We start from the raw sequence: 72,089 nt of genomic DNA on the forward strand, positions 1-72,089 counted from the left end.
CTGCTCTCAGGTCGTGGTGTTGCGGGTATGGGGCAGGAGGATATGTGCCCAACCCTGATTCTCCTGGTACAGTGCCAGGCCTTTTCCAGGGACAGAGGGTTGTAGCAGGCATGACGCAGAGGTGGAGAGGGGAAGGTCAGGCAGGACCTGGGAGGCAAGGAAGCATAATGGTGGGCACTGAGAAGTCCTCTGTGGAAAGTGGTAGGAGGCAAGATGAACATGAACTGAAGCTTTACGTTCAGGCTAAGTCCCGTTGGACCTCACTTACATGACAGAAATTTAAAGATAGAACTGAGAATTTCGAGAAGTGACCACAGTTATGTTAAACCCTTAGCAGGACGGCTTTTAAGCGTAGGGTGTTTTGCAGCTGTACTGGTATCACTTGTATGAAGGTGGTTCTGGTCAGATAAATGGAAAACTCAGAAGCAGCAGAAAGAGAGGCGTGATGGGGAGTTACCAAGGAGCATTCACTGGAGGGAAATGTTCCAGGGAAGATAGAAGAGCAGACGGCAGAGTCTTTGCAAGAGAGAAACGTAGATAAGGAAAGGACTGAAAACTCCCCTGACAGCCAGGTGACAGCTGAGATCCGTGTTGGTGGAAGGAAGGCTGTGGAACCCAGAAGACGGGGTGCAGAGTGAATGAGAAGGGTCAAAATGGAGGCAATGAGTGACAACTTATTCAAGAAACTTGGCTGTAAAGGGAAGGTGAGAGTAGAACTCTGAGCAATAGGGTCTGAACAGGGTGGGTAAATGACAGCCTGTGGGCATGGTTTTGTAAGAAAGCATACTGAAACACAGCCATATCCACTCATTGACGTATTGTTTATGTGTGTTTTCACACTACAACGGCAGAGTCAAGTAGTAGCGAAGGAGACTATGTGGTCGGCAAAGCTTAAGCTATTCACCATCTGGCCCTTAACAGAAGACTTTTGACCCCTTTTCTGGATTGGTGGTTCTTAGTGTGGCTACTGGACCACCAGCTTCAGCATCACCTGGAACCTTAGACATATAAATTTTTTAGCCACATTCTGGAATGTGCATCAGAAACGTTGGGGTAGAGACCAGTGTTGTAGTTTGGATCTGGAATATCACCCAAAGCCTCAGGTGTTGAAGGCTTGGTCCCCAAGTCAGCAATGTTCAGAGGAGTGACCTTTGGGAAGTGGCCTTTAGATGATGAGGGCTCTATCTATGGATCATAGCTGGATGAGGTGATGAAAACTGTAGGAGGTGGGACTTAGTTGAAGAGAGTGAGTCCTTAGGGACTGTATCTTGTCCTTAGGGACTGTATCCTCTAGGACTGTATTTGTCCCCAGTTTCTTCCTTTTCTTCTGTTTCTGCTTCTCTGTCTTCACAAGATGAGCAGTTTTGTTTCACCATGCCCTTCTACCATGATGTTCTGCCTTGTCTCAGGACTAAAGCAGTGGAGACAGCTGAACATGAACTAAAACTGTGAACCAAAATAAATCTTTCCTCCTTTAAGTTGTTTTTCTCAGGTATTTTGTCACAGTAATGAAAAGCTGACCAACACAGCCAGTAATCTGTGTTTTCTTAAGCTCATTTGGTAAATATGCTATGGAGTGTAACTGTAATCTCAGCAACTGGGGAGGTTGAGGCAAGAGGATCACATATTCAAAGTCAGCCTGGATAACTTAGAACTTGTTTTTAAATTAAAAAATACAAAGGATGGGGGATGAAGCTCATTGGTAAAGGATTCCTGGGTTCAATTCATAGTACTGAAAAATAAAAGGTAAATCTGATGCACCTTAAAGTTTGGGAACCACTGGAATAGAGTGCAGATGGAAAGACTTAATGTGCCTGGAAAACAGAACACCTTCCTCTGTGCTAGAGGAAAGGAAGAAAGGATGGGAGGGAAGCATGAAGTCGAGTCCAGCTCATTGGATTCCATTTACTCCCTCCCCTATCTCACTTAGGTGAGGAATACCCTGCCTTTTCAACAGGGAAACAACCAGAACTGATTTCCAAATGATGTGTGTAGCACTGCCTAGGTCTGTGTTTTAACTTAGTGGAGGAGATTTCAGCTCTGGATATGGAGGAAAGCTCTATTCCACAGTTGTAAGGTGGAGCACTCCTAGGAGAACTGCATGTTTACAGGTGTGGAGGGATATAGAGGCCATTCATGCATATGTAGGTACTTTGGTCTTAGAATAGCCTCTTAGGCCTGCTCCAACGTAAAATTCCAAGAATCTGCCCAAGATCAACACTGCTTTCTAATTTTGGTCTAGTTGTTCTGTCTAGAGTCAAAAATCTCTTCTTGGGACACATTCTGGTCTACAGGGCTCTTTCCTTGTTTCTAGGTGTCAAATCGCAGATAATTGGGGTTTAATTAAACCACACGGTCAGAGAGTCCATTTGCCTGCTAAGATCATCAAAGAGCAGAGACAATTTGACTTTCATAATGGGCCTTGTGCCCTATTCTTTTTTACTTTTTTATATTTATATTATTTTTTTAAAAATACAATCATTAGTGTCATCTGCTCTATTCTAAGAATTTTCGCTCATACTTAATGAATGATTCCTGTATTCTGAACAGTTATAAGATTAAAAAGCCAAAGTAGGCTCTAAGTCAGTGTATATTTTCTATTCTTGTAGCTTCGCCTTTTACACCGTGATTAGTAATTCAGTTCCGCTGTGTCCTTGGCAAACCAGTTCACCCAGTCCCAATCTCTCATTTGCTTCCTGTGTGCTATACTGTTGGAGTGAACTTTTCTTTATGAAAGAGCCCATATATTTTCAGGTACGAAGTGCCTGAGCTCCAGAATTATTTTCCCTTTGCTCTGTTAATCATGAAAAAGTAATGGAGGAATAGACTGGGTGACAAGTGTATCTGACATGCCCAGTGTGACATTTTGTGATCTGTGGGTTCTGAGGGTCTCATGTGAGTGTGCTCACAGTTGGGGTGGGGAAAGGCTGGTAGTAAAAGGGGTGGTAGGCAACGATAGAGGATGGGAGGGTCCCAGCTGCTGATTGTTGCTGGTCCCTTCTAAAAGAGCACACTGCCTCTAACCCCTAGCTGTTCCAAAGGTCTTTAAGAACTCCTGTGGTAATGTTCACGACTATTGACATTATATTTCTGGGGCTTTGAGAAATGTCACTAAGAATATTTTCTGGGGAGCCAAGTAATAAATTAGATATGACTACTTTGAATGAATATTCTTTTTTAATCAATTTTTTATTGATTTTTAAAATAATAAATGACAGCAAAATGCATTACAATTCTTGTTATACATATAGAGCACAATTTTTCACATCTCTGGTTCTATATAAAGTATGTTCACATCATGAATGAACATTCTTGATGTCTAGTGGTGTACGTGTGTGTGTTGGGGGGCATGTGTGTATGTATATGTGTGCATGTGTTTTATAATAGCTGCATTTTCTTTGGTTAATTGTGTTTATGGTTTTGTTCTTTTCTTGACAATTAGTTTCTCAAATGACAAAGATACAGTTTATCTTTTACATTTGCTTCAAGTATTTTTCCTAGCTACTTATTTGCATTTGTATTTTGTCTATTTTGTTACAGAATCTAGATGTATGAAATGGTCAAATTTATTAGTGTTTATAAAATGCAAAGGATGCCTACCTGCAGGCCAAAGAAATTCCCTGTGTCTGGGAATGTTTTGTTTGGGAGTGCTATAAAGAATGTATAGCATCATGGCATGGCTGGATGTATTATCTCTGGCTGGTGAGAGGGGAGCAAAGAGATGAGAGAATATTACTATTTGCTGCCATTACTTGGATGTTAATGGCTTAGGTGCTCAGCTTTTGGAGGGCTATGTCAGATCTTTTAAAAATAAGTTAGCATGGATGTATGTCCAAGCTTGACTCCTTGTGCATAGCCATTGGTAGGAAGGCTCATCACACAGTCTATGCTCCTATACGAGGAGGAACCCAGACAGTATGGAGGTCCTTTCTTGCCTGAGTGCTCAGTGATGGGCTATTGCAATGATGCTGAGTCTATGCTGCAGCAATCCTAAACTCTTTGGCCACCTACCTACATATGCTGGTAGTTTCTGAGTTGTTGCTTAAATGGGGAACTGATATGATCTAGCTTTGTGTCTTTACTTCTTCTTTCATAGTTGACAACCTACTCTAGAAATTTTCATTAGCTTTAAAACTCTGCCTGCTGAACTTGCTATGATGGACTGTAGAGTATTGAGCAGATTTAAAAGATTAAATTCTGTTCCTACCAATGTAGCTTCTATGGTGGCTAAAATCCCACTGGATAGGAGACTGCATTCACAGATAGTGGCTGTTTGTGGAATCTGCATGTAGATGTCCTTACCCCTGGATTTCCAGGAAAAAAAAAGTCACATGGAGCTGTTGATACTCGAGTTCTGCACTTCCCATGTTACCTTGGCTATTGGGTCCACCCTGGCTTGAGGATCCTGGTTTCAGGGTATCATATCATCTTCAGAACTAATAGTCGGTCTTGAAGGCCACTGCACAGCTTGCCTTCCAAGTAAGTGGACTTCGAGGACATTTTTAGAGCGAGAATCCAGACTCGAAGTTGCCTCCTTTTGTCTGAGAGTGTAAAACTACCTTTGTACTTAGAATTGAATTCCAAGCTACAGGGGTTCATGCCTTCTTAAAATCAGGGACCAACAACTCTAAAAATATACTGACAAAATTTTTTGATTACAATTTATTCATCTTACACTAACATCTTACACTAACTAATGATATTTATAATAAGAAGTGGGATAAACTTACAATTCACTGTGGCTAACATTTCTTGAATGTGGCAATCATTCAAGACTAGGATTCACTTCCACTCATCCTTAATATTCTGTACTGGCTGGGGTGTAAATGAGGCCTGCTGTGGGTTGGGGGAGGGTGAGTAACCCATGCCTATTCAGGTATCTTCAGGAGTGATGGATGGGAGGCCACCTTTGAATGATACCCAGACTGGCTTGTGACCTGTCCAGGCTTCTGGTTTGTATGAATGTACATTTAACACCTAATAAATGCCAGTCTGCATCCCGCTTCCTGCACAGAGTCCTGTACCAAGGGCATCTCTTTAAAGGTGTGTGCTTTATAATCATATCTTGCCTAAGACTTCTGTTATCAAAGCGAAACAAACCTCTTTTCCTTAAATTCTTCTTATGTAAAAAATTCCAAGGGAATAGCCTAGTAGAAAAATAGGCAACAGATGTAATCATCATAAAAAAGTAAATAATTAAAAATGTTTGTAGCTACTTTTTAATGATGATTTTAACTCATGGGCAAACAACTCCAAGTTGAACAGGTAGATTGATCAGATGATTACACGCAGTGTTGATGACACAATATGAAGCACCCTCAGATGGCACTGGTGAAGAAGTGCTGTGTACTTCTGGAGACATTATAGAAAATGTCACTGAAAGCCTTAAATGTGCATACTAGCAATTCCACTCCTACCAATTCAGCCAGGAGAAATAATCAGGCTATTCTGTATACAAGGACTTTGACTTCTGCACTACTTATAATAGCAGAATAACAGAAGAGTATCAATGTCCAGTGGGTTAAATTATGATACAACCACATAGAGTTCTGTTCTTCCTTCTCCTTCTCCTTCTTCACCAGGGATAGAACCCAGAAGTGCTTAACCATGGAGCCATCCACAATATAGTTTTTTAAAAAAATTTATTTTGAGATAGGGTCTTGCTAAGTTGCTTAGAGAGGCTTATTTAGTTGCTGAGGCTGGGCTTTGAATTTACAATCTTCCTATTGAAATAAAAAGATATTCACAATGTTTTGGGGAGTAAATTGATTATAAAATCAGAAGAATAACATTATGTTGTTTTTGAAGGATCTACATAAAAATGTTAGTGGCAGTTATTTTGACTGGTGGATCATGGGTGTCGATTTTTCTTTTCTGCCTCTCTATTTCTAATTTCCCTGAGTAAACAAGTATTACTTGGCCATTGTAGAAATATTAAACATTAAGAATATTTGCCTATTTTGTAGGCAAATGGGCCTCTTGATTTAATTTGTGTTTTGGATTACTAGTGAGTTTAAACAAATTTTAATATTTATTCGTTTCTTAATAAAACGTAGAGTTCTGCATTTTCAGATGAAATCTACAGTTGGAAAGGACTCAGCAACTTCTGAGTTAAATATATTTAGAACCTTTACTTGTAGATAAGACCCAGTAAGTCCACACAGGTTATATGATTTGGTCAAATTTTAGATAAAACAATGGCTTATGTCTGATCCCTGGGCTATCGAATTTTCTGTTACGGTTTATTGACTCCCTAAGACCCCAGGGTCTTGGTACCTCATAGATGTTTCTCTGCAATATCAAGTCTTCCACTGCATCTAGTTAGAGGTCAATTTGTGATGCAGGATTGCTAATGATTAATTTTAAAGGTGTTTTAAAAATCAATGCTGAGTTACATGATTTTGTTTGTGAGGAAGTTGAGAGCAGTAGTCACTGTACAGTTAAATTTGTGCAAGGTAAGGAAGAATTCGGGATTTGGGTTGGAAGATTGGGTTTGACTCCAGCTGCACTATTCCCAAGCTTTGGGTCCCGGGGCAAGTTACCTGAACCCTTCTGAAATTTGTATTTTAATGATCACAAAGTTGTAAAGAGGATTTGTGTCAAGACCTGGAAAGTGCTAAACTAAAGTTTCTACATCTGTTTATCCTCACTTGCTTGTTTAGGTCTCATTAAAAAAAAAAAAAGATTTGAGAAGGCAGATCTATATCACCTGCTTGTGGCTGTCATGGTTTCTACTCTGGGGGAAGGTCCATTGTCAAGGTAGAGGTCCATTCAAGGTGGAATGCAGAGAGAAAGCATAAACATTTACATACAACCTGTTTCAGAGAAGGGAGAGGGGGACACTTCTGGAGGAGAAAGTTAACTCCCCCAGTCCAGGGGTGGGAGGGAATCTGAGTTGTGAAAAGGTAGAATAATTATCTGGATCAGACTTGTAATCCACTAAGGGCAAAGCACTTTTTAGTTGGGGTAGAATGTGTCTATTAGTGAAGAGTCTTTGGGGAATACTTGAAGAAGGCTGATTGATCCATTGTTGGCCTGTGAACTTCTCAAAGTCAGAAGCTGGGTCTTGGCCATTTGCTGCTGGGCCACCAGCACCTAATGAAGATGAGTTGTATGAGTGGCTTCTAACACTTGGCTCCCATTTGTCAGGTACCGTGTATCTCGTATTATACTTTTCTAGGACGTTTCAACCTGGAATCTAATTTCCTTCCATTCTAGGACATCATCTGCTTATTTCTTTGATAAGTCTTCTCTTTTGTTTCCTCTGTTCTTTCACTTTAGAATTCCTGTTAGTTAAATGTTAGAGGTTTTGTGTTGATACTCTCACTTTTTGTTTTGTTTTCTGGGTGACTTCCTCAACTTTATCTTTCAACTATTCTGTTTACGTTTTCCCTTAGTCCTATTTTTAAATACTAATATTTTTCACATTCTCTGAATACGGTAGTTCCTCTTATCCAAAGTTTTGCTTTTCACAGTTTCGGTTCCCCCTGGTCAATTGTGGTCTGAAAATATTAAATGGAAAATTCCAGAAATGATTCATAGGTTTTAAACTGTGTGCCATCCTGAGTAACCTAACGAAATCTCATGCCATCTTGTTCTTTCCTGCTCAGGACATGAATGATCCCTTCATCCAACGTATCCACACTGTATATGCTACCCACCTGTTAGTATCGGACTAGATTATCGATTTGTCTGCAGAGGTATCACAGAGCTTGTGTCCAAGTAACATGTCTGTAGTAGCCTAATGCTATGTCATAATGTCTACATCATCCACCTCACTTCATCTCATCATGAAGGCATTGGCATTATAAAATCAGAAGAAAATGAGAGAGAGGGAGAGATCACATTCACATAACATTTATTTCACTGTATTATTATAATTGTACTATTTTATTTTTAATTTTTTTGTAAGTTGTAGATGGACAGAATGCCTTTATTTTATTTACTTATTTTTATGTGGTGTGAGGATCAAACCCAGTGCCTCACACATGCTAGGCAAGCGCTTTGCCACTGAGCTCCAGCCCCAGCCCCTGTACTATTTTATTATCACTTTTTATTAATCTCTTCCTGTGGATAATTGTTAAATTAATCTTTATCAGAGGCATATCTGTATAAGGAAACACATAGAATACACATGTTCAGTATTATCTGCAGTTTCAGGCTTCCACTGGGAGTCTGGGAATGCATGTATCCTTTGTGGATAAAGGGGACCACTGTATCTGGACACTCCCCCACCCCTGCCCCATGGAATTCTCTTCTTGTTTAATAAATCTAATAGGCTTAAAAAAAATCTCTCTGAAGATATCAGTTAGTTTTTTTCCCCTGGGGGGAAGATTCCTTTTTAAAATTTCTTATATTATTTCTAATGCTTTGTGTTTCCTATCTTATTTTTACATGACTATATGGGTCTCTGTTGTAAATATTGGCATTCTTCTAAAATGCCTGATGATCCTTGGCTGTCTGTTCATATTTTAAAGAGAGCTGATTGAAAACACTATGTATTCTTGGGCAGAGTTTGGCAACTGTCCACCCGGAAAGAACTGTCTCTTTAGTTGGGGATTCTTAAAATGCCAATATGTTTTTTAAAAGGCCTACTTTCATAGGGTAGAATCCTTTAATCTCTTAACCTGGTGTGTGTATGTGGGGTAGTAGATTTAAATCTTCCTCCCAGAATAGTTTGGGTAACTGTTTAGGGAAAAGGGGGCTGGAGATTTTCCATTATCAGAATGTTGCTGTTTATTAACTCTCTCTGTTTTAATAAGGCACTCATTCTTAATCTCAGGAATCAGGATTTCTAAGTACCTTCAAAACTAATATTAGACCAATGTATGGGATGCAGTGAATAAAATTAAATGAGATAGTATTCCTGAAAGCACATTTTAAACTAAAAATAAATTAATGGAGGCACTCTTCTTACTTAAAAAGATAACCAACCTGAGCAATTAATTGGTTTGTATCCTACTCTGGGTATTTAATAACCCTATTGTGTTTTAGACTGGCCCTACATGTTTAGAGAAAGGTATTTAGCTTTCAGTGACATGTTGTAAAAGGACATTGGCAAACTGCAGGAGGGTGGTGAGGACAGTGAAGCATTTAGAATGGAGGTCATCAGACGGTGGCCTGTGGGTCAAATCCAGCCAGCTGCCTACTTTTGAAAACCAAGTTTTATGGAACACAGCCAAACCCACTCATTCACATATTTTCTATGGCCGCTTTCATGCCAGAAATGAGAGTTGAGGAGTTGTGACAGAGACTGAATGGTTTGAGAAACTAAAGTATTTATCCCTGGCCCTTTACAGACAGTTTGCCAACCTTCAATCTATAAGAGGAGATTCAGTTTGGGTCCAACAGAAGGAAAGATTAACTCTGTAGTAGTTAATAAGAATAATGTCTAATATTTATTGAGTGTTTACGTGTGCCCTGCAATTGTACACATATATTAACATATTTAAGAGTAAGTAAAGACCATCCTGATTAGATTATGTGCTCTGCAATATCAAGTTGATAACTCTAGGATGTAGAATGGAACCTAGCAAGTATGAGCTGAGTGAATGTTGAACTAAAGGACAGCTTGACAGTTCATGGAAGAGATGAAGTCCACTTATTGGAGATCAGTAATGTAGTTTCAGGGAAGCAGATTTCAGATCATCAAAGAATGCTTCCTACAAGGAGTATCAGCCTTCTCTGAGGTAGTGAAAATTGCTATGGTTTGGGTAAGTGTCCCCGAAAAGACCCATGTACTGCAGTCTTGGTCCCCAGCTGTATTAGTCAGCTTTTTGTTGATGTGACCAAAAATCCCAATATGAACAAAAGAGGAAAGATTGACTTTGGCTTCTGGTTTCACGGGTTTCAGCCCATGGTCAGCCATCTCCATTGCTTTGGGCCTGAACTCAGGCAAAGCATCATGGTAGAAAGGCGTGGCAGAGGAAAGTGTCCCAGCTATTGGCAGCCAGGATGCAGAAAGAAGAAGGGACCAGGGACAGGATATAGTCTCCAAGGGCATACCCTAAGGTGACCTGCTTCCTCCAACTATGCCTTGTCTGCTTATAGTTTTTACCTCCCCACAGTAGTCCATTCAGATTACTAATACATCAAATGCATTAATTCACTGATGAGGTTAGAGCCCTTGTGATCCAATCGTGTCCCAAAAGTTGGACCTCTGGACATTGCTACACTGGAGATGAAGTCTTCAACACATGAGCTTTGGGCGTATGTTCCAGATCCAAACCATACCCCCAGCCCTTGGTGCTGTTGGGCGGTGGTAGAACCTGGAGGTGGGGCCTCGTGGGTGAGGTCTTCTGTCCATAATGGAGGAGGGCATGCTCTTGATTGGGACCCCAGTTCCCTTATCCTCCTCTTTTCCCCATCCGGCCATGATTTGAGGGCTCCCTTTTCTACGTGCTCCCACCATGGTGTGCTGCCTCACCACAAGCTCCAAAGCAACGGTCCAACTGATTGTGGAGTGAAACCAATGTGACCCAAATGAATCTTTTTCCTCTTTATAAGTTGATTATCTCATGCATTTGTTACAGCAACAGAAAGATGATTAACACAGATATCTGTTCCTGAGAGGAGCTCACAGGAGCCTGGTGCCCCCCTCACTGTTCGTTGCTCGTGTGTGGAGGTTTCTGGCTTTGAGTGGCAGCATGAGTTAAATGTTTTGGTGTCTAGGATTCTATCACTCAAACTAGATGAGAGAAGACTAGAACACAGAACTTAGAGTCAAGACAGTTCTCTTTCCATGGCGTCAGGCTGCTTCCCTTAGAGTTTCCATGAGAGGAGGCACAGGGAGACTGGTATAGTGCAAAAAAAAAAAAAAAAAAAAAAAAAAATCACGATGAGCACCCAAAGAATTGGGGTTATAATTTCACTTCTGCAACTGATTTACCACATGAGCCCAGCAAGCCTTTTAATCTCTCAGGGCCTAACTGTCCTCAAATAAAGGGGCAGGACTAGATCATCTCTAAATTCTCTTTCTGTTCTAAAATAATTTTATCCAAGGATTAGCAGGGCCCCTCCTACTGAAAGGACAGGACAGACTGCTTCCAACAAGATGTTTCCCTGTTAGGTATTGCCAGAGAACTGAGGTTTTGCTTTTAAAAACACGTTGCCCACCTCCTGATGCCATTCCAGTCTCAGCTGCTCAATTTTCATCCCTCTCTGTATCCCTGTCCTATCTTCCTTTCTGATACTTCTTACTTGGGAAATTAGGTTAGTTCTGGCTGTAGTTTGAGTCTTACTTTAGCATGTCCAGGGCAAGCTCTTTCTTGTTAAATTTCTGCTCATTTGGCCGGTGAAGGACTGGGAGCTGTTCAGCTCTTGGGAGGTTGGGGTATTAACATTGACCTCAGAAAGGTGATTGGACCTCCCTTACTTAAAGCACTAATCATGGAGAGCTCATATTTCTCATGGGGGAACATTTTATTCTTGGTGGAAGCAGTTTCAGCTCCCGGAACGAGATGTTTGCCCACTTCTCTATTTAGGTTCTTTTAACTAAAGTGATTGACCTAAATTCTTTTAAAAAATGATGGCAAGACTCAACCTCAAATAGACTGTCAGGTAGCAGCTTTTTATTATTATTATTATGCTCCATTCATACAGACATCAAACTAATAACCGTGATCTCATTCTGGTAGGTTTTAGTTTGAACTTTGCAAGCACTGAAAATTTCAATTGACTTCAGCGTTTAGTATTCAACTACCTTAATTGTTTGTTGCCCATATTTCACGTTATATCTGACCGCATATTTCATATTAATTCTCAGTGGCCCTAAAAGCTGCAGTGTCATGTTAAGAACTCCTTTTAGTCCAAGGCATGCCAATACGTGTTGCCAACTTCCAACTCGTTCTCATCTAGAAGATTAGCAAGGCCGCCACATGGTGTTCTTTTTCACAAAACGTTATTGCCTGCATTATAGCTAGGACTTGATGTGGTGACATTAATCCCAAATCTGCAGAATGGTACTCTTAATTCTGCCTGGGTGGAGAGCAACTTGAGCTCTCTGCATAAGCCTTTTATTTTAGGAATACCATTCTTTGTCATCATTTCTATTAGGAATCTTAGTCAGTTGTTAGGAATTTTATCTCTGTACTGAAAAAAATAATATTTCTCTCTTTTTATATCAAGATACCCAGACTTCATATATTCAGTGAATAATCTCCAGCATAAGTTGCTGAATATTCTCCCCAGATATATTTTAATTATTCATTAAGAAGCAATAGGAGTTCCAGCTAAAAGTGGAGCCTGGCTAGCAGTCCCCCCCCCCCATGAAATTTTTCTCAACTTTCCTACTAAAATGCATATGGAGACACAATTTTTAAAAAAGAATTTAAACACACACACACACATGCACACAACCAGTATAATTTCAAAATTGATGATCTATGTGACTATAAAAAGCAAAGCTGAGACCAGATCTGCCTCTTTTCATGGTACCCTAGCAGCTCTATTATGATATTGACATGACATAGAACCCCTCAAAAATGAGGAGGGAGGTGTCTCTTTTCTGTCCATTGTCAGACTCAGGCTTGAAGTTGGCATTGATGAGAATCTGGGCAGGTGGGCTTTTACCCATGTGAAGCATTTCTTTCAGGTAAAGTTTTGGCTGGGTTTGGCAACAAAACCATCACAAGAAGACGAGTCAGCAACAGCAAGCCCTGGTTACAGTGCATATGGATGTTGTGGATTTTTTTTATGGATGTTGTGGATTCATGGTATCAGGAAATCAGTGTTTGGGGAGCAAAGGGAACTTCACTAGAAGAGTTGCGTGCGAGATGACGTCATGCAGAAAACAGCCTTGGACCAGATGCTGTGTGCTTTGAATAGGTAGAGGAGAGTCAAGGGAATTTCAGCCATCCTGAGGAATTTCAGGGAACTGTTTGGCTTCCTCCATAGAATACAAAAGGTCTGGATATTAAAGAGCAGAGAGTAAATATATGGTTGGTATTCCTGAAGAAAATACTTAAATGGAATAAAAGCACCAATTAAAGAAGTAACAGGAAAAAAAAATTCATGAGCAGAAGTAAGACCCAGATTGAAAAAAATCATTTTGTTCCAGACAGATCAATGAACAAAGGCACACACAATGATGTATCCTGGCAACAGTTTTAATTCATAACCATAAGAAAAGACTTTCATAAACATCTAAGTAGAAGAAACAGAGTATTCTAAAAATATAATAAAAATCTGGCTGTTCTCTGGCTTTTACTCTGAAAGTTTAAATTTGGAAGAAAATGAAGTATTGTATGCAGAATTTTGAAAATCAAAATAATGTATTGCTTTTATACCCAGCCTAGTAATCTTAACTTGCGAAATAACGTAAAAGACATCTCAGATATGCAAGGATTTAGAAATATGCAAAACCTTTGTAAACCTTTACCTGAAAGAAATGAGAACGGAAATCTTATGCCAGGAAAGGATTATCCTTAAGTCTGAAAACAAGTCAACCAGGGATATATCCAAATCTGTGTTGAGCAAATGTTTTTTAGTCATAAGATCCTTAATCTAGAGAAAATTTTTCTTGGAAACCAAATACAAAAGCTACAATGAGAGAGAAGCTGGTGGGGAGGGGGACAGAGAGAAAAGGAAAAGAAACCAACTGGTCCAATTTACCCACCCACCCACCCCACCAAAAAAAAAAAAAAAAAAAAAAAAAGCCACAAAAAAAGGTAGAGTAAGAAAACATAAAAACAGAAAACAAGATGAAAGAGTAAAGATCTGATATGTCAGTTGTAGCTATAAATTACTCAAACTACATTTTAGAAGATATGAATTCTCAGCTTATTTTTCAAGATCCCTATGAATTTCAACTAAGTACTGTTTGTAGGCAATATATCTAAAACAATGGAATATAAGGAGTTTAAAATGAAAAAACAATTAATCCTATGGTTTATTTTCCAAATGAAAATATATTTAAGCAGACCCTTGAGATGTGTAGTTCAAAATGTGTTCAAAAATATAGAGAAAATTTTGTCCTTGATAGGTTATATTGAAAAAATATTAAAAAGAACTTTTTATTTTTTTCAATTCATTTATATCTTTCTAGTCTTCATATCTTTCATCTCTATGAGGATATTTCAGACTTCTTTTTTATTTTTAACTATTAGACCTTTACAGAAATTCATCATTAGCTCTTAAAGAACAATTGTTATACTTATCAACAGCAGAAATTTCACAAATTACATTTTGACTACAACACACTAGAAGGGAAAATTAGCAATCGAATTTGAAAAACAAAAAAATTCAATGATTTGAGATTTTTTGTCTTTATGGGTAGGGTGGGGGATTACTTGTGATTGAACCCAGGGGTGCTTTGTCAGGGAGCTACATTCCCAGCTCTTAATTTAAAAAAAAAAAATTTTTTTTTTTTTAATTTCAAGACAGGGTCACACTAATTTGCTTAAGGCTTAAGTTGCTGAGGCTGGCCTCAAACTTGTGGTCCTCCTGCCTTAGCCTCCTGAGTTGCTGGGATTCTAGGTGTGCACCCATGATGGCTGGCTATTTGAGACTTTTTAAAAATCACTTTCTGAGATAATTCCTATGGCAAACAAGAAACTCAAAGTGTACCTTTAGACAGCAGACTGCTTGGGATAATATTTCTAAATTTTCTAAACTCAGGCCTTTACAATTATGAAAATTTAGTCAAGGATTAATTGAAGAAAAATTTGTATTGAACTATACTATACAATAAAATTTACAAATATTAAGTGTAAATTGAAGTATTTTGATAATGTATATATTTGTGGTTTGTATTTACCTTGATTAAAAATGTTCAGAAGTAGTTGGTAAATTGTATCAGTCTTGAATAAGAAGTTCAGCTGCTCCATACCTTTACCAACATTTGCTATTTACTTAAAATGTTTTCATTCCAGTGAGCATAGCATAGTATCCCATTGTGTTTTTAATTTACATTTTCTCATGACCAGTGATGTTGAGTACTTTTCCATGTATTTATTAGCTGTTCATATATCTTTTTTAATATTTATTTTTTAGTTTTTTAGGTGGACACAGTATCTTTATTTTATATTTATATGGTACTGAGAATCGAACCCAGTGCCTCATGCATGCTAGGCGAGCACTCTACCACTGAGCCACAACCTCAGCCTGTTCATAAATCTTTAAGTTCCAGTTTTCTTTATTTGTTTCTGAATTATAGGAGAATGTACATATGGATTATACTTATTTGCAGATATGCAAATTATAAATATTTTGTCCCAGTATACAGCTCACATTTCATTTAATGGGGTCTTTTGATAGACAGAAATTTTTGTTTTTAATAAAGGCTAACTTATGCCACAGTTGTAAATATATTCTTCTATGTTTTGTTCTAGAAACTTTTTTTTTCACATTTAGATGTATTACTTATATTATACTAATTTTTATGTTTGGTGTGAGGTAAGGGTTGAAATTCAGTTTTGCTTACTTATAGTTATCTAGTTTTTTTTTCCCCTATCATACCTTAAAAATATTTTCATTTTCCCAGTGATTTGTCCTGGCATCTTTGTTGAAAGTCAGTTGAGCCAGTAGATCTATTTGTGAATGATCTTCTTTGTTTCATTGACCTTTTTACATGTCTTTATACCAATGCATATACAGTATTGATTATTGCTGCTTAATGGTAAGTCTTGATATCAGGTCTTATAATTTCTCCAACTGTGTCCTAACTTTTAAAAGTTCTTTTGGCTAGTCTGTGCTTATTGTAATTCCATATAAATTTTAGAAAAAATTTGCAAAGAACAAGTCTGATGATCTTTCTGCACATCTTTTGTAATCACCAATTTTCTGCAGCATCATGGTGATCTATCATTTTTCATTCCTGTTCTTCTGATCATAACCATTGTTATGATCTTTAGAATTTGCAGTTAAATTTGAAAGCATATTGAGAGGTATTTACTTGCTTTCTTACTGGGTTGAACTAATTCTTTTTTTCCTCTTGTTGGAGTACATATAGCTGAATCATAATTAGTATCTCCAGAAACTTGGCACATTTGGTCATACTCCCTAGCTCCCTAGCTTTGTAAACTTTATCAACTTTGTGAGAAATTTATCAACTTCTGCTATCTTTGATTGTATTGCCTTGTATAAGACAATCACTTATACACACACACACACACACACACACACGTACATACACAAATGTTCACTTCAATGCAGTAATATAATATGATATTTTGAATCACTTTTTAAATGAAAATGCAGAAATAGTTTTTAAGCTAAAATTTAACCCTATGTTGTACTACCAATGCAAATAGCTCATTTGAGGTGATAAATGGAACATCTTTTCCTTCTATGCATGGCTCAGATCTCAAGTATGTAGGAATTACAACTGCATTTCAACAACTTCCCTACTTGGCCATGCTAAGTTTCTTTGACATCTATTGAAAGATTATTCAAATTTCAGAATAATTAAAATTTGAAAATAGCATTAATGAATTGTAAAATGGAAAAATTATAGAATTGCTCAATAAATTAAAGAGCTGTCTTTTTAGAAACAATCAAGGTATGAACTTTTTGCCAGTATATTCAAGGAAAAGAAAAAAATTAGATATGCAGATTGTTAAAATAATTATTGAAGCATACCATGACAAGGTTTTAAAAAATCTGCATAAGATGAATGATTGTCTAGGAAAAGATGTATTAACAAAATTACCTCAAATAGAACATCCAGTAATCACTAAAAAAAATTATAAAAATTGTCAAATAACCAACTCCCAGAAAGGCTCTAGGCTAACAGATTTACAGGCAATCTTTTAACAACTTCCCATGAATGGTTAATTCCTATCTTTGAACTGTCCAATAATAGGCGGAGGTAAACGTCTCAATTAATTTCACAAGGGTTAACATCGTAATTATAGTTTTCATGGGAGCAGGACAGAGGATCTTAGAAATGCTATAATGGATAAAAACTTTTTAGTTAAAAATTTATAGAAAATTAAGAATAAAGTTGCAGGAGGCAGATAGTTATTTTTTCTTTGTTCGTTTGTTTTTAACCAGTTAGGAATCAGATTCCCTGAAAGGTAGAATGAAGCTGAAGACATGGTGAATCAAGCTCAGAACTTGTAACTTTAAAAAAATATTTCCATTTCTGCCATGTATGTCAAGGTCACGTTTAACTTGGTCTCTGTATGCATGTTCCTGTGAGTGTTTATCTTATGGTTAAGAATTACTGCATTAAAAACGTGACTAAAAGACCCTTCAGAATTGCTCCTTTGGAAAGGGGTGAGACTTAGAAGTTGGAACTGTAGTGTTGGGAGGAAGCTTGTAGCTCATGGTCCCCATCCTCTGCTGAGTGCTGGACTCATTCTCTTGGGAGCCAACCTCCCTTAACCATCTGGATGACGAGGAATCAATTATTCTCTGAATCAGCCTAGGATGAAGCAAGACAGCAGCCATTTTATTTATTCCATCAGTGAAGATAGAGGTTTTGTTGGTCTCAAAGTAGATTTGATTTTTGGGTTCCCTTTAAGAACAAGAATACAAAATTATGAATATAAATGAAGTTGAAATTTTAGTTGAATAACTGGAGGAGGCCCTGTGTCAGAAGGGTCCTGAAGCCCAGCTTGGTCACCTTCTCATGAAGTTTGCCTCTGTCCTCAGTCATGTCAGCAGTTCCAAACTAGGTCATTTTGAAGTTTCTTACTTCTTTCTTGCCATATCAGCTTTGACTTGGAGTTTTAAATTTCTTTGAAACTGGGCTGAGAAATAGGCACAAAGTCCCAGGTACAAGCTACCCTATGTCTGACAAGCATAGGGTAGCTTCTTTCTTTAGAGACTACACTTCTATTACTGTAATGGTACCACTGTGTTAAAGAAAAACAAAGTGCACAGATGATTGAAGTTGATTTAAACCACCTGAAACACATTTTACTAAGAGAGGTAAATTCTGTTCTTCACTTCTTTAATCTCTTTAATGAATTATCTTGAAATCGTTTCTATCCTATCACAATCAACAATAGCAAATAACAATTACTATTCTTGAATATTTACTTATTGAATGTGCTGGGCTCATTCTATGCATTTTACATATCTTATTTAATGCTCACAAAATCCCATGGGGTAGGTAGGATTATTGTATTAATTTTACAAATAAGGAAACTGAAGTGCAGAGATGCTAAAAACTTGCCCAAAACCCTTACCTCAGACTGTATAGAAAAGTGAAAAAAATTTGCTGGTCAAAGACTAAAATGTAAAAGCTAAGCTGAGCATAGTGGCACATGTGTGTAATTCCAGCAACTTGGAAGGCTGAGGCTGAAGGATTGCAAGTTCAAAGCCAGCCTCAGCTCTGGTAAACTTAGCCAGAACCTTCTCATAAGAAAAAATAAAAAGGACTGGAGATGTGTCTTAATGGTTAAGCACTCCTGGATTCAATCCCCAGTACCAAAATGAACGAATGAACAAATGAATGAATAAAACTAAAGTTACAAAATTCTAAGAAGACAACATTGGAATAAATTTTTATGACCAGGAATTTGGCAATAATTTCTTAGATACAATACCAAAACTACAACAACAACACCACAGATCTATAGGACCTCATCCAAATTTGTAACTTATGTTCATCAAAGGACACTATAAGGAAAGTGAAAAGACAACCCACAGAGTGCAGAGAAATTTTTGCAACTCATATATATGATAAGAATCTGGTTTCCAGAATACATAAATAAATATTAGCCACAAGACAACATAATTAAAAATGGTCAAAGGGCTTGAACCAACATTTTTCCAGAGAAGATGTACAGATGGCCATTAAGCACATGAAAAGATGCTCACCAGTATTAATCATTAGGGAATGAAAATTTTAAAAACTTACATGAATTGCCCTAGGATAGCTATAAATAACAACTAAACAAAAACTACAACCCCAAACCAATTCCCCCCCACCAGAAAAGAGCAAGTGTTGGCATGTGTAGAGAAATTGGAATCCTTTTACATCGGTGGCAGGAACAGAAAATGGTGTAGCCATTGTGAAAAATGGTTTGGTGGTTTCTCAAAAAGCTAAACATGGTAAAACAATTCTACTCCAGGACATAAACACCAAAGAGTTGAAAGCAGACTTTCCACCAAAAAGTTTCACAAAATTCTTCTTAGTAGCCCTTGGTGGAAAGGTAGAAAAAATTCAAATGTCTATCAATTTGATGAATAGATTAATAAAATGGACAATATCCATACAATGGACTACTATTCAGTCACAAAAAGGAATGAAGTACTGATAAGACTACAACATAGATGAGCCTTGAAAAATATCACGTAAATAAAAGAAGATGAAGACAAAAGGTCACGTATTATCTAATTCCACTTACATGAAAGCTACAGAATAGACAACTTCCTAGAGACAGAAACTTGGAAGGCTGAGGCTGTTTGTGCTTGTGGGCTTTCCTTCCAGGGTGACGACAATTTTCAGGAACTAGGTAATGTTAATAGTTGCACAACATTGTAAATGTACTGAACCTCACTGAATTTGCACATTTTAAAATGGCAGAAGTGATCATTTTCATTTATGTGCATTTTACCACAAATGAAAAAGAAAATTTGCCCAAAGTTCACTCTGCTAGTAGATGGCAGAGCCGGGCTTCTGACTCAGGCAGTCTGGCTCCAAAGTCGGCCTCTCACTTTGTATTTTCTTGTGAACATGAAATACTTAATATTACCTCCAAGTTTTCGACAAGATGGTGTGTTCTCTGCTGCGCTTGTCTCAACTCCAGCTTACTATGCAAGTATTGACCAAAACAAATCTTGCAACTATTTTCATCAATTGGAAGTCTCAAATTGCAACTTCTAAAAATTATTCTTCACTCCTTCAGCAATCCTTCTAGGATGGCAGGAGGTTTTTGAGAGTGCATGTGACGGGAGCCTGGCTAGCCCAGAGGGAAAGGGAAACTTCCTAGAAGACTCACAAAGCTTCAAGAGGGGCAGGGGCAGTGGTGAGCCTTGGCGTCAGGGACTTGACTATCCGCGGGACTCTTTTCCTCCTTGTCTCCTTTTTCTTTATTGACTGCTTTTGCTTTTCATCCTGGGTTGGATTTATTCTCCGATCTTTTCCATTGGGTTTGGAACGTACCTACTAGCAGCTTCCAGGCCCAGGTTCCGATCTTGCCTTTGAGAGGGACTCCGTCTCTTCCTCTAGCTTCTGCTTGAAAAATCCTGGTGAGGACTTGATTGACCTCCTTTGCTGCATGTGCATCCCGTGGTCCAGTAGCTGTGTGTGTGCATAGGGATGTGAGCACCGACCCTGGTGGTCCCCGTGGGAACCGGGCTATTGTAGCAGGTGTAGTTCACCAAAAGAGGGAGTGTGCCCTTCCTAAGAAGACAGGTGAACAAATAAAAACCCACCACACTTATTAAACCATAAACCCATGACTCACACAGAATGCCCAGAAGAACTTATGCATCTGCACTTGGATTTTAAACCCCGCAAGGGTGAGAAATCATGTGTACCTCATCTGCCTACTGTCTACCCACTGCTCTGAGGAATCCCTTTTCTTCACCCCACTTTGTCATCTTCCCTTCACCCCACTTACTGAAAGGGAGGAGCTCCCACTACTCCCTCACCTCTTTCATTTCTTCATCCATTTCAATCAGGCTTCCACACTCATTGCTCTTTGGAAACCGCTCTTGGGGAGGCTTTGGGTGTCAAGTCCTATGGCCTCTAGGCCTCCACCCAAGTGGTGTTGTTTTCGGAAGCTCTTCTTTGTTGATATGCTGACAATTTTTCATACCCTCCGACTACTGCTCCTCATCCCATGTTTCTGGCTGCACTTTTGTCTCTTAGACCAGGTGTCCCCCAAATTTCTTGGCTCAGACTTTTCTCTTCTGACTTGCTCCTCCTGTGTTGTACCACCCTCATCTCTTTAGGCACGTGACACCCATGTTTGTACTTAAAATCCTGTAAGCTCCCTCCTGGATGTCTTCATGTGGACTCTCTGCAAATACTACAACTTGAATGTATTTTACTTTTTGTTCCTATCCTCCCCTATTTCTACATTCAGGCAATATTCAAATTACCATTTTTTTCTCCCATTGAAATCTTATTGCACTTTCAAGGTCAAGCTGAGAGTTACTTCCTTTAGGAAACCTCTCTACGATCTAATGACTTGAGTCATTACTTGAGATCTTGTGCAGTTTTAACTACTCGGTGGTCATGGTAATGAAGTTCTGTTATATGAAGTTGCGTCTGTGTCCCCAAATATTGGAGAGTTACTTGAAGGCAAAAACCAGGCTTGTTACCCTCCTCCCTTCACCTGCTCACCTCTGAGCACAGGATCATGCATATAGGGGAGCAGTTAGCAATAGCTCTAATTCTGGCCTCTGAATTGAGCTAAAATGGGGAGGGGTGCAGGGTTTGATGTATCAAATAGGTAGTTTTAAAACACATAAAAGGAAGTGCTCTTTGACACAGCAGGGAGTAGACTTATTACTCATCTAGGTACAAGAACATAGATGAAAATACACAGAATTTCACCAAACTTAGATGAGTTTAGAGATGCTTCATGTGTTACCCCAGGGATAATGGAGACAGGTCTCCCCTTTCAAGTGCAAGCCACAGTTGACAATCGCTATGATTTTTCAGGACGATCCGGGCTGACGAGGGACATCTAGTCACCCACAGATCTGGCAACCCTTCAATTATTCTGTGCAATTCAGATCACCAAGCTGGCTAATACATGCTTTCCACTTCACTGCAATCTCTGGAGACACAAACGCCTGTCCACACCCCAGAATGAATCCAAGCTGAGGTTCAGCACAATTAGTTATTTGTTTCCTCTAACATCTGAACCTTGTGAGACTCAGCCACCTCCTGGGAACCAGCCGTCTGCCAACGAGGCATGAATAAAACAGAGAAGGCTCCAGCTGGCAGCACCTGCTGTGCTGCCCCTGATTTCTCCACACACATTTCTAGACTTCTGAAATCCAGGGGCCTCTCTCAAGAGGATACGTGCCACATGGGCTGTGCCTCTGAGACCTTGATTCTGTTTTTGAATTTTTCATTTTTTGAGCCTCAGCCTGACTCAGGTATTAGACAATGGATCTGGAAGCCCGACCCTCAGGTCCTTGCCTGGCTCTGATCCCCTGGTGACCCTCACATTACCCTAGATATTATTAAGCTTCTGATCATAAAAATACCTTTGTTAAAAGATCATCTTTTAAGGCTATCTATATTCTGCCAAGACTTTTCTCCTGTCCTGTAGTATGGCAGATTGGTTCATTTTCACCATAGACTTTTTACCAGGGTCCTGTTGAAGTCTGAGTGCTTGTCTTTCCTGTACGATGCCTCTCTGTGAATACATGGATGGTCCTCATTCCCACTGCTCCTGTCTTAGTTCTGCCTCTTCTGGTACCTTGCTTGTTCTCTTAGTGCCTGTCAAGCTCAGTGCTTAGGGACCTGGATGCTGGAGTCAGATAACTTGTACTTAAACCCTATGTCTGCCACCTTCTAGCCGGGTGACTTGGGGTGAGTCATATAATGTCCCTGTGCTTCAGTTTTCTGTCTTCAACAACAATTCTACCCATCTCTTTGGGTTACTAGGGTGCTTATGTAGGTTAATATGTAACACATAAGGTGCAAAGAACCTGCTTATATAGGTACTATAAAAGTGTTATTATCCTTCATAATATCCAAGGTGCTTTGCACATTAGTTGACTTTTTGAATGAAAACTGAATTTTATAGCCATTCTTTATGTTGGAAAACAAAACAAAACAAACAAACAACAACAACAAAAACAGAACAAGTGAGCCTCTTGTGGGTAGGATGCATTTGAGCGGAGTTCAGTAAAGATGAGGTCTTCTCAGTGCACACAATCCCCACATATGAGCCTGGAGAGGTCGATGAAGGATTAAGTGCGGAGGACCTTTAACATGCTGCAAAGGAGCGGGAGGACACAAGGCCGGCAGAGGAGAATCCCTGAGAGTTTTGAGCTGAGAATGACAAAGAACACTGAGAGTCTGATCTGCAGAAGATGTCTGGCTCATTCAAAAGCAAATAGGGCTTGTTTGCTTGGCTCACCCTAGAGAGTTTGAGTTTTATTCATTCATTGAAAAGTTTCAATGGACATTTATTACTAGGTGCCAAGTACTTGCTAGGTTTGGGGAGTATAATGGTGAGAAATACTGACAGTTTCTGTCTTCATGGAGTTTATGGTCTAGTGGGGAAGAGATATCACCAAAATGAGGAGCCCCACAATAAATCTTCGTTAATGGTGCCGAGGTATTTGGAGACCACCTCTTCCTCATTCATCCCACCCATCCCACCCCACCATAGAGGAGTGAAGCATGATGTGGGTGTGACTGATCTAATGCTTGACTCCAGGCAGTGGGATCTGATGAGTATAACTCAGTTGCTTCTTTTTCTGTTGTTCCTTTCAATTACTTGGGGGAGTTTAGCATTACTTGAGGCTAATTTATAGCCTTGGCCAAGAATTTTTGGTCTAATCAAACTGGGTATTCTTATCTCTTCTGCTAGGATGTTTTGCTCAGGAATTGTCCTGGAGATGGAGTGCATAGACAGACTTAAGGCAGTCATAAAACAGCATTGCCTCTGGCCATTGAAACTCATTTAGGCTGGTCATCAGAGTGGACCTTAGTGTTTTGCTTAATATTTCCATGAAGTGGAGCTTTCTTTTCCTTGGATATAAGCAATAAAATTGTTGCTTGCAAACATTCTGCAAAGCCAATGTATGGAGTCAAGCTAATAGAACAGTAGAGAACAGGGGGTGCAGCCCTGAGCAAAGCATGCTCGATGTTTCCTTACCTCTGTATTTTCTAATTGCATAAACCAAACGTTTCCTTCAATGTTCAAGCCAGTTTTTGTTTTTGTTTTTAAGTCAGGATCTCAACTAGGTTACCCAGGCTGGCCTCAAACTCCTAGGCTGACGCAATCCTGCTTCCTTAGTCTCCCAAGAAGATGAGACCATAGGTATGTGCCACTGAGCCAGTTTAAGCCAGTTCTAGTTGGTTTACTGCTATTTGCACCTGCAGAGTAACATAAAAGCATCCTAATGGATTCAAGAGCATCATAACTGACTCAAGAGATAGTCAAGTTCAAGGTGCTTACTGCAGAGAAATGCTGAGGGAAAGCGGGAGGAGTGCTGGGTAGCACTCTTGATTGTGATTAGAGGGGTGATGTGATGCATTGGAAAGAAGAAGGACTTCAGAGTTGGCCAAGGCTGGTTTTCAATTCTAGTTCTGCTACTTACTGGCTCCCTAACCTCTTATTTCTTCATCTTTAGAATGGGGGATATTAATAGAACTTGCAGGATTATGAAAAGGTTTAATTGAGATTAATTATGATGCTAGCTCAGCCCAGTGCCTCTTGGTATAATGCAGATACTAGAAATGTAAGAACAATTGCTTTTTTAATAGCAGCTGCTACCAGATAAGTGGTGACAAAAGGTACTTGGTTCTAGGGTTAAAGACTCAAAGACACAATAGGGTTCCATAGAATAGAGCTCCCAAGGTTCTTGCCAGGTTTGGATTTGTTTGGGTACAGACAGAATCATCTTGGGCTAGGAAGAAAAGGACAAAAATGGGGGAAAAGGTTGTATGCTTCAGGGGCTATTTCTGTTTGGAAGAGTTATCTGGATGGATTTCCCTTTTAGTTCTATGTAAGGAAGCAGTACTGCTCATTTATAATGGACACACCGTCCTTGTATGCTGTTAGATAAAATTGACAAAAGTTGGCTATCCCACTCCTTCTTTCATCAGTTGTCAAAATGGCCCCGTGACAGGTGAACAACGATACAATCTTTACCCCTATTGCATTCAGTTCTATCTTCCTAGGAATGCATTTTCTTTAACTTGAACAAATTTGGGAAAATTTCTGTTGTCTGATGGAGACTTGACAACCATATCATTCTCAGCAGCAATGCATTTATAAAATTTTTCTTACAACTGGTTAATTCTTCAGGTCATATAATCTATCATATACTTTTTACTGACTAATGCCAATTTGAGAGAATATCTTTGCTTTAATATATTCCTTCATGCTGAGGCGGAATAATGTGCATCTCAATAGCCCAAACTTCCTACCTGGGATTGGGTATTAGAGTTCCATTTTTGAGAGATATATCAAAGGAAGTGTACTTGGAACCTACCCCAGCTTCCAGGATAAGTGTCTTCTACACATGTTCTTGCTATGGCTTTGGCAAGAATGAAAGAATATTTAAAGAAATATAAGCAGCTAAGTATATACACTCTTTTCTTAATTAAACTTTGTCAACGTCCAATCTAACTTTTAATTGTTCTTTTTTTTTTCTTTTCTTCACTCTGCTCTAAGGATATTGTCTTATTTTCCCAGACTTACTTCTGAGGGCTTAACTCATTATGAGAATTTCTCCCTCAGCCTGTGGTAGGAATTGCTTTGCCAGTTCCTAGTCCTTAGGTAAAGGAATATTTCCTTTGCAATTTGCTTTTCTTAGGGATGCACTACTCTCTCATGTAGGTTTTCTTAGCTAAAGGATTGATTTTTGTTTTAAAGAACAAGATCACCAAGATTAACATAAACTTCATGGTTGGAATTTTCCAATCGATAGTGGCTACAACTGGCTGGCCATTCAACATCATTCCTCCTTAATTCACGTGTCCAATATAGAGAGAGGGAGTCTGGACTTTGGGCTCAAGATCTAGTTTTGTTGTTTATTTTTGTTATCTAGGTCAGCTACTTAGGCTCTCTGAAGCTGTTTCCTCATCTGTAAACTATGTAACAACTTGGATCACAGTATTATTCTGAATGTGAAACAAGGTATCAATAGCACCCAGCATGGTACCTGTGCATTGTGACTACTCTAAATTTTAATTCTCTCATCTCTCTCATTCCTTTGTTTGAGGCTTACATTTGGGGTAAAGTTATTTGCACAAAATACTCATTATTATAATTTAACCATGATAACAGCTTGTAGCATACTTTAAACCTTATTCTCAAAAAATGATGCCTAATTTTTTTGGACTTGAATAGAAAGTTCACTGCATTTGTTAATCACCACAGAATACTGAGAGAACTGACAGTTAAGAATTTAATTATTATCAATCTATGATAAGACATGGAGGATAAGAGCAATTCCAGACATTTGGAATGAGCAACTATTCCAAATTTCCAAAGGAAGAGCAAAACATGGATCACATCCCTCATCCCACCCAATGATAGAGTAGCCAGCATGACACCAATCCCTGGAAAAATGATAAACAGAGCAACAATATCTATGATTTGTAAGCATTTAGAAAAGGAAGCAGTGGTCATTAGGGACTAGTATGGATTTGCAAGAACCAAGATATTTCCCTTTTGTTTTCTTTTTTTCTTTTAAGCAATTCTAAGTCCTGTGGATCACAGTGGTGCTAAAGACATGATGTAGCAGAGCATTTAACAAAATTCTCATCACATCCTTATGGATAATATACTTCGAAAAATGTGGTCTGGATTATTTATCCATCTTCCATTTTTATCTTTGTTCTAAGGAGATTTTTGGTTGCTTTAATAATACATAAGATTCAATAATAATAAGTCAAAAAGTGAAGAAATTAGGGTACAGGAAAAACAAGGGGAATTAAAAAGGAACCATGAGTGAATGACTGGTCCATAAAATGTCCACCACGATACTCTTTCATTCCATGCTCTATACACTCCCTAGAGGTGGTTTACAAATTTTCCCCCAGACTTCCTGACAGTCTAGGAAATGAGGAAACATTATAAATAAAAGTGTCTATAAGAAAGAAAAACAGTGCTGAGAGCCGAGAGAAACTTCTGTTGTGTCCTCATGAAGAGGACATATGTCATGTAGTAAACCATCTGCTCAGTATATCCTTACGTGAAATGCAATGGTGAGTTTCGAGGGTTGCTTCTTATGAAGTACCTTCTTGTAGGCCTATGCGTTATGGGCACTTGAGGGTGAGGGGTTTTGAGAATGCCATCATGATATGCAACTCTCTGACAGTCAGGTCCTAGTTTGACAACTGGTTGATTAATTATGTGCAAAGGCCATTGATTAAAGATTTGATGTGCCAATCACTCTGCTTTATCCTTGGATAACCAAAACTATCATCAAGGATGAAGCCATTGGAAACACTCCTCAAATTTTTGTATGAGAATTGGGAGGGAGAGTAGATAATAATGGTTAGAAGATCCTGATACCTGTCACATTGGGATAATGTTTACAAGATACAGTTAGCAGCTAAATAAGCATATATAACAGTACATTTCGGGTAAAAACAAGTGCTTGAGTGACAGAACCAGGGATACCCTGAAAGCAAAGTAAATTATTTGGAAAGTATACCTGGAACCTCTAAGACTTCAAACTCAAATGGTACAATAATATGGCCCAGCTTCTAGGAAAGTTGCATCTGCAGAAGGCATTGTGCCCAGAGTGCTGTTTATTCTGCCCTGGCCAGCTCATACCTGGGCGTTGGTTTAAATTTGTAATGCCTTTTTCCAAGAGAAATCAGTGTGAGAGTATCTGGGATACCGAGGAGTGTAAAGGAAAATTAAGAGAAGCTGCAGATGCTTGTCCTGTGGATAAGAAAATAATGTCCTCATGGATTCATCTAGAAGTGGAGAGGAAGCTGAGCGATAGAATATTTTGAAGAAAAATGTTCTAATTGCTAGAACTCTCTGAAAAGTCAAAATGGCCCTGTGAGGGGTGAACTTCCCATCCCTGGAAGAACACATGGAAGCTCTGGATAGCTTCCAGGAATATTGTCAAGGACCACTGGATGAAGACTCAAGATTGTTTCTGGTGACCTCCAAGTTCCCTTCCAGCTCTAGGGTTTTATGCATCTTCATCTGAAATGACAGAAATTTCAACAGAAAAAAAATCCACAAGTTATTTAAAGAAGAAAATCAATCTAGTCTCAGACTATTGTTAGTGTCTCAGAAGATCTGCCCCCAAATGACTAAGTTAAAATAACACAAACAGAAGATGATGAGTCATGCTGCTTTTCCTAATGGCCTCTAATGTGCAAAGTCCCAGATCGCAGCTGCCACTCTGAGTGACTACGTGGGGAGGGAGAACTAAATTATGGTAGGTATAGCCCTGCAATGTTCCCGGCTGGTGGCCTGTGTGTATGTGATTACCTAGTATTCCTTACCAGCTGTTTTTTAACATTAGTCATAGTGATTTAAAACAACCACCCTCTTTTCATTTATCTCAATAAGCACTGTACTTTTTGGAGGAGTAAGACGTCTTATTTAAAAGTGGAAGCTTTTCTTAGTTCTGAAGTACACGTGATGTGATTGTAAGATATGGACTTCACAGGGTCACTCTGAGTCTCAGGTGAGGTAACACAGGTCCTACTGTCTCTCCTTAGTCTTCATGAGGCCACTGAGGTTGAGGCAGGGTGATGGGAGAGGAGAGAATCAGTCTCTTCTCCATGGGCCATAATAAAGGATGGTGTCTATGGGTGGGTAAACTTTTGGGACAGGTCTGTAGAATGTGAGCAACCAGGACAAATGGTCCCTAACTACCTCTCCCTGCTTCCAGTGCAAGGGCATTAAGGTGGGTAGGTTTTCTTTCTTGGTTCTCTTGGTGCTTGAATGAGGTAAAATCTGGAGGAGTGCTGGATTGATAAGGGAATGAGGATTTGAGTCACCAAAATAAGCAAAGTCAGGGAGGAGAGACCCTGGAGCTATGTGACCAGGGACAGAATAGGAAGAGGATCCTGAAAGCCCAAGTCAAAGGTCTATAAAATAGGAACCAATGGGATGTCCAGACATCAGAGCAAGAAAGAATCCAGGGAAGGCTGTCCATGCAGATTTTGCTAAAAGGCTTAGGGTTTCACAGGCTAGCTTTTATTATGTCTCACTCATGGGCAGCTCAAAGGCCTAAGTAACCAGCCACAGTCAGAGGCTCCCTAAAAGCCTGGCCCTAACAATGGGTATGCAATTCCTTGATGAGTCAAAGCCTTCTTTCTGTTCCAGAAGTCTCCAGCACAGATGAGTCAGCTGATTAAAGAAATCTGGTTCCCTTAAGGCTAAGAAATTGATCCGGAAAATAAGATTTCTATTTCTACTGCTCTTTCCTCTGCTGAGAGACCTATAAAAAACTGTGGGTCAATCCACTCTGATCTCAACAATGCAAGGCCATGTAAGCTGGGCCCCTCCACTCCCTGCCTTGGTGGTTCTGCTGGTCAATGTGTCCATGGGTGGCTCCTGGGACTCAGGATGGTGGATTGCCTCCTGTGTGTCCTTTCACTGTCTTTTCCCTCAGACAGACAGAACCTTTAACATATCTTTTCCACACTCTAAAAAAGTCTGTGTACCTGTATTATGTTCTAGGAAAGTCTAGATATATTTCCTGTACTCTCAAGCTATATTACTGGCCTAACCATGATATAATTCTGATTGCATACTACCTTAAATCACATTTTACTATTTTATTACTCATCAGTGAATGTTCATCTTATAAACCATCATAAAATAATTGTTAGAGTTCTTTAGGATTCCTTCAAAGTTTCCCTTATCAATGTATGAATTACTTTACAAATTGAATCAAATTCTTTCTTGAATCATTTGTCTATATAGGGATAAAACTCAAGACTTTGAGTTGGTTTCATGTGCACATATCTCGTTCATTATATGTATATGCACATATATTTATATATAACATAAAATTAACAAATATATATATTTAAAAATATGCATCAAATAATAATATATAAAATGAATATAATAAATATATAAGTGTGTATATGTGTGTGTGTGTGTATGTGTGTGTGTGTATATATATATATATATATATATATGTATATATATGCTTTTCTGAGCTTGCTTTTCTATCACTCTAAAGTCCTTTCTCTTCATGACTTTCTCCACATAGTAGCCAATAATATATGTTTACTTACTTTGAATTTAAGGTAATTAAATGTATGAATGGAATTATTCAGATTATTTTTTTAACAAAACTTGAACATCTATATCCTCTGCACATATTATTAGTTAGGCACATATTATTTCATTAAATCTGTACATCAACCTTGCAAGTAGATATTGTTACTCTAACTTGACAGATAATTAAATTTACACTAAGGCTTAAGAACATTGTGAAAGTTCACACAGCAAGCCAGAATTCGAACCCAGTTCTCTTGGCTTCAGAACTAATGCTGACTTTTTGTGGCCATCACTGAGTATATCATAAGAAATGTATGTCAATTACCATCTCACACTGTTGATGGGTGGAGACTGTCTCTCTCCCTGCCGCCCAATTTATAAAATGGTGTCAAAGTATTTATAATATAAAATTTACCACCCTACTATTTTTTAAACATACAGTTGCAGGGTATTAGATACATTTGTAATATTGTACAACCATCCATGTTAGTCGTTTTCACCACTGTAACAAATACCTGAGAAAACCAACTTAGAAGAAGAAAGATTTACTTAGGCTCACAGATTCAGAGGTTCCAGTCCCTGACGGGCTGGCTCCAAAGCAGAGACATCATGGTGGAAGAACATGACAGAGGAAAACTGCTCACTTCAAGGAAGCAGGGAGGCAGAGAAGAAGGAGCCAGAAACAAGATATAGCCCCCAAGAACATGCCCCCAGGACCCACTCACTCCCTTCTACTAGGTCTCAACTCTTACACTTCCCACCACATCCCAGTACCCCCATTCCATATGGAACTAGCTCCATAACTCTCTCCATCGAAAGAAACTGAAACCCTGCATCAGTTAGATAATGACTTTCCATTCCCTGCTGCCCCCAGACCCTGGTAACTACCATTCTACTGTCTGTTTCTATGATTTGGATTTTAGTGCTATTATACATGGGAGAAAATATCTGCAAATCATGTATCTGATAAGGTATCAATATCCAGAATACATTTAAAAACTTCTAAAACTCAATAACAAACAAAAGAAACCTAATTTGAAAATGGGCAAAGGACTTCAACATACATTTCTCAAAAAATATTTATACACACAAATGGACAATAAGCACATGAAAAGATGTTTAGTTTCACTAATCATCAGGAAAATTAAAGTCAAAACTAAATGAGATACACTTCACTCCCGTAAGGATGGCTACCATTAAAATGAAGGAAAGAAAAAAGAAAGAAAAGAAATTAGAACGCTTAAAATGATACAATTACTGTGTAAGACATAATTAAAAATAGAGCCAGGTGCCAGGTGTGGTGGCGCATGCCTATAATCCTAGCAGCTCCGGAGCCTGAGGCAGGAGGCTCGTGAGTTCAAAACCAGCCTCAGCAACTTGGTGATACGCTGGGCAATTCAGAAAGACCCTGTCTCTAAATAAAATACTAAAAAGGACTGGGGATGTGGCTCAGTGATTAAGCGCCCCTGAGTTCAATCCCTGGTACCATGAAAAAAAAATAGAATTAACATGTGATCCAGCAATTCCACTTCTGGATATATACCCAAAAGAATCAAAACAGGGTCTTGAATGTATATTCATGTTCAAAAGAGCACCACTCCAGTAGACAAAACATGGAAGCAACCCAAATGTCTATCAATGGATGAATGGTGGTGTTTTGGGGGTCAGTACTTCTTTCTTTTTATTCTTCATAATCAGACACTATTACAGCATCACATCATCTTGGTCTCTCAGGGTTGTCACACTGGTAACGTGCACTTTCTCTTTCATTAATGCTTTTCACTTACATCTTCCCTGAAGCTGGCATAAACACTTTCTGCCTCTTGGTATTTGTCCCATGCCCTGCCCACCTTTCTGGTTCCTCCACATGAGCCTGAGCTCTAAATATTGGCCTATCCCATGTTTAGCCCTTGGGCCTATTTGATTTTCTATCGACATTGACTACCTACGTAGTCTCTTACAGTCTATGAGCTATAACACCATTTATATGTTGATAACTCTCAAATTTCTAACCTGGCCTTCTCCCCAAGTTGCAGACCCACTAACATATCCAACTGCTCCATTGTGATGACTAACCAACTCAAATGTCCAAGCTGAACTCCTGATTACCCACGCCACTGCAGCCTACTCTTTCCACGATGCTCCCTATTCATTAAATGAGATATCTCTTCTTTCAGATCCAGGATAAAAAATTTGGGTGACATCCTTGACTCCTCTTTCTCATATCCTGTCTCAAAACTGTCACATATCCTGAGGCTGTGTCTTCAAAAAAATGCAGAATCTGGCTGCCTCTTCCCATATGCATGCAAGCCACTGTCTCCTGAAAAATTCCAGCCTATGGATTGATAGCCTGCTTCTACTTTTGCCCACTATAATCTGCTTTGAAGTGATTCTCCAAGACCCAGGTCACATGATGTCACTCTTATGCTCAATACTCACCAATGGGTTCCACTTCCTTCAAAGAAAAATTCAAGACTCTCAATGGTTTATGAAGTCCTACGTGATCTTGCTTTTAGCTACCTTTCTGACCTCATCTTTTACTGCCTTTCTCCTTACTCTGTTCCACCCACATCTGTCTCCATAGTATACTTAGCACGTGCCCAAGTACTTCACTGACTTGTGGCCACTGCCTGGAATGTTCTCCCCCTCCTGTCCCTATGGTCCACTCCTTTCCCTACCTCAGGCCTTTGCTCTAAATTCACTGTTTTTGTCGAGGACGTTTCTGATCATGTCATTTAAAATCACAATCCCTGTTCCTCCTTCTTATCACTACCTCTCCTCCTTCCTGACTTTGTTTCCCTCCATTGTACCTATCATCATCTAACACTTAGATTTTTATTGCCTATTTTCACTTCAATAAGAATGAAACTCCATGAGGACCGAGATTTTTCTCATTTTGTCCACTGCTTTATCCCAAAATGTTGAGGATGGTACCAGGTACAAAATACATGCTCAGTAAATGTTGTTGGATGACTCTACCGATGTCATATCTGAAGACATACCAAGTTGTCACTCTTGGTGTTAATATGATGAATATAGCAAACTTTTAAGTGCTCATGGGATGAATGATTGCTGTAATGTCACAAGATGCCCAGAGATAACAAGGGAAAGGTAAGATGAGACCGCAGAGGTTCAATTAGGATGACGGATGTTCCTTGGCTCACTTCTCATTATGTTCCTGTCACTTGACATGGGATGTAGCTTGTTACGATGACAGAGGAGAGGTAGCTGATGCTGGAAGAGGATCGTGGAGTATGATAATAGGAGACACTTTGAAATCCACCTCTCAGAGCTAGGTGGGAGGCACACATGGGGGAAGACTTTATTCATCATTTAAATGTCTTAAGACTACGCAGACCTTGCCAGTTTCCGTCTTATTTATACCACTCATTACTTCAAGTTTTAAGGGGTTTTTTATTCTGGTAGGAAATACAAATTAACAGGGGAATATATTAACCACAGGTTGTATTCAAAAGATTATAAAAGACCACAAAGACAGAAATTTTGCTTAGTTGTGGGAAAACCTATGCTTTCTATCATGTATGTATCTGAAGATACATCTGCCAGGATAATGTAATAGAAGTATATGCGTACACATGCAGACATACACACACACACAAGTCGGTCGTTGGGACTGTGTTCTTATTTCTTCTCATTTTGTTTATTTGCATATATCTTTAAATATAAAAATTTAACTTTCTCTAGTAAATATAATGTTTTTATAGTAAGAAATAAATGACAAGCATCATATGGATCATCAGGCTGTCTGGGGGCCTAGGATATTTTAGGCAAGGACCAGGGAGTCTCAGTGTTGGAAATGACTCTTAGGTGGTAGGGCCTCTTCAATATCCTTGCCAAGAGCTTTTCTACATATGGACCTCCAGTGGCTGAATGCTCTCTACCTTTCCAGGCAGCCCATTCCATACCTGCCTAAGACCTCCACACAGAGCATGTTATGCCCTTTGGAGTCAAGATTCCAGACTTTTAAAATAGCTTCCTAGTTCTTTCTATTTCATTCTTGTACCTCTCTATTTTCAATGGTATGGACTTCCAAAAACCCAAGTCAGTTCATGTCACTCTTTTCAAAACCCATTTTTCTACTCCTTTAGAGAAAAATCAAGAATTTTCCATGACTTACAAGGCCCTCTGTTATTCAATCTATGTTCTTCATGAAAACCAGATCCTTTAATGATTGCTTGTATTTCTGAGCTTCATCATCTCCTGGGCACTTCAATGTGGACATTATTGTCCTTTAAAGTTTCCCTTAGGGTTTTCTGTTTTGGGATGAATACAGTATTCCTGGGATCACTGAACATCACAGTTGCAATGTTACTGGCCTGATTCCTAAGTCTTTGATCCATTTTGATTTGACTTTTGTGCAAAATGGAAGATAGGGATGCAGTTTTAGTCTTTTACATATGGACATCCAGTTTTCCCAGTGTCATTTATTAAAAAGGTGGTCTTTTCTCCAACATGTATTTTTGGTAGTTTTGTCAAATATCAGATGGTATAAGTATTTGGTTTGTTTCTGTGTCTGCATGTCTATTTTGATGTCAATACCATGCTACTTTTGCTACTGTAGCTGTGTAGTATAATTTGAGATTGTGTATTGTGATGTCTCCTGCATCACTTTTCTATTCAAAATTGCTTTGGCTATTTTAAGTCTCATATTCTTCTAAACAAAATTAAGGACTGTTTATTTTTTCTTTCTTTTTTTAGTTAGGTGAAGAATGCTATTGGTATTTTGATGGGAATTGCATTGAATGTGTATGATGCTTTTGATAGTATGGTCATTTTAACAATATTAATTCTGCCTATTTAAGAACACAGTGTGGGGGCAGGCTTCCATCTTCTGTGATTTTCAATTTTTTTCTTCAGTGTTATATAGTTTTCATTGTAGAGATCTTTTACCTCCTGGGTTATATTAATTCCCAGATTGTTTTTTGAGGTTATTGTGAAAGTGTTGGTTTTCTTGATTTCTTTTTCAGCTGAATCACTGTTTTAGTATAGAAAAACTATTGATTTTTTTAGTGTTGATATTGTATACTTCTGCTTTGCTAAATTCATTTATCAGCTCTAGAAGTCTCCTGGTGGAATTTTTTGTGCCTTCTGGATATAGGATAATGTCATCAGCAATGATAATTTGACTTCATTTTTGATTTGTATACTTTTAATTTCCTTCTGTTGCCTGATTGCTCTGGCTAGAGTTTTAAGAACTATATTGAATAGAAGTGGTGAGAGTGGATATCTTTGTCTTGTTCCTGATTTTAAGGAACAGTTTTCAATTTTTCTCTGTTCAATATGGTGTTGACTTTGAATTTGTCACATATAGCCTTAATATGTTGGGGCAAGTTCCTTCTATCCCTAGTTTCTCTAGTGTTTTTAAAATTAATGGTTGCTGTATTTCATCAAAGGCTTTTTCTGTATCTAACGAAATGATCAAATAATTCTTGTCCTTAATTCTATTTAAGTGGTGAATTACAATTTATTAAATTGCATAAGTTGAATGATCCTTGGAGCTCTAGGATGAAGCCCACTTGATCCCAGGTGTATTATCTTTATGTTTTTGAATGCACTTTGATAATATTTTATTAAGAATTTTTGCATTTATATTCCTCAGAGATATTGGTCTGTAGTTTTCTTTTCTGGCTGTGTCTTTGACTGGTTTTGGTATCAGGGTTATACTGGCTTCATAGAATATATTTGGGAGAGTTCCCTTCCTTTCAATTTCATGGAATAATTTGAGAAAGACTGGTGTTAGTTCTTTTTTTTTTTTACATGCAACAAACACTGTTTATTGGTTATCAGATTGGATAACAAACACAGAACCATTACAGAAAATCTGAAAAATATAATACAAAGATAGTCAAAACATGTAATCCTACCACCCAAACAAACACTGATGAACATACACGTACACAAACATTAAAGAACTGAAAGGAAATACATTAAAGTGTTTATCAATGGTGTTAGTTCTTTAAAGGTCTGGTAGAACTCAGCTGATAATCCATCTGATCCTGGGCTTTTCTTTGTTGGAGACTTTTAATTGCTGTTTCAATATCATTATTTGATATTGGTCTGTTTAGGTTTTCTATATCTTCCTGGTAAATTTGGGAAGTCATACGTGTCTAGAATTTTGTCAGTGTCTTCTAGATTTTGCAGTTTTTTTGAGTATAAATTTTCAAAATAGTTTCATGTAATTTTCTGGATTTTAGAAGTTTCTCTGGTGTTCTCTCCCTTTTCCGCTCTAATTTTGTTGATTTGAGTCTTCTTTTTTGCCTTTGGTTAGTTTGCTTAAGGATTTAATAATCTTATTTACCTCTTCGAAAGACCAACTCTTTTTTTGTTGATCCTGTGTATTATTCTCAATTTTAGCTCTGATCTTTATTAGTTACTGTCTTTTACCTCAATATTGTAAAAGCAATCTATGCTAAGCCTCAGGCTAGCATCATTCTGAATGGAGAAAAATTGAAGGCATTCCCTCTAAAATCTGGAACAAGACAGGGATGCCCTCTCTCACCACTTCTGTTCAACATAGTTCTCAAAACACTGGCCAGAGCAATTAGACAGATGAAAGAAATTAAAGGCATAAAAATAGGAAAAGAAGAACTTAAATTATCACTATTTGCAGATGACATGATTCTATACCTAGCAGACCCAAAAGGGTCTACAAAGAAACTATTAGAGCTAATAAATGAATTCAGCAAAGTGGCAGGATATAAAATCAACACGCATAAATCAAAGGCATTCCTGTATATCAGCAACAAATCCTCTGAAATGGAAATGAGGACAACCACTCCATTCACAATATCCTCAAAAAAAATAAAATACTTGGGAATCAACCTAACAAAAGAGGTGAAAGACTTATACAATGAAAACTACAGAACCCTAAAGAGAGATATAGAAGAAGATCTTAGAAGATGGAAAAATATACCCTGTTCATGGATAGGCAGAACTAACATCATCAAAATGGCGATATTACCAAAAGTTCTCTATAGGTTTAATGCAATGCCAATCAAAATCCCAATGGCATTTCTTGTAGAAATAGATAAAGCAATTATGAAATTCATATGGAAAAATAAAAGACCCAGAATAGCAAAAACAATGCTAAGCAGGAAGTGTGAATCAGGCGGTATAGCGATACCAGACCTCAAACTATACTACAGAGCAATAGTAACAAAAACAGCATGGCACTGGTACCAAAACAGGCGGGTGGACCAATGGTGCAGAATAGAGGACACAGAAACCAATCCACAAAACTACAACTATCTTATATTTGATAAAGGGGCAAAAGCATGAAATGGAGGAAGGATAGCATCTTCAACAAATGGTGTTGGGAAAACTGGAAATCCATATGCAACAAAATGAAACCGAATCCCTTTCTCTCACCATGCACAAAAGTTAACTCAAAATGGATCAAGGAGCTTGATATCAAATCAGAGACTCTGCGTCTGATAGAAGAAAAAGTTGGCTTCGATCTACATACTGTGGGGTCGGGCTCCAAATTCCTCAATAGGACACCCATAGCATAAGAGTTAATAACTAGAATCAACAAATGGGACTTACTCAAACTAAAAAGTTTTTTTCTCAGCAAAAGAAACAATAAGAGAGGTAAATAGGGAGCCCACATCCTGGGAACAAATCTTTACTCCTCACACTTCAGATACAGCCCTAATATCCAGAGTATACAAAGAACTCAAAAAATCAAACGATAAGAAAATGAATAATAACCCAATCAACAAATGGGCCAAGGACCTGAACAGACACTTCTCAGAGGACATACAATCAATCAATAAGTACATGAAAAAATGCTCACCATCTCTAGCAGTCAGAGAAATGCAAATCAAAACCACCCTAAGATATTATCTCACTCCAGTAAGATTGGCAGCCATTATGAAGTCAAACAACAACAAGTGCTGGTGAGGATGTGGGGAAAAGGGTACACTTGTACATTGCTGGTGGGACTGCAAATTGGTGCAGCCAATTTGGAAAGCAGTATGGAGATTTCTTGGAAAGCTGGGAATGAAACCACCATTTAACCCAGCTATTCCCCTTCTTGGTCTATTCCCTAAAGACCTAAAAAGAGCATGCTACAGGGACACTGCTACATCGATGTTCATAGCAGCACAATTCACAATAGCAAGACTGTGGAACCAATCTAGATGCCCTTCAATAGACGAATGGATAAAAAAAAATGTGGCATTTATACACAATGGAGTACTACTCTGCATTAAAAAATGACAAAATCATAGAATTTGCAGGGAAATGGATGGCATTAGAGCAGATTATGCTAAGTGAAGCTAGCCAATCCCTAAAAAACAAATGCCAAATGTTTTCTTTGATATAAGGAGAGTAACTAAGAACAGAGTTGGGAGGAAGAGCATGAGAAGAAGATTAACATTAAACAGGGGTGAGAGGTGGGAGGGAAAAGGAAAGAGAAGGGAAATTGCATGGAAATGGAAGGAGACCCTCATGGTTATACAAAATCACATAAAGAGGAAGTGAGGGGAAAGGGGAAAAAAAACAAGGGGGAGAAATGAATTACAGTAGATGGGGTAGAGAGAGAAGATGGGAGGGGAGGGGATGGGGGATAGTAGAGGATAGGAAAGGCAGCAGAATACAACAGACACTAGTATAGCAATATGTAAAACAGTGGATGTGTAACTGATGTGATGCTGCAATCTGTATACGGGGTAAAAATGGGAGTTCATAACCCACTTGAATCAAAGTGTGAAATATGATATGTCAAGAACTATGTAATGTTTTGAACAACCAACAATAAAAATTAAAGGAAAAAAAATTTTAAAAATATTTAAAAAAAGGATTTAATAATCTTATTTACCTCTTCGAAAGACCAACTCTTTTTTTGTTGATCCTGTGTATTATTCTCAATTTTAGCTCTGATCTTTATTAGTTACTGTCTTTTAGTGATTTTTGAGCTATTTTTTCTAAGGTCTTGAGGTAGAGCATAAGCTTATTTATTTGGGATCTCCCTATTTTTAAAAAAATATTCATTTATTTTTTTAGTTGTTGTTGGACACAATACTTTTATTTATTTATTTTTATGTGATGCTGAGGATCCAACCCAGGGCCTCTCACGTGCTAGGCGAGCACTCTACCACTGAGCCACAACCCCAGTCCCTCCCTATTTTTTTAATGTAGGTACTCAATGCAATAAATTTTCTTCTTGGTACTACTTTCCTACTGTTCCAGAGATTTTGACATGTTGTACCTTTGTTTTCATTTGTTTCTACGAATTTCTTTCTTCCTTTCTTTCTTTTAAAATATGTTTTAGTTGTAGATGGATACAATACCTTTATTTATTTATCTTTATATGGTGCTGAGGATTGAACCCAGTGCCTCACCCATGCTAGGTGAGTGCTCTACCACTGAGCCACAACTCCAGCCCTTGTTTCTACGAATTTCTTGATTTCTTCTCTCATTTATTCTTTGATTCATTCTTCATTTAAAAGGGTATTGTTTAATCACCATGTGTTTATGTAATTTGTGTTATTTTTCTTGCTGTTGATTTCTAGTTTAATTCCATTATGATGTGATATGATGCATGGATTATATTAATTTTGTTTTGTATTTGCTAAGACTTATGTCATAGATTAGAATATAGTCTATTTTGAATAAGTTTCCATGTGCTGCTGAGAAGAAAGTAAATTCAGCTGTCTAGTAGGTAAATTAGCTGTCTAGAAAGTAAATTCAGATGTCTAGCAGGTCTGTTTGATTTATAGTGTTATTTAGGTTGGTATTATTTAGTATCTTTATTGATTTCTTATCACATCTGTTGGTGATAAGAATATTATCATATTAGGGTCTACCTGGGATTTGATGTCAAAGAGTATTTTTTTAATGTAATTGGGTGTGTTGACATTTGGAGCATATATATATATATATAAATTCTGTCTTGATTCTCATTTAGGTGATTAGTCTTCTGTTGATCTTCATTTATTTGGGAGTTTGGGGATTTGTTTTTGGGTTCTTCTGTGTAAAATTTATCTTTGAGAATTCTTTGGAGTGCTAACTTGGTTGTCATGTATTTTTGTTTATTCTTACTGAGGAGAGTCTTTATTCCCCATCAAATATGAAAGAGAATTTTGCTGGCTATAGCAACTGGGTTAGCGAATATTTTCTTTTAGAGTTTGGAATATTTTATGCTAGGCCCTCCTTATTTTTGTGTCTTTGTTGAGAAGTCAGAAGTAAACCTAATTGGTTTGCTTCTAAATGTGACCTGATGTTTTTCTTTTGCAACTTTTAATATTCTTTACTTATTTTCTATGTTAGATATTTTGATTATGATATGTCTAGGAGAATTTTTATTCTGGTTAGATATTTTGGGGGTCCTATATGCATACTGTATAGGTATGTCTATCTCATTTCTGATATAAGGAAAGTTTTTTTTTTGACTATCTCATTTAAAAGGTTCATAATGCTTTTATTTTCTATGTCCATGTTCTTTTTTGTTCCAATAATTCTCAGGTTTGTTTTTTGATGTTGGGTTCTTGTATCCTGATCATATTATATTATTTTCCCTTTTATTGTATTCTGTGCACTCAAATTCATATATCCTATCTTCAAGTTCTGAGGTTATATCTTCAATGGCTGACATTCTATGTTTTACACAATCTAATCTTTTGGTGATGTCTTCAAGTAAATTTTTAATCTGGTTCATTGTGCCTTTCATTTCCAGGAGTTCTGATTGGTTTCTTTTAGATGTTTCTATTTCTTTATTGAAATTTCTTTCATCTCCCATGTTTGCTGTCTTAATTCATTCCTTAGACATTTTTTTGAGTCTGAACATTTTAATAATTAGTTTTAAATTGTTTTTCCTTGGAATTTCATCTACTTCCATATCTGTGGAATCTTTTATTGAGGGATTTTGAATTTAGGGGAGAGGGGAGATTTGTTTGCCTGTTTCCTTGTGTTTTCAAAGTTCTTGGATTTGCACATTAATTGAGGTGGATACTCTTCCTTATGTGCGTATTTATTTTTCATTCTAGAATTTGTCTCTGTTTTTGATAGATGAGTAGATGTTGGGGTGGGGGAAATCTCAGGTAAATACCCATTTCTCCAGTTAACCTTTCCCTATTTCCTTAATTATATCAATTTCTTTAATAAATATTTTAAAAAGAGAATTTGATACTAGAGATGAAACTTGAGGGGGGAATCAAGTATGTCTTGGTGGTAGAGTTATCACCAATAGAAATAAAACATTCTTTTTATATTTATAGGTATAATATTTTTAAATAAGATCATTTTTTTTTAGAAGAAACATTCTGGTAGGCATTGTTGGTAAAGACTAAAATCAAAAAGAGGAAATGAACCTATGAAATGCCTTTTCTCATGAAACAGACTAGTTAGGGTTAGTCTGAAGTATCCCGAGAGCAAACACAGTATACCATAAATTGCACCATGTACACAGGATATCAGAGGATCGGAAAATTAAAGGGTGCTGAGTATGCATTGGTATTAATATTCCATCCAATGAATATTTTTCAATATCCCATTTCTATTAGTGACTGTGCTGAAGTCTTATAGAAATATACAAAAAATTTAAAGCACTGACCTTATCTCTCATGTTTGTGATTCAATGGCATTCAAGATTAAACAGTTATAGGAGTCTTATCAAGACTTGGGAAAATTTTCATGACAATGTTAAACACGCAAAATTATATAGTCAGTATGAATTCAAGTGTGTAAAAAGTTCCCAGAACAAGATTAGGAGAAAAATATGCTGAAATGTTAAAAATAAAAAATGTCAATCTCATCAGAGTGGAATTATGGTGATTCTTCTCCACTTCTTCTTTCACGTACTCACCAATTTTCTATCATAAAATGTATAATCTTGTTTTACAATCATTAAAAAAAATTGAGTTAATTCCATCCATTGTGCTGACATTCTTGTCTTGAAGGATAACGAAGACTTTACCCTAAATCTTGAGGTCATTTCTTTTACCTTTATTCTTTTTTAAAAAATTATTCTAATTAGTTATACATGACAGTAGAATGTATTTTGACATACATAAATGGAGTATAACTTCTCATTCTTCTGGTTGTACATGATGTTGAATCACACTGGTCATGTAATCATATATACACATAGGGTAATGATGTCTTATTCATTCTACTATTCTTCCTATCCCCATAACCCCTCCCCTCTCTTCACTCCCCTCTGCCTAAAGTACCTCTATTTTTCCCTAGAACCCCCCCCCATTGTGAATTAGCGTCCTCTTCTGCCATTATTCTTTTTAAAAAATATTTTTTAGTTGTCAATGGATATTTTATTTATTTATTTATTTCTATGAGGTGCTGAGGATCAAACCCAGGGCCTCACACATGTCAAGGCAAGCGCTCTACTGCTGAGCCACAACTCCAGCCCTTGCCTTTATTCTTATTGACCATCATGTTAATCATCTTTGCATTCCTATAACAAAATACTTGAGATTATTAATTTATAAAAGAAAAGGCTTATTCAGCTCATGATTTTGTAGGTGCCCATCCAAGATCAGGTGGCTCACCTAATGAGCCAGGAAGCAAACAGAGACGAACAGACTGGGGTCCCACAATCCCCTTGGAGGGCTTCTCTACCACACATGTGCTCTGACCCTTCTAGGTCAGAGCATTTTCCAAGATAATGTGAAGCGGTAGGGCAAAGCGAAGAAGTGGGACTGTTCTTAACTCCTCTAAGCCTCTGTTTCCTCATCTGTAAAATGCACCTAGGGATAAGATGAAACTTCAAAGAGCTAAACTATGTCAAGGGCCCAGCATGGTGCTCACATGCAACAGCTGCTCCATGACCATTCTTTCCCTTCTTTCCCCTTTCCTCCATTTCTGCCATCTGCCTGAATACCAGGATGATGATCTTAAGGGCATATTGTCTGTGGTTCTTATTATACACATCTATTAAAGATCCAGTTAATCTATTTTGGTTGCCATCAAAGCAGAGGATTGCCATCAAAAATGTCTATTTATGCAAACAGAATGGAGCACTTTATTGATCCACCAATTAGTTTTGTTCTGCTATTTTGGTCTAGTCTTGGCTTTTGGGAGATTCTTTTGCAGTTAGTGAATAAACAAGTAAAATAAATGTATTGCGTGGGATTAAAGCTAGCAAAAAGGATTATCCAAATTACTTAGCTTTGTTCTTATGGCTTTTCTGATGATTATTTTAGCTGCTTATTTACTTATTTATTTTTTACCATTGATGGAGTTTCAGAACAGTGGAGTCCTGTGTTCTCTCTGCCCCAACAATATACATGGGAGTATTGAAAAATAATTATGATTCATCTCACCAGAGGACACTTTCCACTTCCCACCTTGGTACCCTTGGTGTTAGCGTGAAAGGCAACATGGTATGGTGGGAAGTGTTTTAGACTTGTCCCTGTGTTCAGGCTCCATAAGAGTTGGAAATCATTCCTGCTTTGTAGGGCTAGAGTGAGGATCAAATCAGTTAACATCTATGAAATCATTAAAAAAATAAATAAAGTGTTAGAATTGTAAGTCATTATTAATTGTTAGGCTTCCATACAGATAATACAGAAATATCCATCTCTATCCTTTCTCTGTGTATTTAAATATTGACTTTATTCTCCACCACACTTGCCATGTAAGTAACCCAAGAAAAAGAGATAATTATCTTTTTAAAAATTACCAGCCAAAGAGCCTCAGCTTCTATATGTCTTCTCATTTAACTAGTATGTGGCTTACAATGGGTGTGTGCTAAATGTTTACCCAATGGTTTCTAAATGAAATAGACTTATCCCACCCTTGTGATGAAGAGTATAAACATGGAGACTTTTAAACACAGAAACAATGAAGCTTCACTTTGATTTCAGTATCTTCTGTAACATTATGGAGTTCTATTTATCAGTCCTATATAATAGACAAGGAAATAAAATGTAAGGGGATTAAGTAACTCTCTTACAGTAATATAGAGGAGAAGCAGCAGAATCTCACTGCAAACTCAGGGCCCTTGGGTGCAAGCCCAGAGCACCATGACCTAGGCGTCCTTCTGACATGGCTTCTGCTAATGTGATAGTGAGTGTTTTGCCTCTGAGCTTCCCCAGGGCCTATGATGAGACACTGGGAGGCAATTTGGTTTTGGAGGTGCGGAGGGGGAAGCTGGCTGTTCTACAATTGCTTGCCGAGCCATCTGCTCTCTCTTCCTCTTCAGAAATGATGCATTTGTCACTGTGGGCTGCTTTTGCCGAATATTTGGATTATGTCACTTTCTCTGTATGTCACATGTGGGGCCCTTGGTGACATGCAACACAGCCTACATTGGTTTTCCTACGTAATGCAATAGGTACGTGCAGTTGCTTTCCTTTCAATGTCTGAACAATTTTAATGCCATTTAGATGAGAGTCACATGGCTCAGCAACAATGGAAGCCTTCATATTTCCAACTTCCCTTTTTTGTATGATGCTAATGGAAATCAGGGAAAAACCATCACATACAACATACACGTGCACACACTCACGAAAACAAACCAGAGTGACCTGTTGATTGAGTAGGATGCCGGTTACCATGTCACTCAGTTTTCTGCCAGGGGCAAAAATTGTATGTGCAGGCTTTGTCTGTTATTTTACAGTTTAGTATCCAAACCTATTCATGTTTAGTAATAATTATTAACAATTATCCTGGAACAATTTATAAGTGAACCAGTGGTTGAAAGGCTTTTGTGTGGGTGGGAGAATTTTTATCACTGTAGGAATATTTGATAAGATGATTAGGAAGCAACAGACTTGGGTGAGCACTGCTACTAATTTGCTTTATGACATTGGGGAAGTAATTTCACCTCTTTAGGCCCCAGTTATCCCCTCTATGAAGTTATGAGTGCAAAAGATCTCTGATAATTCTAGCTCTGTGGCTCTATGATTAATTGATTTTGTGATATATAAAAATTAGAGATGACATGCAGGGGACATATTTTCTGGGAATAGTAAAATGACTACAAACATTTTTTTTCTTCTTTGTGAGTAAAAAGAAGAATTATAGGAGGGTTACCAGGCTGTGCAGCTATCTCTGAGCACGGAGAGAGTAGAGAGCGTATTATCTAGATATGAAGTCTATAAAAGGCAACATTCTGGCAAACAAAAGACTGGGAAAATGCCATTTTTGAGAATGTATTTAATGTGTTTATGGTTCATTAGGGCATTTAGAGTCCCCCCAAACTTGATGGGCAGTAGCTTATCTGGTTGGATTTATTTAAGTCATTTCTTCGTTTCTTAAATATACAGTGAGTAATTACTATGTGCCAACCACTGTGCTTGATGCTAGGGGTGTAAGGGTGAATTTAACTCATTACCTGACCTTCAGGGACACCATGTCTGATGAGGAAAGCAGGTCTGTAGACAGAATGCAAGTGCAATTACAAGAAGGCTGTACAGATGAACATAGCTGTCGAGGAGGCCGAGAGAAACCTGCTGGGAAAGGCTGACAAAGAAAGGAATGGCTGACGTCGAACAGGCCTTACAGGATGAGACGATGATTTCCAGGTGGAGATAGTGTATGATGGAGAGAAGGCATGGAAGGACAGTCCAAGAAGAGGGACAGCAGGCAGAAAGATACAGAGCTGGGAGATTATTATGCCGTATTGGTCAGTAACAAGTACTGCAGCGGGAGTCCTGCAAGTTTTATACATCCTTCTTATAATTCCCAGAGTCCAAAGTCTAAATCCTACCCCTTTTGAAATCACTTTTTATAAGAAAACATAATAAAGGTATGGATTTAAGACAAGTTTTGTTAACAACACATAAATAAGTTGTCTCTTAAGTTTTGTTTTGGTGAACACTTATGCTATTCTATTTAAAGAAATTATCTTTCTTTTCTTCCTTTCTCTTTTTCTCCCCTTCTTTTCTTTTCAGATAACCAGAAAGTCGGAGGCCCCAGGGCTGGTGCCAAGAGTGGATTTGTGACTGGGAAGGTGGATGGAGATGGCGAGGGCATTTGGGTTGGGATGAAGAAGGAGTTGGGGAAGTGTTCAGGGTCCATGAGGCAACAATGGCCTGTGGAACTATAGGTCAAAGGTCAGAGGTCAGAGGTCAGAGGTCAGAGGTAATGGTATATACAGAGGCCAGTTTAGTAGGTCCATGGCATGAAATTAGTCAGGGCTTAGAAAGGGCCAAATGTGCCAGCAGGATTAGTTAAGTAAGAGTCCTTCTCCCAGGATTTTGTAGATTGGTTCAATACAGTGTTACTATGCAGATAAGTAATTATGTTGAAGATAATGGGAGTCAAGTTTCTTACCATTGGAGAAAGAAGTCACCAATATGGAACAAGGGAAATCTAGGCTGAACCCTGTGTTGTTGGGTTGGAATTGGAAGTGTTGATATGTGTTCATGGCATGTGTGTGCTCAGGATGTGCAAGCACACAGAGTTAAATGTAGGGACATGAATGATCTTAGGATTGGGGCAATAAAATATAAGACAAACTTGAAGAACTTTACCAGAGTGCAACAAAGTGAAAAAACAATGGGGCTCCTAGGTATTTATTTAAATGATTTGAAAACCTTATGTTCACAAGAATATGTCCATACTGTTTATAGGCACACTGGTATGTGTTTATAGCAGCTTCACTCATGATTCCCCCCACCCAAATGGAAGTAACTTAAATGATAGGCGAATGAATAAATAAACTGTGTTACATCCATACAATGGAGTAATAGTTCATAGTGGAAAAAATGCACTATCAAGCCACCAAAAGACATAGAGGAAACTTAAATGCACATGGTTAAGTGAAAGAAACCAGTCTGAAGAGTCTGCATATTGCATGATTCCACCTATGTGGTATTTTGGAAAAGGTGAAATTAGAGTGACAGTGAAAAGACCAGTGGTTGCTAGGGTTTCTGGGGAGATGACAGGTGGAGCACAGGGCATTTTTAGAGCATTAAGTTTGTTCTGTATGACATGGTGATGGTAGATACAGGACACTGTGCATTTTTCAAAATCCATGGAATAGGCAACACAAAGATTTACCCCAAACTCTGAACTTTAATTAACAGTGTGTCAATACGAGTTCAACTGTAACAAACATACCATATAACACAAAATGTTAATAATAGGAGAAACTGGGCTGGGGTTGTGGCTCAGTGATAGAGCACTTGCCTTGAAAGAATGAGGCACTGGGTTCGATTTTCAGCACTGTATATAATTTTTTTAAAAAAGGTCAATTCACAACTAAAATAAATAAATAGATAAATAAAATTTAAAAAAAATAGGAGAATCTACCTCAAAAAACTAGGAATGAAATCACCATATTCCCAGTTATTCCACTCCTTGGTATATAGCCAAAGGATTTAAAATCAGCACACTACAGTGATGCAGCCACATCAATGTTTATAGCAGCACAATTCGCAATAGGCAAGCTATGGAGCCAACCTAGGTGCACTTCAAAAGATGAATGAATAAAGAAATTATGGTATATATACATAATGGAATATTATTAAACCATAAAGAAAAATGACTGCATGACCTTTGCCAGTAAATGGATGGATCTGGAGACTACATGCTAAGTGAAATAAGCCAATTCCCCCAAACTGGAGGTTGAATGTTCTCTTTGATACATGGATGCTAACCCTAATAAGGTGGGGAGGGGAAGAATTAGAAAAGGAGAATTAAGGAAAGGGAGGGGGCATAGGGAAAGGAAAGACAGTGAAACGAATCTGACGTAACTTTCCTAAGTACATATATGAATATACTACAGTGAATCACACCATCGTGTATATCCAAGACTGGGGTTCTAATTAGAATAAGATATATTCCATGCTTGTATAATTATATCAAAATGGATCCTACTGTCAAAGAACCAATAAAAAATAGGAGAATCTGTGTGGGGAGGAAGATGGGATTGGTGAAGGGGAGAGGAGAGCAGGGAAATTCTGTACTTATGGCATGAGCAGATCTCCTTGTGTTTATCATACTCTGAGTTTCCATCCTATTTCATTTAGATTGTTGTTTTTGGTCATTATTTGTCCAAATATTCATTGCACTTCTTTCTTTTCTTTCCGGAACCTTCATTATATATATGTTGGCATGCTTGGTGGTATTTCATAGATCTCTGAAATTTTATTAATTTCCCCCATTCATTTTTCTTTTAATTCTTTAGCTAATTCAATTGATATAACTTCAAATTCACTGATTATTTTTTTTTGTTAACTCAGATATACTGTTAAGACCTGTTAGTGAATTTTCCATTTACATTAATTTACTTCCCATGCTGAAATATCCTTTTTTTTTTTTTTTTTTTTGGAGATCTTATTTTTGACAAAAGCTGTAGATTCACAGCAAAATTGAGTGGAAGGCACAGAGATTGCCCATATACTCCCTGCCCCCACATCTATCTCTTTTTTAAAAATAATTTCCATTTATAGATAATCTCTATGTGGCTAGACATTTTCTCATGTATTCATTTAGTTCTTTAGACATGGTTTTCTTTAGTTCTTTTACCACATTTATAACAACCAATGTAAAGTTTTTAATCTAAAAAAATCTAACACCTGGGCTTCCTCAAAACAGTTTTCTTTGCATGTCTCCTAATTTATTTTGTTTTTGGTTGAAAATGGGACATTTAAAATAACATGTAGTGACAATTCTGGAAATCAAATATCTGCCCCTCCATATTTGTTGTTGCTATTTATTGTTTGCTTATGGCTTTCCTGAACTAATTTTGTAAAATCTATATTTGTGGTATGTGACCACCCAAGTCTCTGCTCAGTTAGCTTGATGATCAGTGAATGTTTGGATGGAAATTTCTTTAAGTATCTTTTCAATAATTTCACCAGTTCTTTGCTGAGGGACTCTGGGTTCTGTGCATGCCTTCTCCATTTAGCCAGGCAGTTGACAGCTCTACCTTGGCCTTTACTTCCTGCTCCTACAGAATTCCAAGTTCAGATCGGGACCCTCTTAGATTTTTCCTGCACCTGGGCATCACTCTGCACATCGAATGGCTTTTTGGATTCCTAGAAATTGATTGAAGCTTTTCAAAGCTCCTAATGGACACTCCATTCCCCAGATTTCCTTTTTATGTTGTTCTGTCACCTCTTTGCTGAAACTCTTATCCACAATATAGGCAGGCACAGTATTGAACAATGGTCACTAATTGTTCTTGAAACATGCCTCAGAGAGAAAAGCTGCCCCCACTGAGCCAGACCTGAATCACGCTGTATACAAAGGAGCTCTGCAAATGAGGATTACCAGAAATTTGCCACATAGGTCAAATGATAATAATCGTTTGGAGTGGGGCTTTTGGGCAACTCCAAACCAATTGACCCCTTCTGTGCTGCTAGTATACTGGTGTTCACAGCTACTGTGATTGTGAGGCTGTTCATGGAAAAATAGGAGTAGGGCAGGGGAAACACCACCATGAAACTCACCATTCATTGAGGTTCCAACATTTTTCTTGAATAAATTATCCTTAGATTGTTGCAAGCCATTGGTTAATCTCTGGAGTTCTAAAAAGGTTGATTTTGACATATTTTTTTCATTGATATCTTTTTGCTTTTTTGGAGGAGGAGATTTTCAGAGGTCTTCATTCCATCAATCTGGAGATCAGCTTTTTTATAAATGTGTGAAAAAATCTATTCAAATACCCATATGATTTTTTTCTCTCTTTTATTTACTTAGTACGGTAAATTACAATGATAGATTTCCTTTGAATTCTGGATTTGGGGGAGCATATTAGGATCATGATGTATACTTTTTAAATATATATGTTTTTGAATTCAGTGAGTTAATATTTCATTTAGAATTTTTGCATCTATATTTGTAGAAGTACCAAGCCAACAGTTTAATTTTCTTGTTCTGATCTTATCCAGTTGGTAAAATTAGATTATATTAGTTTTAGAAAATGAGTTAGACAGCTTTATCTCATTTTCTGTATTTTTGAAACAACTTGTATAAGATAGAGACTTATCTGTTCCTTGAAATTTTGGCAAAATGCACCTGTAAAACCAACTGTGTCAGGCAATATTGGGGGCGGGGTATGTCAATTTCTCACTTTTCTCCCTCTTTTTTTTTTTTTTTCCTAATGACTTTCTGGCTTCCTTCCTAGTTTTTGCATCTGAACAAAACTATCACCACAAAAATTACTAACAGGGGCTGGGTAGAGTACCTGCCTAGCATGTGTGAGGCACCCCTCAAGCCCCAGCACCACCAAAACAACAACAACAAAAAAATTCCTAACAATGTTATCTGCCTCCTGCAGAAGGTTGTTTTCAGAAAATGCCCCTGCCCCTTTATTTATTTTTTACTTTTTAGAATGATAAATTTTCTCATTTCTTCAGCATTATATTTTTTTTTATTTTAAACTTAATTTAATTTTTTTAGCTGTAGATGGACAAAATACCTTTATTTAATTTGTTTATTTTTTTTATGTGGTGCTGGAGATCAAACCCAGTGCCTCACATGCTAGGCAAGCGCTCTTCCACTGAACCACAACACCTGCCCCAGCACTATTTCTATAGGATGTTTGTGTGTGTGTTTGTGTATGTGTGTGTGTGTGTGTGTATTTTATCTACTCATTTTCAAGTGAGAGAGTTATCCATACAGAAAGCTTACAAAAATGAAATTACATGTTTTCTCCTTCTGTCTCCTATACCAAATCCCTTTTTAAGTCTGTAGTTGGTTGCCTGCAATTCTGAACCCTGTTCTTAAGTATTTAACCAGCATTACTTTAGTGTGGGTTTGTTCACCAAAGTTGCTATTTTCTACTCTCTTTCTGGTTTTCTGATACTCTGCACCTATGGAGTAAAGGACAAACTGTCCCCCTGCCACAGATATGCTGTACCAGACTTCTTTCTGTTTTTGTACCTGCTTATAATCCTTCCCTTGAGGGGAATTTCCATTCCAGGATATAATACATCCCTGGTGATTTTACTTTTTTATTTTTTATTTTTATTTATTTTTTAGCAAAACAACCTTTTCTCTTTTAAAAAACTTTCCCCTAAAACTGCCTTCTCTGAATAAATGTAAATAAAAGAAAGGGTTGAAAGAAAAGTCACAATAAAGGAGCAACAGAATGAAATTAGCTAACTATGTCATATGCATGTGTGAGCATGTCACAATGAATTCCACTTGTGGGTATAACTCTATAATGCACCAATTAAAAAGTAAGTCAATAAAAAATAGATAAGTAAAGGCATCTCATAAGAGCAGAAGAGAGGCAGGTCATGTCTGGCTGGTCCCAACCATAGTGTTCTGAGCTTCAGTACGATTATGATGTCAGACAAGTGTCTTTGCATTTTATTTCATATCATTTAGACTTCTAATTTTTTTCTTGTTATTGTGAAGCAAAAGGGAGCCACTGGTTGTTTCTCTCTATCCAGTTTCATAGCTCTTGCAGAGTGAAAACTCCTTCCAGATTCTGGCAACCAGCTTGTCTGCATGTCTCAGTTTTCAGAGTTGTTTTTAATTTTGGGCTTTTCTTTCTGGGTAATTTTACTGGGCTGCTGGAAGTAACTGCATCAGGGATTGCTAATTTGATTCCATTTAAAAAAGGAACTCCATTGCAAATGAATTTAAAAATAATTTTTTTTCAAGTTTTATATGAAATAGTTGAGGTTCACTTTTGAGTTGCTATAATTTATAGATTAACCTGTGAAGGATTTTTATCTTTATACTATTTACTCTTTCCTTTCCAGAACTCTTATTTACAATTTAACATAAAATTTGCATTCGTTTAAAACATTCTCTCTCTCTCTCTCTCTCTCTCTCTATCTCTCTTACATTTTGGTGGTCTTTGGTACGGATTGTTTTCATTTTAATTTCTGACTACACTTTATTGTTCTAAAAATGGTATGGAGAAGTACTATAAGTTTACATACATATGTTATCACTGATTACTTTGTTGAATTCTTTTAACAACTGACAATTTTATAGGTGATTTAGAATTTTTCTGCGTATACAATGATACTGTATGAAATTAACAATTTTTCCCCCCTAGTATCTAAAATTATTCCTTTAAACATCTTTGCATTTTTAAGAGTCTGAAATGTATTAATTAATAACCAGTGAAACTGGACATTTAAATTTTGTTTCTGTGCTTAATGAGGACATCTTTAATGTTTTTATGATTATATATAATGCTATTTTCTGGTTTTAAGTAGATAATCCTTTGTATGAATATATTTCCACACAGTAAAGATCTAAGATCATTTTGTGAAGTTAAAATGAAATATCTTTCTATCCTTGCATTTTCTGTTTAAAACTTACAAATACATTGAGCATTTTTTTTAATCCTTTGGGCATCTATATAAATATGGTTTTTATTGCCTGTGCTACTGATGTGGTATATTGTTTTGATAATTTATCTTAAATTGAATATTCATTCAATTCCTGTATCCAATCCCACAGGTACATATTCTTTTTTTTTTAGTATATAGTTGAATTCTATTTTGTTTAAGATTTCCCATGTATATTAATTAATTATTAATAACTCATTTTATATAATGTTAATCAGGTGTTAGTAGATCATATTTTGCTTATAGTTTAAACATTATTTCTATATTCAAAATGGTTTCTATAACACTGATATTGTTTCCTCATCATTTTAGATAATTAATCTATAAACATATAATCCCTCTATTTTTTGATATTATTTTCAATTTATTTTTCATTTTCTTAAAAATAATTGTTACATGAAGTTCATGTTCATATAACTGTTTATTCACTCTATTTTTTATTTTGATTATGTATTCTTTCTCACTTCTGTTGAATTTAGTTGTGTTATACTTGTGAGTTATTTTTTCTATTCATCTTTCAGTTTTTACCAAGTTAGATTTTGGACTTATTTTTCTGTTACATGCCTGTTCAGTTTTCTAATATGTTTATTTACTTTTTACTTTTCTCTCTTCCTGTTTTTGTTTGAGTTGAATTTTTTCCTCATAGAATTTAATTCATTTATTCACAAAAGTGTCCCAATTTTCCCTGATGTACCAGGTGGTCATTTACATGCCCAGGATATGCACAATGGTGAACAAAGTCCTCCTCACTCTATCAGTAGATGTACTATTGTGGTGAGAACACATAACATGAAGCTACTCATTTACATTTTAAAGTGGACAATACAGTATTGTTAATTATGGGCACAAAGTTGCACAACAAATCTCTAAACCATGTTCATCTTGTATTACTTAAAATTTATACACATTCAACAACTCTCCATTTCCCTCTTTTCTCAATTCCTGGCAGCACCATTCTACTTTGTTTTTATGAATTTGACTATTTTACATACTTATCAGAATAACTGGATCTGTAAGTTCTATTGTAATTTTTTTGTTTGTTTGTTTTGAGGAGATACCACACCATTTTCTTTAGTGGCTGCCCAATTTGCATTCTTACCAAGAGTGTACAGGTAGATTTTTTTTAAATATTTTGTTTTTTAGTTGTAGTTGGATGCAATACCTTTATTTTATTTTTATGTGGTGCTGAGGATTGAACCCAGCGCCCCACACATGCTAGGCGAGCGCTCTACCCCTGAGCCAAAACCCCAGCCCTAGTAGATTTGCGTATAACCTAATTTAGCCTGCCAGATAAATATGTTTTAATATAATAGCTATCCTAACAACAATAAGGTGACCTCTCACTGTGGTTTGCTTTGCATTTCTCTGATGATTAAGTAATATTGAGCATCTTTTCATTTACCATTTACTTGTTGACCATTTATATCTTCTTTGTAGAAATGTCTGTCCTGTTTTAAATTGGGTAATTTGGTGATTTTTTTTTTTTTTTTTTGCTTTTGAGTTGAAGGAGTTTCTTACATATTTTGGACATTAACCCCCTATCAAATATGTGGTTTGCAAGTATTTTCTTTCATTCCATGGGTTGCCTTTCCAATCTGTCAATTATTTACTTTGTTGTGCAGAAGCTTTTGGTCTGATGTAGTCCCACTTGTCTATTTTGGCTTATGTTGCCTGTACTTTTGGTGTATCCAAGAAATCATTGCCAAGACCAATGTCATGAAGTTTTCTCCTATGTTTTCTTCTTGAAGTTTTGCAGTTTCTGGTCTTACACTTAAATCTTTAATCCATTTTAAATTTATTTTTGTGTAAGGTGAGAGTTAAAGAGTCCCATTTCTTTCTCTTTTTTTTAATGTTTATTTTATTTATTTATTTTTATGTGGTGCTAAGGATCGAACCCAGTGCCCTGCACATGCCAGGCCAGCACTCCACCACCGAGCCACAACCCCAGCCCCTATTTCATTTTTTAATATGTGGATGTACATCCCCCCCCAATAATATTAGTTAAATGACTATCTTTTCCTCACTGTGTTTTCCTGGCTTCTTTGTCAAAGATCAATTAACAATAGATACATAGATTTATTTTGTTCCATTGGTCTATATGTCTATAGCTTTTTGATATATTTTGAAATCAAGAAGTGTGATGCATCCAGCTTCACTCTTTTTCCTCAAGATCATTTTAGCTCTTTGGGGTATCTTGTGTTTTTGTATGAATGTTAGGGGTGTTTTTAAAATTTTCCATTAAAAAATGCCATGATGATTACTGTCTGGAGTGAGACACAATCTCAACATAGTTTTGATTTGTATTTTCTGTTTGCTAGGGATATTGAACATTTTTTCATTTATTTGTTGGGCATTCACATTTCTTATTTTGAGAAGTGTCTTTTTAGTTCTTTTGCCCATTTATTAATTGGGGATGATGATGATGATGATGATGATGATTTTGGTGTTAGGTATTTTTCCAAAAGTACTAAAAGCAGCATATTGTGGTGATACAGGCACATCAGTGTTTATTGCAGCACAACTCACAATAACCAAGTTATGGAACCAGTCCAGGTGCCCATCAACAGATGACTGGATAGAGAAAATGTGGTCTATACACTAAGTGGAGTTTTACTCAGCCAAAAAGAATGAAATTATGGCATTTACTGGTAAATGAATGGAACTGGAGAATATCATGCTAAGTGAAATAAACCAGACTCAGAAAGTCGAGGGTGACATTTTTTCTCTCATATGCAGAAACTAGACCAAAATAAAGGGAAAAATGCTGGGGTCGGGGAGTCCATGAAAATAGAAGAGAGGTCAGTGGAGCAAAGGAAAGAGATTGAGAAGAAGGGAGAAGGGACAGGAAGAGAGAGGAACAGTGGAATGAAATTGATCAAATTACTCTATATACTTCCATGAATAGGTCACAGTGAATTTCACCTTTATGTATATCTATAAAGCTTTAATTTAAGAAAAAAGCTATAAAGAAATAGAAGAAAGACTACTAGTAGAGTAGATGAAGGGGAACGGGGGGAGGGAGGAGGAGAGGAAGAGGGGACTGAGGTAGAGCAAATTATATTCCATGCTTATATGTTTATGTCAAAGTGTACCTCAATATTATGTATAACTATAATGCCCTAATAAAAACATAAAAAATATTGTATTCTAATTCATAAACATAGGATGTGCTTCCATTTATTGATATCTTCTTTAATTTGTTTCAACAATGTTATAGTTTTCATTGTATAAGTCTTTTTTCTTCTTTGTTAAGTTTATTCCTAAGTATTTTATTCTTTCTGATAAGTGAGATTGTTTTTAAATTCCATTTTGGGAGAGTTGGTTGTTAGTGTGTAGGAAAGCAAATTGTTTTTGTATGTTGACTTTGTATCTTGAAACTTACTAAATTTATTTTTTCTAACAATTTTTATTTTTTGCAGATAATGTCATCTGAAAAGAAAGATTATTTAACTATTCCTTTCTGATTTTTTCTGGCTGGTACTTTCAGTCTTATATTAAAAAGCAGAGGTGAGACAGGACATCCTTGCTCTGTGTCTGATATTAGAGGAACAGCTTTCTCTTTCTCACCATTGACTATAATGTTAGCTGTGGATTGTTTGGGTTATGCTATCCTTTAAATATTTGTCCCTTTCAAAACTCATGTTGAAAACTAATTAACATTGCAATAGTATAAAAAGGTGAGATCTTTAAGGGGTAATTAAGACATAAGGGCTTTGCCTTTTCATTATAAAAAGGTGAGGTCAGGCACCCTTTTCTCTTTATTTCTATTTTTTCCCCTCCCACCAAGTGGTCATGAAGCAACAGTCACCATCTTAATATTGAACTTTCCAGCCTCCAGACTAGGGAGCCAATAAATTTCCTTATCTTTTCCCTAGATTTCTCAGATACTCTATTATAGTAGCAAAACTCAGACTAACGTTGTCTTTGTGTCCTTTGAAATATTCAGATGCTTTTCTTTCTTTCTTTGTGATGAGATGCATAACATCATGACTTTCCTTTTAAGAGTCGTTTTTACTGCATTCAGTAGACACGTGGAGGTTTCAAGGACATTTTTTCTGTGTTGTCTGCTCTTGTTTTCTTAATTATTTTCTGTGAGTAAATTACATTCAGGGAATTTTTTAATACTCAAAGTTTTGGTTCCTATTATTCTTATTAATTTCCACTTTTATTATATTATAGTTGGAGAATGAGGCATCAATATTTTATTTAAATTTTCTTTCTAGATTAGTATGCCAGCAAGATTTGTGGTGTGCTCTCAAAACAGATTTTATAGAACACCTAAGGTTTGTATGACTCAGGGAATCCGAGCTTCCTTCAAAAACTCTGAAGAGGAAAGATTGGTTGAAAACCATATTTAACTCTCCGTTTTCTAGATTATTTTAAGGTCAAAGTTATCATTACCTTATTATTAAGATTAATGTATGAAAACCCAAATTATCACTATCTCGCCATGAGTTATGCATATGAAAAAGAAGAGTGGCAAACAATAAAAACCTGCTTATGGAGCGTGTTTCTTAATTTTTTTTTTTTTTTTTTACTTTTCTACACCATTTTATAGTCATTAAAGCTTTTTTCAGAGTTATTTTCATCCAAACTGCACAAGGACCTTATGAACAGACAAGTAGGCATATGATGCTAATCCATTTTATGCATGAAAAAATTAAGGCTCATGGAAGTAAATGCTATATTCAAGTCTCCAGTTTAGTTAGGGAAAGATCTGGAAGTAAAACCCAAGTCTCTTGCCTCTTAGTCCTATATTTATTGCACAGTGTCACAATACTCCAAATCAATTCTGAACTGAAACACTTCAGTGTGGAGTCTTTTCTAGTAGTTGGCTACAAATGATACATAATTTTAATAACATATGCTTATTTCCAGAGAAAGGATTTTATCTTCATTCTATGCCAATGTTATTTTAATGTGTGACATTACATAGCAGGCTGCATACTCTTACATGAAAAAAAAATTAAGAAAAAATGTTTGCATGTATCTATTTTTGCAGACCCATTCTAATTTAAGGAATCATGATGATTGAAAACCCATATTTCAGAACAAATTAGAATAAAAATTTTTGTTACATCTTGACTCTTACCTCCTTTGAAGCCTTATAATTCTAATGGGAAATCTAGAGAAATATTTTAAGTTTTCATCATGGATTTCATGAATGAAGCTGTAGGGCAGGTGAGTGTTGAAATCTTCCACCTTTTCTTTCTTGTCTCATTGTACCAAAGAACTCATCACTGGGGTTCCTTCTTGGGCAGGAGACATGTGACGATAATACCTATCCTTTGTACTATTTGGTACTTCAAAATTTACAAAGTCCATTCCTAGATTTTTTTTTTATAAAAATTTATGATTTTTTTTAATAAAGGGTTAGGGTTAGAAAGTATGGTTAATACATCTGGACCCATCTTTGTGAGAAAGATGGGTCCAGATGTATTAACCATACTTTATAGATAAAGAAACAGACTCAAAGATGTGAAGAACACTGCCTAAATTCACGGTGAATGGATCTCTAGACTAGACTTACCTCCTTTTGCTCACTGTTTAGGACTCTTTCTGCCACTGTTTTTCCATGGGGTCACTGGAAAGATCATTTTGAGAACCAGCTCTGCCAAGAGATTTAAGTTGTTCCAGACAGTGACAGCAAAATCACTGAGCACTTTGCAAGGCTGAAGAAAAGAATAGAACATTATTTAGCAAGACATTGTGAAATACCTTACAACGAAGGTATAAAGATGTAATCAACTGCTAGAAACTATGCAGCTAAATGTGGGGACTTAAAAATCATAAAACACATTTATTTATCCACCTGACCTCACTGGCATTTCTGTGATGGTAAATAGTCCATGTTTTTAATTGTTGCAAGGTTTTTATGTATCTAGTGCATTTTTGGAAGCTAATATGCCCACCTGTCAAAACACAAGTACACACATAAGACATGTACCTATACTCAGATATGCATGTGTTCACAGGCATTAAAACTTTCCCATAGAGATTTCTCAGCAGCCCTAGAGAATAACTGCCTCCAAAACAGAGTCCAAATACTGGTTTCCTAGACCATGTCCATAGGCAACATGAGTACAAAGACTGCCCTCCAGGGTCTTAGAAAAATCTGTCCAGTTCCCTGGAAGGGCAATAAATCAGGCTTCAGTAGGCTTTGTTTGCATGAAAGTGAGGTAATTCACAAGGATATCTTTCTCATTTCTAAATAGAGTCCCAAGGCTGCAGAGTTACCTTTTTCTTTCTAAATTCACTGGGATCCTTAAAGGCTGATCCTTGTGCTTTTCAAAAAGTTTATACTTGATACCACTCCATTTTGGAATGTTGAATCACAGGGAGGAGGTTTTCTGTTCTTAAAGTGGTTGGAGGCTGAGTCAGGGTGTGCATGAGTTTTGCCATCGCTGTTCTCCCATTGGATTGGGTGCTGCTGTGCACTTCCTCTGGTCTGCATGTCCATGAGATCATTGATGTGGCAGTTCTGACAGCTGCTCAGCTATCTACTCACACAGCTGATAACATTCTCATGAAGGTTGGTAATGATGCCCTTATATTGGTCTCTGTCCTTCTGAAAGTTTCTGCGTCTCTAGAGGGAGCAACCCATCCCCATCTGGAAGAAGCATGATTCTGGGAATGACATAAAGTTTAAGGGAGGGTAAGTTGAACCTTAAATAGTCAGTACATAGGAAGAAAAATCCAGGAAGCCAGATTGTGTCCCAGGGTGGAGAGAGAAAAGCGTGATAAATACCCTATTTAAGATTGGGACACCCAGGGCTGGGCTGTGGCTCAGAGGTAGAACACTCGCCTGCCATACGTGAGGCACTGGGTTTGATTCTCAGCACCACATAAAAATAAAATATAGATATTGTGTCTACCTATAACTAAAAAATAAATTTAAAAAAAAGATTGGACACCCAGTAAGAGAAATGTGAGTCCCCAAAGGTTGGGCTAGGGTGGTGGTTAAACTCTTCTATCTAATGCCAGGATTGATCTAGACTACAGCATTCCTATCCAGGAGAAAAATATAATGTGAGCCACAGATATGAGCTGCATAGCTCATTTTAAATTTTCTAGCAGCCACATTAAAAAAGGTAAAAAGAAACAGGTAAAACTAATTTTAACAATGCATTTAATTTAACCCAATATAAACTAAATATCATTTCTGCATGAGATCAATAAAACATTGATTACATTTTAAATTCTTTTTCTCATATTAAATCTCTGAAATCTGGGTTTCTTTTGCACGTACAGCCCATCTCAATTTGGACTAGCCACATTTAAGCACTCAACAGCCGTATGTGGTTAGTGGTTACCATATTGGACAGTGCAGGTGGTGAGCCAAAGGAGCAAGACTGAGCTTGTGGGTGGGAATCCAGCAGCTCTGTTGGGGGGAGGAGCAACTTGGGCTATAGAAAATGGAAGCGGTAAGCCTGCTCTCTGCCAGGTTCACTTCATAAAGCTCAACCTTTGAACGTTTTAGTTTATTAGTGTGTCCTTTGGTATGCTCAAAACCCCTTTCCTAACAAATTAAAAAAAAATAAACTTTGCTATTTCCTTTTTGCCCATTGCAATGCTCCAGTTCCTCACTGTGACAGGTGAGGAGCCTCTTCATGTCGACTTAACCTGAATCCATGGTGCATCCTTCTAATCTCTCACATCTGCAGTTGCACCATCTCTGCTTTTACATACAGCAGAGGACCCCTTTCAATGACATGTTTGGTTGCCAAGTTTATTGAAAGGAGTCCTTGAAACAAGTCATCAAAGGAAGGAAATCATAAAACCTACAAAATTATATATATATATATATATATATATATATATATCTTAATTTTTAACTCAAAACATATGGCTTTATGCTGAGATGAGGAAGGGATAAGGGTGTGCTTTTAAGTGTGGATGATCTGATTGAAGTTCCTCCTACCATTTCTTGCTTAAATCTAACCTATAATGCATGTTCTGCATTAAATGTATTTGAGAGATAAACTGATTATACTTTTAGATTTTTACTATTTTTTCCCAAATCTTGGTATTTGTCTACCACATCTAAATTGCTAGCAAAAATCTTTTAGTATTTTACAATTAAAGAGTTCTTCCAAACTATTCAACCTAATTTGCATGGAAACAACAACTCCTCTTTTTTTTTCATAGTCCTACTGGTTTATGTACTATTTAATTAAATTATGTGTTACAATGACAAATACAACTGGCTGTGATAGGTTTGGCAAGAACTGAAGTAGGCTCTTGGTAAACGTACAACTCATCTGGCAGAAGTTAATGTGAGCAGGTGTCCTGGAGTAGCCTACCAACCCTGAGCACTCAGTATGTGTTAAAATATGCCTTGCAGAGGAATGGAAGGTACTGGTTCATTGGGTGAGTTAGTTAACAGTCTCTAGTGCTTATACTATTGATTCCAGCTGATCTACCTTGCTCTTGGCCTGCTTCTCCTCCTGAAACACCCCCGACCCCCGCACCGCCACCCTTTTGTCCTTTACCTTTCACTGGTTAAGACTTTGATAGGCAGAATAATAGTCTTCAAAGATGTCCACGTCCTAATTCCCAGTACCTGTGAATATGTTACCTTATATGAAAGCAAAGCAAAACAAAACAAAAGAAACCTTTGCAAATGTAAATAAATAAAAGATCTTGAGATGGGAGGATTATTCTTGATTATCTGGGTGGGATCAATCTAATTTCTCCTCTAAAGCAGACAGCCATTCCTGGATGCAGTCAGAGGTACATGTGTCAATGAAAGAAAAGCACAGAGATGCCAAGTTGCTGGCTGTGAGGATGGTTGAAGGAGGCCACAAGTCAAGGAATGCTGGTGGCCTCTAACAGATGGAAAAGGTAAGAAGATGGACTTTTTTCCTTAGAGCCTCCAAAAGGAAGCATAGTTCTGCTGATACCTTGGCTTTAGCCCATTTGAGAACCAGGTTGGGCTTCCAACCTCCAGAACTTTAACATAATAAATAATGAATCTGTGTGGTTTTAAGCCTCTAAGTCTGCAGTGATTTCTTAGTAGAAATAGAAAACCAATAAAAATCAATCTTCCAGGCTCACCTCAAATTAAAAATTCTCTCCAAAGATTTTTCTTGACTCTTGACTTGGTATGCACCTTTTCTCTTTAGGACATTTTATTTGACTTATCTTAATTTTCCTTATATTATAGTTGTCAGCATCCCTTTCTTAACCCTCTAGTAGACTATAGGCTCTTTGCTTAGCCCTTTAATATCCTTGAGACCCTTGTATTTACTTATACATGTATTTTTAACTATATATTCAGATAGTCTCCAAGTTTTGTCCTTGGATTAACATAAACTTGCATTGCACAATAGGGCAGCTACCAGCCTTATGTGGCTGTTTATGTAAATGCAAATTAATTAAAATTAAATCAAATGAAGTGTTGAGTACCTTAGTCTTACTAGCCACAGTTCAGGTGCTTAGTAGCTACACAAAGCTTACGGCCACTGTACTGGGCAACACAAATATTAAGTATTTCCATCATTTCAGTTTTACTAGATAACACTATTCTAGATGGCCAGTTTGGCTATACTTGGACGGTATTTTCTTGGCTTCTTCAGAAGTGAGGGCTATTATTATTATTATTTTACTGTTATTTTTGAGAAGCAGAGTTTTAAAATATGAGCTTATTTGTATCCATCAGGGTCCTGGTAGGAGAGCAAGTCTTTTATGATGTCAAGGTGTGGTGAGAGTTCAGAGAATCAACAAAAAGTGCTGAGTCAGCAGGAGGGTAGCCAGTTCAGAAGCTAGGACCATGTAGAGCTGAAGGGTTTCTGGAGTCATGGGAAGTGCCACCCACACAGCAGTGGTCCTGAAGGATCACAGCCTCTAACAGTGGGGTGGTCCAAAGCAGAGAGGAAGCCAGGAAGGAATTCTCAGTCTGTATCTCCTGGCCTTCAGTCTCTAGCCAAACCCAACCTCACACCATCGAGCAAGGCAGCCTGGGAGAGACAGTCTGCAGGAGGTGCCTCCTGTGGCCTGGAACCCAGGGAAAAGCAGGGAGTGAACATGGGGTGGAGAACAAATGCAACCAACAAGCACCATGGTCAAGGGCATTGCACCACATTTCTCGGTTCCAATTAGAGATAATTATTTTAGAGGTAGGAGATAAAAACCTTTTCCTTCTATAGATGGATAGCTCCATTTCAGCATGGTGAAGGATAACAATATTGGTTCCCTTTTGCCATGGTATTCTGAGAGGTCAATCGAACTCTGCAGTCCATAATGGTGAGAGGGCACTGGAGTTGCCTCTCTGTGTTTGTTTTGTTCCTGGCCTGAACTTATCATTTTAATTTACATTTTACTTTGTCCCATGGCTTTATTATTTGTGTTTTTTCAATTTTATTGTAAGATTTTCCTTTGTGTTTACAGTCTGAAATGAGACGGGAATAAAACCGAAAACTAGATAAATGCCTGTTTGTTTTTCTTAATTCTCAGAACCATCTAGGAGTGTGTCTTCCTCATAGTTGACTTGTTTAGATAAGTCAACCAGGCAGATAAGTAATTTATATGGTAATTTCTGACTCTACCCATAGCTAATACTGATCATGCTGTTCAATACATATTTCTTCTACCTGGAATGTTGGAGAGCTTCTAACTTTCTGTATCCTCAGAGGGGATAATAAAGGGAACTTAAACTGAAACTCTGATGCTATCAGTGAAGTTATAGCTGTGAGTCACAAATTCCAAAAAAAAAAAAAAAGGAGTTCTTCTTTTTTGTCTGAGAGACATGGAGAGGAACAGGGACGTTTATGAGAGGCACGGTGAGATTTGGGGACTTTTATAAGAGAAGTTACAAAACTGTGCAAGATGAAATAGTACCTGCCTAAAATGAATATATGGTTGGAAGCTAATGCTATAATAATTTTAATTATTTTCACACTCTTCCCCCCACCCCCCAGCAAACTGCTCTGCTCAAGTCATAGATTATAAGACATAAAGTCGGGAAAAGACGGTTGAAGAAGAATTCAAACTTGGAGGAATCCTCATTGGTTTCTATATCAAGGTTTTTAATAATAATAATAATATTTATGTAAGACATTTTGCTATTTTTAAAAACAATGAATACAAAACACTCTGAGAATAAGATGGTTATTTGTTCACCTTCCTCCTGTCTTTTCACTCTTAATTGTTCTACAGATTCATTAATATTGTGTTTTTATAATTTTCTCAATGTTCAGAAACATCATAAAAAATGGTCAAATTCAGAAACTTAGTAAAAACTATCAAAATCTCCCTTTAGTCATTTTTTCTTTCTGGCAACACGTTCTCAGTTCCTCTTTCCCATCTTTCTAATTGGTCATATATTATAAATAGGTTAGCATTTTGGATATTTATATTCAACTCCATCTGGTCATAATTCTTTCTTTTTTGAAGAAACTGAGGACAAATTTTGAAAAAAATTTAACAGCAAAGCATATTCTAAAATTCCATAAAAATTCAGGTCTTCTGGGAGCTCATTGATGGATAGCTAGGAATTATAATTCAAATTTGTGAGAAAGAATATTTATAATACCTTGAATCAAGACATAAGATGCATATGCCTTTCTTAAGTTAAAAAATACTTTTCTTTGAAAAAGCGAATGTTTTTAGAATATGGAACTAGGTAAATAAAACACTCCTTTCGGATTACAAACTTACTTTTGTTTAAACAAATATGAAACATTTTACACATAGCATCATTTACAATGTGACTTAACCTGTGCTGTGTAAAATCTTCCTTTTTGAACCATTTCAAACTGAACGACTAAATTTGCTTGTTTGTGTTTTCAATTTTGCTCTAAATGGAATTTCCAGCTGCTGAATTCTGAGGAAAAGAGAATTTTTTGTTTTAGACTGGTTATAGGAAGCCTTCAAAAACTGAGGACAGAGAAAAATCATCCAGATGAGAGCATAGCACAGTAAATGGTTGTTTGCCAAGAGTGACCTCCAGAGTGTCAAACAGAAAGAAAATATTCACCTTTAGGAATAAAGCTGTGAAGACATGGGGGAAATGTGCTTGAAGTTCATTGAACTTTGTTCAATTAATGTTTTTCTTTTCCCTCCTGAGCTAACATGATTGGCTCTGTTTCTTCAAATGCTTCCCTTTATCATCTTTACAGACTTCTGTAAACAAAGTGTTTTCTCTCGGATTATGATGATTTCCAGTGAATTACTAGCAGAAGGCATTTGAATTTGGTTTCCTGTGAAGAAATTGCCGACAATTGGATTTTTCCCCCTTAACTTACAAAGGTGGTTCAAACTAATATTACTGAGTATCTCTATAAAAACTTAGGGAAAAAAATAGTTTGTTTTATGTTTCAATATAAGGAACTTACCTACTTAAACCAAGAGGGATTTTTAATTGAAATTTGGAGGGGAGAGTAAAAATGCTACATGTAAGAGCAACATGGATGTTTGCAGGTGGACCCTTAAGAAGCTCATGGGAGAGTGTTCAGAAATTCCCAGGAAAATAACAGTGCAGGAACTTAATATCTCCATATCACCACATAAAAAAAACATCACTAATTGAGCAACCTTAAAAGACAATGTGCAGTGAGAATGTAAACATGCGTCCCTCCAGGTTGATATATAAGCAGAGAGCTGTTGGGGGTTTGACAGTCTTTGACACCAATGGAGATCTCCCTTCTGTTGACCTGGTACACTAAACAAGACTCACTGGGCAGGTACGTGATCAACCAGTCCATCTTCCTCCTTCTGAAACATCTAAGTATATTATGGGACACTTGGCCAGATAGAACTCTGAGTGAGGAGACTTTATATCTCTGGACTTCTGTGTTGGAAAAGTTTATGAGCCACACATATTCTACCTTGTTTCAGGTTAACTTATGCATGTCTGTGTTCCAGACAGGAGACTCCATCCTAACTTCTTTCTGGCTGCCGAGGAATTACGTCCCAGTTTCATGTTTAACTATCTCATTCTCCCTCAGACCACTTACACAGATACTGCTCTTCTGAGGTTTGCAAGATCAAAAACAATTTCCAATATAATTATGTTAACCAAGGAAAATGCAGTACCCTTGACCAAAGAATTGCTAGAGAGTTGAGAATTACTACCTAAGGTAAGGATAAAGTCTCAATGATGTCTCAGTAGAAGCTCAGGCTTCTCGAGAACTCATCTTTCTTTTCCATTGTACCACAAAAACAGGACTGGCATCCGGAGTGCCACAGAGAAAAGGACACCAGGGATGGTATCACACTTTGCTAATGAAGTGATCTGTGGATCTGCAGTCCATATGTGCAAGAAAATCCTGAAATTTGTTTATGTGAGCCAGTTTTATAGTTTCTCTCAACTGGAGGGTTGTCACTGAAATGACTTGGAATAAAATGGCTTCTTCCATTTTTCAGAATGAGGAGAGGGGAGTCAGAGCAGGCGTAGATTGGCTTCACGCAGCAGAGCCCAAGGCCACCAACACTGCCAGTGCCATAATCATCAGAGCCACAAGTAAGTGAAGAAAATAACAGGTAATTAAGAATATCTAGGAACAAAAGAAGAATCAAGAAATTCTTTTTCTGAGACTCCTTTTCCACCCCAGTGATATTTTTAGGATTGAGATTTGTGGTTTACATGGTTACAGTGGCTCATTTATCAGGGAAAAGGGCAGGGTAGACAAGTTGTTGCAGACATTCAAAATGTCAAATTGCTGTGTGTGTGTGTGTGTGTGTGTGTGTGTGTGTGTGTGTGTGTGAGAGAGAGAGAGAGAGAGAGAGAGAGAGAGAGAGAGAGAGAAACAGAGGGGGGGGCGGGGTATGTGCTAACATTTTAACCATGCCTTCAGAACTTCTGTGGAGTTCATACTGGTTGCTGGTGATCACACCTTTCTTTTCTAGTACTTTCCAACAAAAATTTGTAGCCTTGTTGGATCTAGTTAACTTTATTCTGTCATTTTTCAATTCTCATTTATTCATCTGATTAAAAAGAAAGCATGATTTAACATTTACATTTCCTACGGAAAAGAAGATGCCATTGTTGATGTACTTGAAGGGTCTCCTGTGTCTTCCTTCAACACCTTCTTCCCATGGAGGTGTCTGTAGTCTTGATTGTCCTTCCTCATTGGAGAAGTTGAACTGGTAGGACAAGGCCAGAGGAAATTCCTACTGGTCAAACCCTGCCTTGCTATCTCTAGGGAAGAGTAACAGGTCACTCTTATTTAGCTGTGTTGATTTCAGTGGGAATCACCAATATTTCCCAGAATCAGTGCATCAGAAATGATCTGATAATCTAATGGAAATCTAATACTGTTTTCATAGCAGCCATGTCTATTTTTTGAAGTCAATTTACTTTTATAAGATGTTTTGAAACATATTTTAATAAAATGATGCTGCATTTTAAAATGTTCATCATCAGATTTACCCAGTTCAAAATATTAACTATTTATTCTTAATTCTTCCCCCTTTGTACTTTTGTGTCTTGGAGTTGCAAGAGGTGAAGAAAGGATCCAGTATCTTGAAAAGAAAGCCCCTTCTGCGAATAAAGGGCCAAAAAAAAAGGGGCAGTTTAACCAAAGAAACAAACAAACAAACAAAAATGCCATGGCACAATTGTGACTCTCCCAGGGAAACTTGTGTTTGTTAGGTGTATTCTCCTGAAGGTGACATTAAGAAGCGGTCACATATCCCCAATAGTTCAAGTGGGACTGACTGACTTAGCTTTTGGCATGATTGGCAAAAAAGAAATTTCCAACACATTAATTTGGGGGTACTTTTCCCCACTGTGAGTCTTTAATCTGGTTGCCAGACCCTTCCCTAAGTTCATTGTTCTGGGTTTTCTCTCTTTTTTTTTTTTGAGGATGCTGTTGGGTGAAGCTCACAGGCACATTACTCAGCTTGGCAAGAGTCGGGGGGAAAGACCATTTCCTGACATGAGCTTTTTAAAATTTATGAGTTTCCCTATTTGATTTACTGTGCTGACATTCCTCATCTCTGATTTAAGAAAGATTTCATTCTAAAAGATGTAGTTATGTATATAAAAAGTTAAGGGCCCTGCCCCTTGTACTGCACACAACCTGTCCTCCCTTATCCTCTTAAAACACTTTTCTGTTTTGGTAGCAACTTACTCCTCTAAAACTGTGTAGCTTTCCTCCTGAACCCAGGTTCAGTTCACTGGTTACAGACACATGAGCCTTGTCAGGTACTACAGATCCTAAGTTCAGTGGGACTAGAAATGGCTTTTTCTCCCTATTTCAGGTCCCATGAATAAGTATATCCCATTTCCATGGTCCCATCTCACCCCAAAACAAACATGCCTGGGGTTCTCTGTCTCAAGGGGTTTGCCATCTTTGCTTCTCTCCAAGTCCCCTCACCTGCCTTCTTATCTTTCTAAGCCCAGAGTGCTGCTTTGTCTGCAAAGTCTCTCATGGACTTCCTTTTCCTCCATACGAAACTAACTTCTTCCTTTTCAAATTCTTTAGCACTTTATCTACAGTTCTCTCTGACACCTCTCAGCATTTCCCCCCTGTTCCTGTAGTTACTTTACTGCCTGTTTTCCATATTAGAAGATAAAGTACTAGAACAGGAACCATGTCCAGTTCTCTTTGTATCTGCCCCATCTCGAGCACAGACCTGAGAAACAGAAGTGTTTAGAAATGAAGAAATGAATAAGAGGAGCTGATCAGACCTTCCCCTGAGCATAGCATGACTGGGATAGAGACTTTCGGTTTCATTCATCACTGAAGGATGGATTAGGATAATTGAAACCTCATAATAAGGGAATGAACGTAAACTCTGGAGAGGGATCAGAGCCCACAAGTTTCAAGCTTTGGAACTCCCAGGAGTCCAAGATCCCTCACTAGAGGGGCTTGGAGTTTTCTTCATTAGAGTTTCAGGTAAGCTTTGGGGCAATGGATGTGGGTAGAGGGAGCAAGGGTGGGGGAGTGCGAGGGATTGTCTTCTGCACTTACCATTGTTTCTAGGAAGACAGTCCAATCCAGAGCAGTGACCTTCACAAATAAAGCACCACAACCCAAAGAGTCCTGGCAGGTTACCAAGAGTGACCATGAAACTCTCTGTGACTTTGAAGAAACATCTGCGTGATATGCTCTCTTAAGCACTGAATCAAAAGAATAATAAATGTTATTAATAACAGAATAGCAACCCAGTGATTATATGATACTTATGGTCCCAGACCCTGAAACTTCTCAGAACATGCCTTGAAAAATCACCCATCCAAGAAAGATACTTGGTGGGTAGGATGGTAGGTTTTTAAAGTCTCTCCCAGTCATCGGGAGTCTCTTTCCAGGAGTCTCTCCAGAGCCATGTGACTGTCCACACATCTTCCACCAAACCCATTGTCTCTTACCTTAAATCTATGCTATTTTCCCCCAAACAAGCCCCACTCCTGGTTTTCTTCTCATTCTGCACACACTTGCCCCCAACCAAAGGTTCCCAGGTCACGTTTCCTTACCACTTGTCGTAGCAGTGAGGCCCCATCTGCTAGGACTGCACATCTAGACAATACATTTGATACATTCACCTAACTTCTTTCTGTCTCTTCTGTCTCTCCTTCCCAACCCACCATGCCTACGCCCCATGTTCACTATGGTATTCCCATGCTCAATAACTTTCGGTGGTTTTCCACTGCTTAGGAGTTTAATTCTAAACTCATTTTGCCTTTTCTTCCTGTTCTTTCCTATTCAAATTTTGTGAATTTTTTAGGATCTCACTTCTCTATGTAAATTTAGTTTATTTAGTTGTTTATAAATTTGCCTTCTTGATTAGGTAGTAGCTTCTTATGGGTGGTTCTTGGTTCTAACTTATCTTTGTATTCCTGAAATGGCAAGACAGTGCCCAGTACAGAGAACTCTAGCTTCATGAGGGTGAGGACTCTCTCTTCACCTTGGTGATCTCAGCTCTTACACAGTCCTTCCTCCGATAGACAGGTGTGAATGTGAAGGCCTCCACCATCCTAATTCCAGTTCCTTTCCAAAGAAGAGGCAGCAATGGAGTCAGATGGATAAAATGTTAATTCTGCTGTTGTTTAGTTAGGTTTTGGGCCTAACACTATTCTCTTGCTCTCAGGTTTTTGCCTGTGTGTGTGTGTGGGGGGGGTGGAGAGAGGGAGAGAGAGAGACGGGGAGAGAGAGAGAGAGAGAGAGAGAGAGAGAGAGAGAGAGAGAGAGAGAGAGGATATTCCCTTCATATTTTCTTGGAGAACAGGGAAATAGCATTCTTTCTCATGACTAGGCTTCATTTACATGAATTAACACAAGATAATACCAAGGCCAAGAGAAGGTGAAGTTTAGAGTGCAAGGAGTTGGTTTTCTCTCCTGATGCTTTAAGGAGCATTGATTTATGTTTGCAGCCTTGACTTGGCTCCACGGTCTTGGAACCTATTAATGATAAATCACATCAACAACTAAGCTCACCCTCTATAGTTTACAAAACTTTGTTTGCTAGCTTCTCGTCCATCACACACACACACACACACACACACACACACACACACACACACACACACCCTTTCTCTCTCTCTTGTTTGGCTGCAGATGTTGTCCAAGCACTTTCAAAAATCTCTTACTTCACTGGAGCTTCATAAACACCCTGCGGAGTGGCTTTGGTAGATAGTTCTGATCAGTTAAAATTATGTTTTAACATTGTAATTAGTCTTTCTATCAAAATTTTTTTTTCTATTATAAATTTCAACCAGCAGCATCTGTTTTGAATCCTAGTTTGTTTGTTTGTTTCATTCTTTTTTGGAGGGACAGTGGATACTGGTGATTGAACCCAGGGGCTCTATACCACTGAGGTACAACCACAGCCCTTTTGATTTTTTACTTTAAGACAGGATCTCACTAAGTTGCTTAGGGCCTTGCTAAGTTGCTGGGGCTGATCCTAAATTTGGGATCCTCCTGCCTCAGCCTCTGAGTTGCTGGGATTATAGGTGTGAGCCACTAACCCAGAGTTTGGAATCCTAGTTTACTTCTTTTTTTTTTCCTCTGCATTTTTAAAAATTTTAATTTGTTGTATATGACAGCAGAATGCATTACAATTCATATTACACATATAGAGCACAATATTTCATATCTCTGGTTGTACACAAAGTAGAGTCACACCATTTGTGTCTTCATACATGTATTTAGGGTAATGATGTCCACCTCATTCCTAGTTTACTTCTTACTAGCTGTATAGTAGATTACTTAATCTATTTAAACTTGGTTCACAGTATTTACCTACTACCTAGGTTTATTGTGAGGATTAATTGGTACTTATGGAGCATTTATTGTGCCTGGATGGAGTGCAGTAAATGCTAGAACAAAATAGCTATTATACTCCATGACTTCTCGACAAGGAGGTATTGATAGACTCCTCCAATTTGAACTGCTTGCAGAACTTGCCTGGACTATATATCAGTTGCATACATTGTAAAATATCATCTGGTGCACCGAATTGTGGTACTGCTGGCATATCTTTGCTGATGGTGTCACCAGTGATGCAATTTCCTTGCCAGCTCACCCCATGTTTATTGTGGTAATACTGGCATATCTTTGCTGATGGTGTCACCAGTGACGCAATTTTTCCAAGGAGCCATCAATTGGCTTGGTGTCGTGGCATTTCTGTATCCTCCTCCCTTCTACTAGTGATGGTCTAAAATTTGGGGGCCAACAGAGGTGAGGCAAAGAACCTCACCCCCCCACTGGCACCAAGGCAAAATTTGGGGGCCAACAGAGGTGAGGCAAGAACCTCACCCCCCCACTGGTGCATAGGCCTATCCACAAGCATGGCTGAATGCTGGACCGGTAGTCAGCGACGGGTTGCTCTGATTACAGTGGATTCAACCTAAGACAGGAAGCTGACGCCTAAAGGTCAGTTCTCCCATGACGGGTAAGAACCATATGTTAAATTGGACAACCTACCAGGCACGGTCCCTAGCCACATTGCTTGTTGCTTAATTAAACAGAAGGGGGCAGATGCTAGGAGCCACAAGCATATATACGATGTATGGCACCTTTGGTTGTAAAGTGACGCCAGCTAGCCACTGAGATGATTATGTTAAGATTTACATTCATATGCAAATTGGACTCCCGCTGTTCACCTTGGCCTGCTACCGGACTCATGTTACGGACTCATGTTACCAGACTCTTGGAGAGTTCCCATTGGTTGGGGAAGGATAGTAGGAGGAAATTCCGGGGGAGGTCCGGGGGACCCCGGGGTTCCGGTCGGCGCGCGGTTCCGGTCGGACACCCTCGTGGGAGGACCGGTTTTTGACTTGCCGGCGCTGAGAGTGTTAGCGGCTTTTTCAAAATAAAGTTTTGTTCCTGCTTGATTGGCTCGTGATTCTGTGCCCAGCCAAGACTGCGGCATTTGGCGGCCCGTGCGGGGAACACCTGAAGCTTAGAGGTGAGTAAATTGCTCGCCCCTGAGGGAAGGCGACAGGATGGATGACCTTCTCAGAAAACAATGTGTTCTTGTTTTGATTTATTTTGTTTTCATTTCGAGCTCCCTAGCCCTAGAATTTTCTCAGGCGAACTGGAAAAAATGGTTGGCTCAAGGTTTGAAGTTATTCAGCCCTGAGAAAGAGAAAATTGATACAACCATTGTCTGCTCCGTCTTTGTTTCATTCTGCTTCGGCTTTGTTTTATCCTACCTTATTGGGTTAGGTTATAGTAGATTAGAATCCAATAAAAAACAAACCGAAAAACTGTTAAGTAAATTGTTAGAGGTCCAGACTATGGTAGAAAAAACGCTAGGTCAAGCAAAAGAGAAGGTCTCTCAAGCTAGTCAGACAGAGGAGAATTTAAAGAAAGCAAGCTTAGAGGACAAGCAGCCATCAGGTGGAGAATTACAACAGGAGGTTGCTACCAACTCCGTTCTATCACCAGAGGGCGTAACTCAGCCAACAGCTCCATCTACCGCTGAGCGGCCCTCAACTACCGTAGTTGATGGACGGAATTCTGAGGCAGGACCCCAAAGATTAGCATGCCCTGTACTTGAGCAGGCAGGAGGGCAACGAATTCACCGTGCTTTAGATTTCAAAACAATAAAGCAATTAAAGGAGGCTGTAACGACCTATGGGCCGCAA

Source organism: Spermophilus citellus (assembly GCF_964194105.1).
Source record: "Spermophilus citellus genome assembly, chromosome: 2".
Lineage (NCBI taxonomy): Eukaryota > Metazoa > Chordata > Mammalia > Rodentia > Sciuridae > Spermophilus > Spermophilus citellus.